At 46.3% G+C, this 71,064-nt stretch overlaps 5 protein-coding genes across 7 annotated transcripts; 3 read left to right on the top strand and 2 right to left on the bottom strand.

Annotated features, from left to right (window-relative positions):
* Positions 1-12,626: 12,626 nt before the first annotated feature.
* LOC125533016 (small ribosomal subunit protein eS10z-like) lies at positions 12,627-13,401 on the bottom strand (the record flags this gene model as incomplete). The annotated part of the gene is made up of 2 exons (XM_048696825.2): positions 12,627-12,913; positions 13,326-13,401. Coding segments are annotated over 2 exons (363 nt in total), but the record flags the coding sequence as incomplete, so codon positions are not given.
* A 14,596-nt stretch (positions 13,402-27,997) lies between these two features.
* On the top strand, positions 27,998-32,364 carry LOC125524040 (uncharacterized). Its single transcript, XM_048689118.2, has 6 exons — positions 27,998-28,341; positions 28,964-29,081; positions 30,496-30,626; positions 30,705-30,779; positions 31,696-31,845; positions 31,997-32,364. The coding sequence occupies exons 1-6, from the start codon at positions 28,150-28,152 to the stop codon at positions 32,117-32,119; spliced, it is 789 nt and encodes a 262-aa protein (XP_048545075.1). The 5' UTR covers positions 27,998-28,149; the 3' UTR covers positions 32,120-32,364.
* A 561-nt stretch (positions 32,365-32,925) lies between these two features.
* Positions 32,926-38,601, top strand: LOC125524024 (single-stranded DNA-binding protein, mitochondrial). Of its 2 annotated transcripts, XM_048689108.2 has the most exons (8): positions 32,926-33,083; positions 34,162-34,237; positions 34,329-34,492; positions 34,589-34,797; positions 34,910-35,010; positions 35,728-35,787; positions 35,952-35,996; positions 38,215-38,601. In XM_048689108.2, exons 2-7 carry the CDS (start codon positions 34,168-34,170, stop codon positions 35,966-35,968), a joined length of 621 nt encoding a protein of 206 aa, XP_048545065.1. In that variant the 5' UTR covers positions 32,926-33,083; positions 34,162-34,167; the 3' UTR covers positions 35,969-35,996; positions 38,215-38,601. The 2 variants fall into 2 exon arrangements, with proteins under 2 accessions (XP_048545065.1, XP_048545069.1); XM_048689112.2 differs by lacking the exon at positions 35,952-35,996.
* A 3,829-nt stretch (positions 38,602-42,430) lies between these two features.
* On the top strand, positions 42,431-43,095 carry LOC147992101 (uncharacterized). The gene has a single exon (XM_087539711.1). It carries the CDS (start codon positions 42,595-42,597, stop codon positions 42,949-42,951), a length of 357 nt encoding a protein of 118 aa, XP_087395837.1. The 5' UTR covers positions 42,431-42,594; the 3' UTR covers positions 42,952-43,095.
* Positions 43,096-52,166: 9,071 nt separating this feature from the next.
* Positions 52,167-56,848, bottom strand: LOC125524010 (formin-like protein 4). 2 transcript variants are annotated; one of them, XM_048689091.2, is made up of 4 exons: positions 55,509-56,848; positions 55,224-55,429; positions 53,622-53,863; positions 52,167-53,194 (listed from the first exon to the last, which is right to left on the bottom strand). In XM_048689091.2, exons 1-4 carry the CDS (start codon positions 56,807-56,809, stop codon positions 52,409-52,411), a joined length of 2,535 nt encoding a protein of 844 aa, XP_048545048.1. In that variant the 5' UTR covers positions 56,810-56,848; the 3' UTR covers positions 52,167-52,408. The 2 variants fall into 2 exon arrangements, with proteins under 2 accessions (XP_048545048.1, XP_048545055.1); XM_048689098.2 differs by having other exon boundaries at positions 55,224-55,417.
* Between the last annotated feature and the right edge of the window lie 14,216 nt (positions 56,849-71,064).

The raw sequence follows: 71,064 nt of genomic DNA, 5'->3' as shown, positions 1-71,064 counted from the left end.
CAAGAAAGAAAATAAAATTGCCATATGAAACTATCATGAGATCCACTTATGGATTGCCTACCAAAGATGGCAATACCTAGATCTATCCTCACTTTTATGCCTAGCTAGGGGCGTTAAACAATAGCGCTTGTTGGGAGGCAACCCAATATTATTTTTATTCCTTGCTTTTTGCTCCTGTTTAGTAATAAATAATTTATTTAGCCTCTATTTTGGTTGTGTTTTTTGTGTTTAATTAGTTTTTGTGCCAAGTAGAACCGTTGGGAAGACTTGGGGAAAGTCTTGTTGAACTTGCTGTAAAAAACAGAAACTTTAGCGCTCACGAGAACTGCTGTAAATTTTATTTGGAGAGTGATATTTAGTTAATTATTTTTGCAGATGATTAATATATAAATTCCTCAAGTCCATCAATTTATTTTAGAATTTTTGGGGTTCCAGATCTTGCGCTAGCTACAAATTACTACAGACTGTTCTGTTTTTGACAGATTCTGTTTTTCGTGTGTTGTTTGTTTATTTTGATGAATCTATGGCTAGTAAAATAGTTTATAATCCATAGAGAAGTTGGAATACAGTAGTTTTAACACCAATATAAATAAAGAATGAGTTCATTACAGTACCTTGAAGTGGTCTTTTGTTTTCTTTCTCTAACGGAGCTCACGAGATTTCTATTGAGTTTTGTGTTGTGAAGTTTTCAAGTTTTGGGTGAATTCTTTTGATGGATTATGGAACAAGGAATGGCAAGAGCCTAAGCTTGGGGATGCCCATGGCACCCACAAGATAATCCAAGGACACCAAAAAGTCAAAGCTTGGGGATGCCCCGGAAGGCATCCCCTCTTTCGTCCACTTCCATCGGTAATTTACTTGGAGCTATATTTTTATTCACCAACATGATATGTGTTTTGCTTGGAGCGTCTTGTATTATTTGTGTCTTTGTATTTTAGTGTGCCACAATCATCCTTTCTGTACACACCTTTTGAGAGAGCCATACATGAATTAAAATTTGATAGAATACTCTATGTGCTTCACTTATATCTTTTGAGCTATGTAGTTTTGCTCTATGTGCTTCACTTATATCTTTTGAGCTATGTAGTTTTTCTCTATGTGCTTCACTTATATCTTTTGAGCATTATAATTTTGCTCTATGTGCTTCACTTAGATCTTTTAAGAGCACGGTGGTGGATTTGTTTTAAAGAAACTATTGATCTCTCATGCTTCACTTAAATTATTTTGAGAGTCTCTTAATAGCATGGTAATTTGCTTAATAATAATATGCTTGGTATTCAGGATTTGTGAAACTTTCTTTTGAGTGCATTGAATACTAAGAAAAGATTGAAGCATGATAATTGTTTTGAGATATGGAGGTGATAATATTAGAGTCATGCTAGTTGAGTAGTTGTGAATTTAAAGAATACTTGTGTTAAAGTTTGTGATTCCTGTAGCATGCACATATGGTGAAACGTTATGTGATGAAGTCGGAGCATGGTTTATTTATTGATTGTCTTCCTTATGAGTGGCGGTCGGGGACGAGCGATGGTCTTTTCCTACCAATCTATCCCCCTAGGAGCATGCGCGTAATACTTTGCTTTGATAACTTCTAGATTTTTGCAATAAGTATATGAGTTCTTTATGACTAATGTTGAGTCCATGGATTATATGCACTTTCTCCCATCCTTCCACCATTGCTAGCCTCTCCAATACCGTGCACTTTTCGCCGGTATCATACACCTACCATATACCTTCCTCAAAACAGCCACCATACCTACCTATCATGGCATTTCCATAGCCATTCCGAGATATATTGCCATGCAACTTTCCACCGTTCCGTTTTTTATGGCACGCTCCATCATTGTCATATTGCTAGCATGATCATGTAGTTGACATCGTATTTGTGGGAAAGCCACCGTTCATAATTCTTTCATACATGTCACTCTTGATTCATTGCATATCCCGGTACACCGCCGGAGGCATTCATATAGAGTCATATTTTGTTCTAAGTATCGAGTTGTTGAGTTGTAAGAAAAATAAAAGTGTGATGATCATCATTTTTAGAGCATTATCCCAAGTGAGGAAAGAATGATGGAGACTATGATTCCCCCATAAGTCGGGATGAGACTCCGGACGAAAAATAAAAAAAAATAAAAAAAGAGGCCATAAAAAAGAGAAAAGGCCCAAATGAAAAAATGAGAGAAAAATAGAAAAGGGACAATGTTCTATCCTTTTACCACACTTGTACTTCAAAGTAGCACCATGATCTTCATGATAGAGAGTCTCTCGTTATGTCACTTTCATATACTAGTGGGAATTTTACATTATAGAACTTGGCTTGTATATTCCAATGATGGGCTTCCTCAAAATGCCCTAGGTCTTCGTGAGCAAGCAAGTTGGATGCACACCCAGTTAGTTTCTTTTGATGAGATTTCATATACTTATAGCTCTAGTGCATCCGTTGCATGGCAATCCCTACTCACTCACATTGATATCTATTGATGGGCATCTCCATAGCCCGTTGATACGCCTAGTTGATGTGAGACTATCTTCCCCTCTTTTTGTCTTCTCCACAACCACCATTCTATTCCACATATAGTGCTATATCCATGGCTCACGCTCATGTATTGCGTGAAGATTGAAAAAGTTTTGAAAAAGTTAGAGTATGAAACAATTGCTTGGCTTGTCATCGGGGTTGTGCATGATTTAAATACTTTGTGTGGTGACGATAGAGCATAGCCAGACTATATGATTTTGTAGGGATAACTTTCTCTGGCCATGTTATTTTGAAAAGACATAATTGCTTTGTTAGTATGCTTGACGTATTATTATTATTATGTCAATATAAACTTTTGTCTTGAATCTTTTGAATCTGAATATTCATATCACAATTAAGAAGATTTGCATTGAAATTATGCCAAGTAGCACTCCGCATCAAAAACTCTCTTTTTATCATTTACCTACTCGAGGACGAGCAAGAATTAAGCTTGGGGATGCCTGATACGTCTCCAACGTATCTATAATTTTTGATTGCTCCATGCTATATTATCTACTGTTTTGGACTATATTGGGCTTTATTTTCCACTTTTATATTATTTTTGGACTAACCTATTAACCGGAGGCCCAGCCCAGAATTGTTGTTTTTTTGCCTATTTCAGTGTTTCGAAGAAATGGAATATCAAACGGAGTCCAAACGAAATAAACCTTTCTGGAACGTGATTTTCTTCCCGAATATGACCCAGGAGACTTGGACCCTACGCCAAGGAAGCTTCGAGGTGGGCACGAGGTAGGGGGTGCGCCCTATACCCCCAGGCGCGCCCCCACCCTCGTGGGCCCACCGAAGCTCCACCGACGTACTTCTTCCTCCTATATATACCTACGTACCCCCAAACAAACAGAGGCGGAGCCAAAAACCTAATTCCACCGCCGCAACTTTCTGTATCCACGAGATCCCATCATGGGGCCTGTTCTGGAGCTCCGCCGGAGAGGGACATCATCACGGAGGGCTTCTACATCATCATAGCCTCTCCGATGAAGTGTGAGTAGTTTACCTCAGACCTTCGGGTCCATACTTATTAGCTAGATGGCTTCTTCTCTCTTTTTGGATCTCAATACAAAGTTCTCCCCCTCTCTCGTGGAGATCTATTCGATGTAATCTTCTTCTTTTTGCGGTGTGTTTGTTGAGACCGATGAATTGTGGGTTTATGATCAAGTCTATCTATGAATAATATTTGAATCTTCTCTGAATTCTTTTATGTATGATTGGTTATCTTTGCAAGTCTCTTCGAATTATCCATTTGGTCTGCCAACTAGATTGGTAGTTCTTTCCATGGGAGAAGTGCTTAGCTTTGGGTTCGATCTTGCGGTGTCCTTTCCCAGTGACAGTAAGGGCAGCAAAGCACGTATTGTATCATTGCCATCGAGGATAACGAGATGGGGTTTATTTCATATTGCATGAATTTATCTCTACAACATGTCATCTTGCTTAAAGCGTTACTCTGTTTTTAACTTAATACTCTAGATGCATGCTGGATAGCGGTCGATGAGTGGAGTAATAGTAGTAGATGCAGAATCATTTCGGTCTACTTGTCACGGACGTGATGCCTATATACATGATCATGCCTAGATATTCTCATAACTATGCTCAATTCTGTGAATTGCTCAACAGTAATTTATTCACCCACCGTAGAATACTTATGCTCTTGAGAGAAGCCACTAGTGAAACCTATGGCCCCCGGGTCTATTCTCATCATATCAATCTCCGTCACTTTAATCTTGCTTTGCTTTTTTACTTTGCCTTTTACTTTTCACTTTGCATCTCTATACCAAAAATACCAAAAATATTATATCTATCAGATCTCATTCTCGTAAGTGACCGTGAAGGGATTGACAACCCCTAATTGCGTTGGTTGCGAGTAGCTATCATTTTGTGCAGGTACGAGGGACTTGAGCGTGGCCTCCTACTAGATTGATACCTTGGTTCTCAAAAACTGAGGGAAATACTTACGCTACTCTGCTGCATCATCCTTTCCTCTTCGGGGAAATCCAATGCAAGCTCAAGAGGTAGCACAGACGCGCAGCTCGCCACCCTTGCCCGGGTGGGGAGCTACACTAGGTTGGCGGCGGTCGCCGCGTATCGCCCTTGCTTCCTGAAGCTCCCGGGTGGCCTTGGTGATGAACTCCTGAGCACCGGGCGCTCCTCGCTTGGTGCCCTCCCAAGGTAAACGTGCCGTGAAGCACGCCTCCACGTGGTGCCCGAGTGCCTCCCTCGTCATGTTGGCCAGGTCTGAGGCCCTCTAGAAGAGAGCCCCCGAGCCCTGCCCAAGGAGGGCGCACGGCACGCCTTCCTATGCGAGGGAGGGAGGCACCCCAGGTGCGGGCGCCGATCCTGAGGTGGCATCGCCAGAGGCGCCGCTCCCCTGAGGCCCTGTGCGGAGTAGCTGCTTCTTCTTCTCAGGGATGGCCTCAGGAGGGTACCACGTGCCCTCGCTGTCAGGGTCCTCGACTGCTGCGGCTTGGAAGGCGCGCTCGAGCGAGCGCACCGCATCTCTTTCTTCGCAGGGCACTGTGATGATTCCGCCGTTTCCCGGCATCTTGAGGACATTTTGGCCATGGTGGGTCACTGCCATGAATTTGGCTAACACTGGGTACCCGAGGATGGCATTGTACGGCAGACGGATGTGGGCGACGTCAAAGTCGACGAGCTCAGTGTGGTAGTTGTCACGCAGACCAAAGGTGATAGGGAGACGAACTTGCCCTATCAGTCACTCCTAAAAAGGTCTTAGTAGGCCGCAGCTCATCATAGGGAACTTGAAGGCCGTCGAACGTTTCGACGGATAGGACACTGAGCCCCGCGCCGCCATCGATGAGGGTCTTGGTGACTGATACGTCTCCAACGTATCTATAATTTTTGATTGCTCCATGCTATATTATTTACTGTTTTGAATGTTTATGGGCTTTATTATACACTTTTATATCATTTTTGGGACTAACCTATTAACCCAGAGCCCAGTGCCAGTTTATGTTTTTACCCTGTTTTAGGGTTTCGAAGAAAAGGAAAACCAAACGGAGTCCAATTGACCTAAAACTTCACGGAACTCATTTTTGGAAGGAAAGAAGCCGAGAAGACTTGGAGTGCACATCGGGGGATCTGCGAGGTCACGAGGCAGGGGGGGCGCGCCCTCCACCCTCGTGAGCCCCTCGTGCCCCCCTAATGCACTTCTTCCGCCTATATATCTCCATATACCCTAAAAACATCCGTGAGCACAATAGATCGGGAGTTCCGCCGCCAGAAGCCTCCGTAGCCACCGAAAGCCAATCTAGACCCGCCCCGGCACCCTGCCGGAGGGGGAATCCTTCTCCGGTGGCCATCTTCATCATCCCGGTGCTCTCCATGACGAGGAGGGAGTAGTTCTCCCTCGGGGCTGAGGGTATGTACCAGTAGCTATGTGTTTGATCTCTCTCTCTCTCGTGTTCTTGAGGTGATACGATCTTGATGTATCGCGAGCTTTGCTATTATATTTGGATCCTATGATGTTTCTTCCCCCCTCTACTCTCTTGTAATGAATTGAGTTTCCCCTTTGAAGTTATCTTATCGGATTGAGTCTTTAAAGATTTGAGAACACTTGATGTATGTCTTGTCGTGCGTATCTGTGGTGACAATGGGATACTACGTGATTCACTTGATGTATGTTTTGGTGATCAACTTGCGGGTTCCGCCCATGAACCTATGCATAGGGGTTGGCACACGTTTTCGTCGTGATTCTCCGGTAGAAACTTTGGGGCACTCTTTGAGGTCCTATGTGTTGGTTGAATAGATGAATTTGAGATTGTGTGATGCATTCGTATAATCATACCCACGGATACTTGAGGTGACATTGGAGTATCTAGGTGACATTAGGGTTTTGGTTGATTTGTGTCTTAAGGTGTTATTCTAGTACGAACTCTAGGGCTGTTTGTGACACTTATAGGAATAGCCCAACGGATTGATTGGAAAGAATAACTTTGAGGTGGTTTCATACCCTACCATAATCTCTTCGTTCGTTCTCCGCTATTAGTGACTTTGGAGTGACTCTTTGTTGCATGTTGAGGGATAGTTATGTGATCCAATTATGTTAGTATTGTTGAGGGAATTTACACTAGTGAAAGTATGAACCCTAGGCCTTATTTCCACACATTGCAATACCATTTACGCTCACTTTTATCATTAGTTACCTTGCTGTTTTTATATTTTCAGATTACAAATACCTTTATCTACCATCCATATACCACTTGTATCACCATCTCTTCGCCGAACTAGTGCACCTATACAATTTACCATTGTATCGGGTGTGTTGGGGACACAAGAGACTCTTTGTTATTTGGTTGCAGGGTTGCTTGAGAGAGACCATCTTCATCCTATGCCTCATACGGATTGATAAACCTTAGGCCATCCACTTGAGGGAAATTTGCTACTGTCCTACAAACCTCTGCACTTGAAGGCCCAACAACGTCTACAAGAAGAAGGTTGTGTAGTAGACATCAGTGACCTGGACATTGCTGATGACGGGTGAGCAGAGCATTGGGAGGACACCAGCGGTCACCGCGCATTTGAGCTGGTCCGCCGAGCTGAAGGTGATGGCGTACTTGGAACATCTGAGCGGGCGCGTGGCCTCGAGCTTGGGGAGGGCTGCATTCACCTCGCGAGAGAACTGCTTGAAGATGCGTTGGGAAGCGGGGGCTTGAGCACCACCCAAGATGCAAGCGATGGCGCGCGGCTCCTGGAAGCCCCCAGCCCCCTCGTCCTGATGGTGCTCGTCATTCCTTCTTGGTGGAGGCGGCAGCGGAGGGAGACCAGGATTTCCATGAGGACGGTCCTCGCGAGGCTAGTCCCTCCAGGCGCCCTCACGAGGCTGGTCGCGCCACTCCTGGCGGGATCCGCGGTCGTCCCAGCGTCCTCCGCCTCGTCCTCCTCCTCGGCCGTAGCCCCGGTCGTTGCGCTCGGGGCGTCGACCGAAGCGTCTATCTCGAATGGCCCTGAGCTCTTGAGAATCATTGGTGTTGTGGCTGCGCATGTTGTGGAAGGCGCAGAATGGATGGCCGCCCTTGGTTGACTCGGGGAGGTCCCGACCGCGCTTTGTGTCTGGCTGTGCCGCGAGTACGGCCACTCCCTTGCGCTTCATGTCCTTGACCTTGGCCTTCTTCTCTTCTGGATCGGCAGCAGGGAGCTCGAGGAGGGAGAGACACCCTTCCTCAGCTCTCGCGCACTTGGTTGCTATGTTGAACAGCTCCAGAGTCGTGCATAGCTCCTCGTGGATGGCGAGCTCCTCCTTCATGTTGATGTCGTGGATGCCATCGGAAAACACTGAGATGATGGCCTCATCCGTCACCTTGGGGATCTTGAGACGCATGCTGTTGAAGCGCTGGATGTACTTCTGCAGGGTCTCTCCCAGCTGTTGCTTGATGTGGCGCAGGCCACCCGCGGCCGGAGGGCCGTCGCGAGTGCCCTGGAAGTTGGCAATGAAGCGGTCGCGCATCTCATCCTAGGTGGAGATCTAGCCTGGAGGCAGGTTCAGGAGCCATGAGCGAGAGCCATCTTTGAGAGCCATGGGAAACCAGTTCGCCATGACTTTTTCGTCGCCGTTGGCCGCCTCAATGCTCGGTTCGTAGAGCAGCAGGAACTCCGCAGGGTCAGGGGTGCCATCGTAGCGAGGAGGCAGATCCGTCTTGAACTTGCCTGGCCAGATGATGCTACGCAGCTCAGGAGTGAAGGTGCGGCAGCCTGTCGTGGCCACCGGAGCCCTTTGCAGATGCGGGGCCTGACCTTGATTTTCGCACACCGCCGACGCAGGTGGCACGCGCTCTTGTCGTGGTGGTGCTGGGAGCGCTGGAGCGTTTTATTGTGGCCGGGGAACCTCTTGACAGCTTCCTTCTTCATGCGCGGGCACGCGGCGCAGTGGATCATGCCGCGGGGCCGCATGTCTTGGGGCGAGGACACCGTCTTGACGCAGAGGGGGTGGTGGCGCTCCGTGAGCTACATCGCCCGCAGCTGGAGGTGGGCAAGGCAGTGAGAGGGATGGTGCAGGAGAGCCCCCAGCGGCACTGACGAGCTCAGCGATGCGGTCCAACCAGTCCTTGTAGAGGTCGTTGACTGGATGGTAACGCAGGAGCTCGCGTGCCATGAGCAACGCCGCCTGCGCGTCCGTGGGTGCGCGACGAGTGTGAGACGATGAGCCGGCCGGAGTCAAAGATGGGGTGGCGGTGCGGCCTTCCCGCCGCACAGAGGGTTGCAGTGAGGACGCTTGCTGCTCGTTTGCCGCCGGACCGGTAGCGGTGTTGGCCCGCCGATAGGGGTCGTCTGAGCGACACGGGCGGTGAGGGTGGCCCGGCGCTCAGCGCGGGCTCGTCGTGCATCTGCCATTGATGCAGTGGAGTGGCGGAACATGGATCAACGGAAGGAAAGCTTCAGTGCACCCCTGCCTGGCGCGCCAAATGTCGGATTTCGGGTTCCGGCAAAACCCTTGAGGTTCAAACATTGGGGTGCGCACGAAGATCTCTCCTCCCCCAAGCTCTCACCCTCACCGCAATCTCAAGGCTTAGCGCGTTGAACTCGCAGAACAAAGGGACACAAGATTTATATTGGTTCAGGCCACCGATATGGTGTAATACCCTACTCTAGTGTGGTGTGGTGGATTGCCTCTTGGGCTGAGGATGAACAGTTATAAGGGAAGAACAACCTCCCGAGGAGAGGTGTTCTTGTGCTTGGCGAGCTTGTGTGGTTGGCTTGGTGTAGTGGATCCAGTCCAAAATGTGTTCTCTCTCCTCTACGGTGGTGGCTAGTCCTATATATAGAGGCCCAGGTCCTCTTCCCAAATATTAGGCGGGAAGAGATCCCACAACGGCCAATTTAAAGGGGGACAACTAGTACAAGCTATCTTGACAAAAGATGGTCTCCGCCTGCCAAAGGCTCTGGTGATGACGTTGTCCTGGGGTTCCATGGTGAGCTCCGTCCTGCTGGTCTTGGTCTCGTTGCACCGATATGGAAACCTTTGCCTGCTGCCTCGGGACTCCTCGCCTGTGCTTGCCTCCTTAGCACCAAAGAGGAAATGAGGACACTGCGCCTGCTTGGTGCCCGCCTGGCCTTGGTCGTCATGGCTTGCAAGGGTATGTAGATGCACTCCCCTTTCCCTCGTTGCTAGATAACTCCATAGATTGATCTTGCTGATGCATAGAAATTTTTTAAATTCTGCTACGTTCCCCAACAATTTTTTCTATCAATTTTTGATCGGCTTCATGGGCCAAGCCCAACATTCCAGCTTTTTTATTTTCTAGGCCTTCGGCCTTTTTGCTTCCATTTCTTATTTGGGCCTTTTTACAGTCCATTTTGGACCAGGTGTGTTTTCTTTTGCTCATCCAATTAGGTCCCACTTGTCAGTTTTCTTTTGTTTCTTTCCACTAGTGAAATGGGACCAAGTGTGTTGTTTAGGTGCCACACATCAGTTCTCTATTTGTGCAACAACCAATAACTTGATTCAAACAGAGCCAATAACACATAAATTTTCAAACAAAAGCCAAATAATGGCAGGTAGTTTACAATGATGGCAGTACAAATCAGGTATTGAAATATAGAATATAGCTAAATATTAACATGTCCAACTCCAGAGAGCTAAAACACATTGTTGGGTGCGAGTTCTCTTTAGGATTCGACTCCTGTAGTTCCTTGTACAGCAACTTTTGACGAATTAAGGCCAAAATTTGTGAGTTATAAATCAAGTTAAGAATATAATCAAGTGAATCCATGCATATAACATTCTTCTAACAATGAAAAATAGCTGCAGAATTTGAGATCTAATAAGAAACCATGCATATAGCATTCTCGTAACAGCAAGACTGAGATATATTTGGGAAGGGAAAATGACAAGTATCAACCCAGTGCAAGATAACACAGCAACTATGTCAAAGTTATTCAGATTTCCTGATGTGTGTGTCACATTATACATGCATCAAGCATCAGGTGACAAAGCAAACTATTCTGGAATAGATACAAAACAAGCATGTATTGACCATCCTACTGGTAGCAAGTACATAAAGGTAATCACTTAACAAGCAGCGCAAACATGAACGAGTCACATAACTAAGTACAATCCAATATCCCAGCTGAGAGTGAACATGTATTTGACATTTTAGGATTTCAATACATGCACGACAGAGAGTGGCGCTCTGTTCTTACCATGGCACAAGCGAGAGATGTCCCCGACGATGCCCTGCTTCTCCAGCTCGCACTAAGGCTCAACCAGCTCCGCGGTGTGGATGATGCCCCCTCCTTGCTCCATCCAGAAGGCAGGCCACGGACTAGGAAGCCCTGCATATTACAATTTGCACAAGTTGGGAGAAATACAAGGAACTGGTATCAAGCAGAGCACAAGTTGAGAGAAAGTTACAGTCCAGGAGCCGACCTTCCAAGGGAGTAGCATGATGCGTCGTCGCGGTGCCTTCATCTGGAGTTGCAGGCCGGAGTTGTGAGCTGCTGCTTTGCTTCCCCACATAGCACGCCTAGGTTCTCCTAACATACCAACCCGAAAGACAAAAACATGATTAGGGAGCTGGTACATCAGAAAAGGAATCTATGCACGAATGACATACACAACTAAAAAAATAAAATCAGTATTTCACATATTATTAGAATTGCATATTAGATGTCTGCAAGATAAGTGTTGCTTCATATAAGATGTTTAGTGATTTAACAATCAGTAAGCTGCAGGAAATTTTGTTTGCCATGTCACCCAATGTTTACTATCAAAAAATAGAAATTATTCACTGTTAATGCATTTGAGCTATAAGATAACCAACTAATGTTCTGTGCCATTGAGATGATTTTAGCCCTTCACATGATGGTTCATTGTTATCCATGTTAGCACATCAGGCTTGGAGCTTACGTATATAACAAGAAAAGTAGATTAAGCAATGCATCCAGATAACACAAGGAGGCAAGCACTAGTAAATCTTGACTCTCGTGCCACTACATGTACATAACAAGTATTTGACACATTCCTGGAAGCATGCAAATACAGGCAATATTATTTGTCTAATGAAATACATGACATATTCTCCTCGCGTATTCTCCAATTAAACACTTGATGGTGGCTAGAGCGAAACAAACAAAGGGAGAGACAAGTCTTCACCTTGCAACAAGGGGACTCATACCCAGCCAAATCGGAACAAATTGAACCCGCGGCAGCAACTTCTATATAAAACATTTGCTCAAAACGATGCTCAAGAGGAAGACACACTTTCTCAACATTGCATTCCAATCATATAGAACAAATTGCAAAAATAAGAACAGTGGATAAAATCGTAGTCTAGATCACGCCGCAAAAAAACATCAAAATCATAGAACATATAGGTTCCATCATGATTTTAAGAAACATTGCGCTAGAGAAGTAGGCTTGCAATGCAAACTTTCTGCAAATGGTTGCAAAACAAACCACCAACAATCAGAAGAATGAGCATGTTAGTTAGACTATATGTGGCTACACACACAAAATTCAAAACTATAACTAAGGCGAGAGGGGAAAGATATGGGGAAGTAAGTGTCGACGAAGGACTCGACCATCTCCCTCCGCTCCTCCTTAGTCTTCCTCACCCGTGGCTTATTCTCCTGCGCCTGCATGCAACACTGCCCCATTCCTTCAGACAACCAGACGAGATGTGCACAATTGCCGTATTGTTGTTCAACGTACGAAAGATGCCTGTCAGGAAGACGAAATCAAATGAATAAGAACCCCACATAAACAAAGAGGTTGAACAATGATTCTACAAAGTATTACCTCCGGTCATAAATAAGTGAACTAAAACCACATCACTTATTTATTAACAGAGGGAGTGATATTCAGCTTCTGCAGTCAAAGGAGACCCGTAAACTCATTGCACACAGTTGCAAAAGCACATTATGCAATAGCAATACAACATTAGTGTGGGTGTGTGTGTGTGTGTGCCGCAGTTACCTACAGATCCTACTAAGCGAAGCCGGTAGTTAGGTTGTTGGTTTGGTACTTGTCGAACTAAAAATCTAGTGCATAGCTAGATGATCAATGAGGTTATATTCTCAACATCAACAGCAACCCTTATGCCCAAAACAGACAGACAGAATGATGGACATATTTAGCTCACCTGGGGCGGTCACCCGGTGGTCTAGAGCCGAAGGGGCGGGACGGGGGCTTGGCGGACTTCTTGAGGGTGTTGGGCACGATCTCAGACGGCAGGTTGAGGAAGGTGCGGAGGAACTCAATGTCGTCGTTGGTCAGGTACCAGTAGTAGTGCTGCCACGAGAAGGTCTCCCTGACGTACTCCTTGGACTTGAAGCTCTGCATGAGCTTGATGACCTCGAGGTTCAAGGCATCGACCTGGGGGTGCTTGGCCAGGTTGTAGTCCTTCTTGGCGTACAAGACTCCCTCTGCACACGCATCACAATAGATTCATCAGTAAAATCATTCAGTCCGTCCAAAGGAGTGGCATTCTTGCACACATCAAAAGTTGAAATTAGCACCAAGGAATTCAGTTAAGATGCTCAGACTACTGTAATAGTCAGTAGAATTCTTCCAGATTGCAGCTTGACATGAATAAGATTCTATAGTTAGGATGTTAGTGGTGTCCAAATTGTCTATGCTCGAACCTTGCAGCAACCGCGCATTAGAGCGAACTCGCTGCGGTCAATGGATGCCAAGAACACTGATGGGGCAACATGGTTAAAACCCTACGCAACACATGGATCGAACCCTATAGAAGAAGACTAAAGAGATGGCATCTGAATCCTGGCCACGGCCGGCGCGGTGCGTAAAATGGGCGGGGGTGGGGGAGGAGCTCACCCTGGAAGAGGTACTTGCAGATCTCGCGGCGGTTCTTCTTGGAGATGATCTGCGGAGGGAGACAAGGGAGGTCAGATTAGGCGGTTCTACGACTGGGGCAACCAACAGGGAGAATGTTGGGTCTTCAAGCAGTCCGGCAAGCTCAACGCCGAACATAAGGGGCGGGATACACCAAGCGAAGACGAGGATGAACCTCGCAAGCAAAGCATTGGGGAACAGAAGAAATTTCCACCCGAAGTTAATACGGTAAACGTGTTACACGTGATAAAGGGGAGAAACAAAGCGGCACTCCCAGATAAATATGCCCAAGGGCCTATCACCGCGGAGTTCTGCCACTGGCCATCTCAACCGATCACCTTCGACCATCAGGATTACTCGGCAAGTATCCGGCGCGCAGGATGGGCTGCTTTGGAATTAGATCCAATAATTGACAGATACCACTTCACACGAGTCCTGACGGTGGCAGCAGTCTAAACCTGATATATCAGGACACGATCCGCAAAATGGGGATAGACCTAACGAAAATTTGCCACAGCAATACTACCTTTAGAGGAGTAACGCCAGGCCCAGGGGCTCATTGCACGGGCTCCCTGCTACTAGAGGTTATATTCGGCTTCCCCGACAACTTCTATAAGCGAAAATTTAACCTTCCACATTGCTCTGTTCCAAAGTGGCTATCAAACATTACTTGGACATGAAGCTTTCGCTTGCTTTAACGCAATACCGCATTATGCTTCCCTCATGCTTAAGATGCCCAGTCCACGTGGCATCATTACAGTAAATGGAAATATTGAGCGATCCCTGCGCGCCGAAGAGAGTGCGGCTGCCTTGGCAGCCGCACACTAAAAGGCCCGACCAACTTAAGCATTCGATAGGTCGTCAAGACCACGGACACGGTTAGACGAGTCCGGCTCAGCTATATGTAATTCATACAGGTTTGATGACCACACCCCTATTACAAATACAAGGGGCTCAACGCGCGCAGACAAGTGGCAATTTTTACTCATCTTGAACTATACATGGTTTCTTTAAACCTACCTTTTTGCATGACAACTTTTCACCTAAGTTCCTCTCTTTTACAGATGACCGTCATGCTACACCCGTCCAGGATACGACACAACGGAGACACAGGCGCAGACGTGCAGCAGGGACCCGTTTCAAGGATTCTTTTCAGATTAAGACCCTGCGTAAACCTTTCTTACTGTCTCTTGTTGATACACATCCCTCGGATTCTCAGTACTATTGAGAAGGATGCTGACGTCTTGGCATGTGGCCACGTCAGACTAATGCACGTACCTGGACACCAGGGGCTTCTTACAAAGGGCACTGTTTAGGCCCGGTTTATACCATAAAGACCGAATACCTTAGAGAGTGTTCGGCGTCGCGAGTTTGGCCTTATATGCATCAGCTCCGAATCATGTCTTTGGTCAAATGTTGGGTTTGCCCGGCTCCAGTGTTTTGCTGCCTTACATTCCGCTCTATCGGCTAAGGTGGCACCAGGAGAACTACTGCGATTGTGCCCCGGTTCATCCGGACGAGCACCTCAGTAGAGAAAGCCGAAAACTGACTGTCATGATATAGCGTGAGACTGGTCAACCACTCGATGACCTATCGGAATGTTAGAATTCCTCCGCCTTAACGAAGGGTCGTTTCCCGGCCAGGCATGTACGCACCCCGAATTCGGGAGAGTGTGGAGCCACCAGGGGCTATATAGTAGCCCCACCGTCAAACTCCTACGGCTAAGTGAAAGTGTTAAAGCATTATAGTCCGGTTGCCTCGTTCGCTGCGCTATCACCTCCTTAATAGGACCAAGACTTTGGATTAAGTGTGAACACACGTCTTCTGTGAACACCTCCGCATTATATGCGTGGGGGTTGAAGCCGACGACTGCAATCTTTCAGGTTATATACATATATACATAAACGGCCGGACAGGAGGCATCATATTACTTTCAGGCAAAAGTATAAATACAGCCTTAATAAATTTCATAAACATTGTTTTTACAATGGGAATACATGTCACTCAAACATAATATTCTTCGAGCACTGGGCCTCTATCAAACGAGCACCCTCAAGAACTTCTTCAAAATAGTGCTCGGCAGCCACTCGGCCTATGGCTGAACCCTGCGCCGCAACAGTGGTAGCATCCATCTCCGCCCAGTATGCTTTGACACGGGCAAGGGCCATCCGCGAGCCTTCTATGCACGCCGACCTCTTCATCGCATTGATGCGCGGCACCGCACCAAGGAACTGCTGCACTAAGCTGAAATAGTTGTTCGGCTTCGGCTTTTCCGGCCACAGATGATCCACGACAGACCTCATGGCGATTCCGGACAATCTATTGAGTTCGGCCCATTCGGCAAGCTGATCAGTTAGTGGAAGCGGACGCTCTGGAACGTTAAACTGCGACCAGAATAGCTTGTCCACTTCACGATCTGTTTGATCTCGGAAGTATTCGGCCGCATTGACAGCACTCGCCATCAAATCCAGATATGCGTCGGCCGAACTCCACAGCCGATCCAGAGGGGCATACCGCGGATCTCCAAACTTCCTCCGCAGCAAAAAGGGCTTCCCAGCCACAATATCACCAGCTTCACGCAGCTCTTCCTTCTTTGCCCTCATGGCAGAGCGGGTGTCTTTGGCCGCTATCATGGCCTTTTCGAGGTCCATCGCCTTCGCTCAGTTTTCTTCTTCAAGGAACCGGCAACGGTCGGTAGTGTCTTTTAACTTTACAGCCATCTTGACCATCTTTTCTTTGCTCTCGCAATGCGCGGCCTTCTCGACTCTTAACTCTTCGGCCGCCTTTAAAGCGGCCGCATTACTAATCCTTGTTTGTTCTTTGGCTTGGGCAAGTTCCACCCGAAGGGTCTCCACGGCGGCAGCTCCATCTGCAGTCACAACATATTAAAGATACTGGCATCACGCTGCTCTTACTATGTGACATTGACCGGAAAAACATTACTTACCATGTGCCTCGTCAAGCCGCTTGTTAACAAGCTCGATGTCGGCATCTGCCGCATCCAGTTGCCGCTTTAGTTCGGCAAACTCATTAGTCCGGCCAGCCACCGGAGCTTCCATCACCTGCACATAAAGCGGTATGGTTATTACCTGGGACTACGATCCTCTGTTTGCCGCCGTTCTCGGTGACAACCAGAGTCTTAGGCGCTACTATCTACACAGGGCACACCTAAAAATGTGCGGTACCATCACAAATGTACATCATTTTACGTACCTCAAAGCCCGTCAGTAGACTCATAAAGGCGTCATGCAACCCGCTTTCAGCAGATGAAATCCTTTCCATCACCGTACCCATCAATGTACGGTGTTCTTCCGAGATGGTCGCCCGCCTTAGCAGATCCCTCATTGCGTCCAACCGCATAGCAGACGGCGCCGGACTCTTCTGTTTGCTCTCTTCAGGAGCCGGATGCTGGGGACTTCGGGTTACTATAAGATTATCTTCTGGCCTCACCGGATCCGGAGAGGCCCTCCGTGACGACACTTCAAGGTCGCCCGCTTCTTGAGCAGGGGAGTCCGGGGGAGGTGTTTCGCTCTCCATCATCTCCGGAAGAAGGTCCCCTGAAGACGAGCTCCATTGAGAAGGGCTAAGATCCGAACTGCGAGATAAACACTTCGGTTATTTTCCTCAGAAGTAAGGTAGAATATCTTTACTATTAAGTATTTTTTGATCACTTACGGCTCGTTAGAGGGCTGATCCCCGCGCGGACTTTGTGCGGCAAAAGCACCCTCCGAGGCAGGACCCTCTAGTGGAGACTTCTTCTCCCGTTTGGAAGCCTTGGTTTCCGGATCTTCAGAGGCAGTCCTCTTCCTTCCACGAAGCGAGAGAAGGTCAGATTCTTCCCCTTGGTTATCCTCCTTCACGGAGGCGCTCATTCCCTCGGTTGGAATTGGTAGCGATGGGGGCCCGCTTTCGCCCTCATTATTCCCCCTTTATCTTCCTTTGAGGGCTCCGGGCAAGGTGCTAGCTCGAGCATCTTTTCTACTACCTGATTGTCCAAACCCTCAGGAAGGGGGGCCGAACACCGAATCATCTTCACCTTTGTTAGTCAGTCCTGGTCAAAGAGCGATTTCTCAGAATGACGTCATGATAAACGAAAGACGGTGTGTTCGGCTAGAGGATTACTTACTTGGTCGGCGGTACGGTTGCTGCTCAGGCCCACGTCCTCGGTAGTATCCGGACACTCTATTTGGGGTCCGAAGAATGATTTATACATCTCCTCGTGCGTCAGGCCAAGGAAATTATGAATAGTGTGCGGTCCTTCTGGGTTGAACTCCCACATGCGGAGGGGGCGGCGTTTGCAAGGCTGGACTCGACGAACCAGCATGACTTGCACCACCATAACCAGACTGAAATCTCCTTCAAAGAGATCTTGAATGCGGCTTTGCAGTATAGGCACGTCCTTGGCTGGACCCCAGCTCAGCCCTCTGCTAATCCATGACATCAGTTGTGGTGGAGGGCCCGAGCGGAAAGCAGGGGCAGCCACCCACTTGGCACTTCTCGGAGCTGTGATGTAAAACCACTCTCGTTGCCATAATCCGGACACCTCTGGAAAGGAACCCTTTGGCCATGGAGCTCCAGCGATCCTGCTTATTAATGTGCCTCCGCACGCTACATGCTGCCCCTCGACCATCTTCGGCTTCACATCAAAGGTCTTGAGCCACAGGACGAAGTGAGGGGTAATGAGGAGGAAGGCCTCACATACGACAATAAATGCCGAGATGTGGAGAAAGGAGTTCGGGGCTAGATCGTGGAAATCTAGCCCATAATAGAACATCAAACCCCTAACGAAGGGATCCAGAGTGAGGCCTAGACCTCAGAGGAAGTGGGAGATGAACACAACGTTCTCGTTGGGTTCGGGAGTAGGGACGACCTGCCCTCGGGCAGGTAGCCGATGCGAAACCTCGGCGGTTAGGTATCTAGCCTCCCTCAACTTCTTGATATCCTCTTCCATAACGGAGGAGGGCATCCACCGGCCTTGAAGGCTAGATATGGACATGATTGAAGGTCCGAAGCACCTAACCTGGGCTTTGGGTGTTAGAACTCGAGGCGGGGGAAGGATTCGATTGAGCACGAGAGGGAAAAAAGTAAAAGCCTTGTCCCTTTATAAAGAGGGTGAATATCAAGCGTCCTCCTAGTGGCCGTTTCGGACTTGCCTAAAATCTAGGAGTCCTAGGCACGGTTGGGTTACCCACGACCGTATTGATGAGAATCCCGTAATTAGGGGAACACGATCTCTGCTTTGACAAGACGTGTCAAGAAACCGCCTCGCGTTATGTGTGGAGCTGGTTGAAGAAAAACAGTTCGAATAATCACCGAGCCATGGCCTGACGTCATGTTGCCAAAGCGTGTCAGCAGATTAAGATTTGTGGAAATATTATTCTCTCTACGGTGGTATGTGGAATTTATTTTGCAGGGTCAGACACTATCCTGGTATTCAAACTCTTCTGTGATGTGTTCGGAGGAGGAACCCGCCTTGCAATGCCGAAGACAACACTGCGCGCCGGACTCATCGTCATTGAAGCCTGGTTCAGGGGCTACTGAGGGAGTCCTGGATTAGGGGGTCTCCGGACAGCCAGACTATATTCTTTGGCCGGACTGTTGGACTATGAAGATACAAGATTGAAGACTTCGTCCCGTGTCCGGATGGGACTCTACTTGGCGTGGAAGGCAAGCTAGGCAACACGGATATGTATATCTCCTCCTTTGTAATCGACCTTGTGTAACCCTAACCCTCTCCGGTGTCTATATAAACCGGAGGGTTTTAGTCCGTAGGACACGATAACAAACAATCATACCATAGGCTAGCTTCTAGGGTTTAGCCTCTCCGATCTCGTGGTAGATCAAATCTTGTAATACTCATATCATCAAGAATAAATCAAGCAGGATGTAGGGTTTTACCTCCATCAAGAGGGCCCAAACCTGGGTAAAACATCATGTTCCCTGCCTCCTGTTACCATCCGCCTTAGACGCACAGTTCGGGACCCCCTACCCGAGATCCGCCGGTTTTGACACCGACAGAGACGTCGTCGTCGATCTAGATCGGGGAGAAGGGGAGAGAGAGGCGGCGGCGGGTGTGTTCTCGGGGAGAGGGGGAGAGAGAGGCGGCCGCGGGCTGCTAGGGTTTGGATTGGGCTGTTGAGAGGTGGACGGTTTAGATCGGCTACAACGGACGGTTCAGATCAGCTACAGTAGGGGTGATCCGTGGGAAGAGTCCTAATTGGCTGAGAAAATCTATGATTTAAAATAGTTTCCTAGTAATAAAAATAGAGGGGTTTTGTAAAGCAGCTATCAAAAATATTTTGCAAAAGGGAACTCGCAAATTTTCACTCAAGTTAGACCAAATTTTATGGGTGATCACCAATTTGTATGCATTTCTGATCTTTCTAGCTATTTTTAATCATTTTTCGAGTGCCCGAAATGAGGTTTTTTGTGAAGAACCTATGAAATAATTGTTGCAAAATTGGACCAAATCATTTTTCTAAGATACTAGGCCATATTTAATGCACAATTGATCAAATGGTTGGGTGTTAAAAGTTTTGAGCCACCTCTGGTGAAAAAGACAAATTTTCGCTGAATTAGTAGAAAACGGGTCAAATTTGAACTGCAGCTACCTCATAGTTTGCTCTTTATTTTTTTCCAAAAATCATTTATAGGTAAAAAAAGTATCTATTTAATCAGAGAAACACCAAAAAACTCCAATATTCAACCACTAGCTAGGAACGGTCATGCCCGCCGTTTTGACCGCATTTTGAAACGGGCATAAAAAATTCAAAAAATTCAAAAAATTGGGAAACCTTCGCATTGTGTCACTATATACGACCAAGTTTCCAGGAAAAATAATAAACTTGTAATATGGCAATTATTTTAAAAAAAGAGTTCTCAGAAATGAGCTATCACGCGTGAAGATTCAGGGCTTTCAAGTCAAATGATCAATCTTATGGCCACATTCATGGCATAGTTTGTTCAAATGATCTCATATTGTGCACAAGGGTGCATATTGGAATGGCAAACAATTTTGCCTAAGAAAGTTTTCATTTTCTTTGGACGAAAAAATCATTTTCCATTTTTCAAGTGCCCAAAAGGAGGTTTTTTGTGAAGAACCTATGAAATAATTGTTGCAAAATTGGACCAAATCAATTTTATAAAATACTAGGCCATGTTTAATGCACAATTGACCAAATGGTTGGGTGTCAAAAGTTTTGATCCACCTCTGGTGAAAAAGACAAACTTCTGCCGGTTCAGTAGGAAGCGGGTAAAATTTGAACTGCAGCTGCCTCATAGTTTGCTCTATATTTTTTCTAAAAATCATTTCTAGGTACATAAGTATCTATTTAATCAGAGAAACACTAAAAGTTTTCCAAGATTCAACCAGTAGCTAGGAACGACCATTCCCGTCATTTTGACCGCATTTTGAAATGGGCATAAAAAATTCAAAAAAAATCAAAAAATTGGAAAACCTTCGCATTGTGTCATTATATATGACCAAGTTACCAGGAAAAATAATAAACTTGTAATACGGCAATTTTTTTAAAAAAGTGTTCTCAGAAATGAGCTATCATGCGTGAAGATCCATGGCTTTCAAGCCAAATGATCAATCATATGGCCAAATTCATGGCATAGTTTGTTCAAATGATCTCATATTGTGCACAAGGGTGCATATTGGAATGGCAAACAATGTTGCCTAAGGAAGTTTTTATTTTCTTTGGACGAAAAAACCATTCTCCATTTTTCGAGTGCCCAAAAGAAGGTTTTTTTGTGAAGGACCTCCCAAATAATTGTTGCAAAATTGGACCAAATCATTTTTATAAAATACTAGGCCATATTTAATGCACAATTGACCAAATTGTTGGATGTAAAAAGTTTTGATCCACCTCTCGTGAAAAAGACAAATTTCCGCCGATTTAGTTGGAAGTGGGTCAAATTTGAACTGTAGCTGACTTGTAGTCTGCCCTTTATTTTTTACAAAAATCATTTCTAGGTACATAAGTATCTATTTAATCAGAGAAACACCAAAAAATTCCAAGATTCAACCACTAGCTAGGAACGGTCATTCCCGCCGTTTTGACCGCATTTTGAAACGGGCATAAAAAATTCAAAAAAAATCAAAAAAATGGAAAACCTTCGCATTGTGTCATTATATATGACCAAGTTACCAGGAAAAATAATAAACTTGTAATACGACAATTCTTTTAAAAAAGTGTTATCAGAAATGAGCTATCATGCGTGAAGATTCATGGCTTTCAAGCCAGATGATCAATCCTATGGCCATATTCATGGCATAGTTTGTTCAAATGATCTCGTATTGTGCACAAGTGTGCATCTTAGAATGACAAACAATATTTCCTAAGGAAGTTTTCATTTCTTTGGACGAAAAAACCATTTTCCATTTTTCGAGTGCCCAAAAGGAGGTATTTTTGTGAAGGACCTCCCAAATAATTGTTACAAAATTGGACCAAATCAATTTTCTAAAATACTAGGACATATTTAATGCACAATTGACAAAATGGTTGGGTGTAAAAAGTTTTGATCCACCTCTCGTGAAAAAGACAAATTTTCGTCGATTCAGTTGGAAGCGGGTCAAATTTGAACTGCAGCTGCCTCATAGTTTGCTATTTATTTTTTCCAAAAATCATTTCTAGTTACATAAGTACCTATTTAATCATAAATACATGGTTTGGTGGCGATACGTTGAGGTTTCGGCGGTGGCCGAGGGCCCCAACTCTAGAGCGCACAAACTCGCATGCCCGCCGCGTGGTCACCGCGTGACCGTGGCGTTGCCATGTGTTCTGGGCGGCCTAGGCATGTCTAGTGGGTTGGGCACTCCCCAGGTAGGTGCTAGGAAGAAAATTACAACATAATATTCTCACGAGGAGACCGATCGATGCTCAAACATGAATTAGCAGCCAAGTGTTTGATTACCGGTATGGGAAATGTACATGGCTAATGGGCGTGAGTTTTGGCTGAGGATGATCAGTTACTAAGAATACCGTCTTCACAAATTTTCAGCTTAAAAGGAGGAGCCTAGGTGGTACTTGCTTTGCAAACTACCACACTGGACATAAATACGAATGTTGAAGCTCAGCTCAAAATAATGAATGGATTGAGCTGGAATTTGGTGGAGGATGGTTATTTGGGCATAGGAAAGCACTGTAGAAAATGGATACTATTTGGACATGCCAAAGTGGTACTTCCTTCACAAACTGTTTTTCTAAACAGAATAGGAAAATGAATATTTTTGAATTATTTTTGAACTAGGCAAGGAAGGTTTTTTTACATATTTGACGAAGATATGACCCAAAGAATTTATGAGATTTTTTTGGGAATTTTGGGAATGACAGAAATATAGGTTGCTTCACAACCTAGGGCAAAAACTGCCACATGGACATGACACATAGGCAAAACTGATGAGGTGGCGCCTAGTCATAGCAACCCACCACAATTTACAAGGTTATGACCATCTATATTGGTCATGATCAGCTAGAAATAAGGCAACAGACCAGTGCTATCTGCTTTATGACCATTTCATGTAAGGAAATTACGACCTTTCTGACCAAAATGGTCGTTATAGTTTAGGGTTTGGAGCCCCCCAAACAGCTTTTGACCAATTGGTCTGAAATGGTCATAGATCTATGACCAATTCTTCCAGGGTCACTGACAGAAGGTCACTAGTTGACATATTTCTTGTAGTGCATCGTCGTTGTTCTCCTTTGGTGCATCCACCATGTACACATCGTACGAGGAAGTGGCCGTCCAGCGTTGGTGAACGGTGGGTCCCGGGCCTCTTCTTCTCCGGCATCGTCGTCCATACCGTCGATGTCATCGGAGCCGTAGTCGAGCATGTCGGTTAACTCTTCGACAATGGCTATGAAGTGGGTGGCAGGTGGGAAGCAAAATTCTCCATCGTCAGCCCCTAGTTCGGACCGGATATAGTTCGGCTGTGAGTCCTTCGTTAAGGACAAGTTTTTTTAATGAGTTTAGCACATCGCCCAAAGGCGAGTGCTGGAAGATATCTGCGGCGCTGAATTTGAAGATCGATAAACAATCCAGTTCGGCGTCCGCATGTTCACATGGTTCGGAACTTACGGCCGGAGGCAAGTCCGGAGTTCCGGTGGCACAGGTATCATATGAGATCAAGTCTATGTGCGGCTCCAATGCCGGGGAATCTGTGGCCTCCGTGGCAGGGTTGAGCCTTTGGTCCTTGGATGGCGCAGTCTGCTCCGGATTTGAGGCCAGAGCGGTTACGGGAGCTGTCTCCTGGATGCCGTCCGATGACAGATTTAGGTCATGTCTCTCGGGGTGGCCAGGAGTGGTAACCGCGGTCTCAAATCTGGCGAAGATCAAGTCTCCACGGATGTCCGCAACATAGTTCAAGCTCCCAAACCTGACCTGATGGCCAGGGCTGTAGCTCTCTATCTGCTCCAGGCGGCCAAACGAGTTGGCCCGCATTGCGAAGCAGCCGAACACGAAGATCCGTCCGGGTAGAAAGGTTTCTTCTTGGACATCGTCACTATCGATGATTGAAGGGGCCATCAAACCTTTCGTCGACGGCACAATGGAACTCTCAATGAAAGCACCAATGTCGGTGTCAAAACCGGCGGATCTCGGGTAGGGGGTCCCGAACTGTGCGTCTAAGGTCGATGGTAACAGGAGACAGGGGACACGATGTTTACCCAGGTTCGGGCCCTCTCTATGGAGGTAATACCCTACGTCCTGCTTGATTGATATTGATGAATACGAGTATTACAAGACTTGATCTACCTGGAGATCGTAATGGCTAAACCCTAAAGGTCTAGCTTGTATGGCTATGATAATGAATCTCTCTCTTTCCGGACTAAGTCCCCTGGTTTATATAGACACCAAGAGGATCTAGGGTTACACAAGGTCGGTTACAAAGAAAGGAATCTACATATTTGGTCGCCAAGCTTGCCTTCCACGCCAAGGAGAGTCCTATCCGGACACGGGTGCAGTCTTCGGTCTTCGTATCTTCACATCCCATCAGTCTGGCCCATAGTTAATAGGCCGGACGCCCGAGGACCCTTAGTCCAGGACTACCTCAAGGAGCGCCCGTAGTCAGGCCCCGGGGATGTAGCCATATCGGCGAACCTCATTAACAAATCTCGGTGTCGTGCTCGTGTGATTGCTTGGTCCTCGGTAGATCGATGGTGGCCTCAGATTTATTCTAACAAGTTGTATCATGAGCAAGGTTTAAGATCGAGACGGATCATGTTGATCTAGAGGAAGTATTGAGTTTGAGATGCAGTTGGCTGTGGTGGCCGGTGTGGTTCTCGGCGAGATTGGATCAACGGAAGGTTACGCGCGTTGCGGCGGTAGAGACGTGTGGCGATCGGATTGATCGGGCGAGCGTACAGGAGCGCGTGCATGAAGCAGTGAGACAGCACGCCGCACGGGCAGGCAGACAGCAGGTCGGTTGGTTCCATCGATGGGAGCTGCAGAAGCCCCGTGCGTGTGGGCAGCTGCCCCCAGGTGCGCACGGCTGCAGGCGGGCGAACCGAAGCCAACGCAGCTTGTGGGCATGGGCCTAGGACGTGCCAAGCTGGCCCAGATGGTTAGTTGTGTGCGTGCTTGATGGGCTAGGCCCTTGTGTAGCTGCGAGGTCAGGCATGATGCTGCTGCGCGGGACGTGATTGCCTAGGCTTAGTGCTGATATGATGTGCTTCGCTAAAAAAGAAGTGTTGATATGATGTGCAACACACGGGAGGTGAGATCTGTTTTGGACAAAAAGAGGACCGAGTCCTCATGTGACACAGAGAGGCAGGAGCAAATCAAATTGGTGAAGAAAAATCACGTGGTAATACACCAGGGGAGCATGGGCACAGGCAAAGCAATAGCCAGCATCGGGAATTGAGCTAACGATATTTTTCACACGGTCAGCTATACGAAGAATCATGGCGCCAATGGGTACCTGTTTTGAGGTGGAGAAGTTCAACGGGACAAAAAACCTTAGGTTATGGCACACAAGATGAAAATTTTGTTGGTGCAATAGGGATACTTGAAGGCGTGGCAGGAAGTGAGGTCAGCTGAGATGGAATTATCATGCGATGGACGGAAATTCACATAAGACGATTTGGGAGCCTCGAGTGTGTCATACAATTGGATAAGTTCGGTTGGGTCGGACTAGGCAGTCTGACGGATCGACGCAAGTCGGTTGGTATAGAAGACAATGTGGGATCGGCGACAACGACATAGGAGCGGGATGCTGATGGTGACCGACTTCTGGGGCGTGGAAACATGTGGCGCGGGTCCGAGGGCTTGTGTGGCTTCGACAAGACTATGGCGCGGGGTTGATTCAAGGTGGTGTACACATAGAGCTTGATGTCGACGGGGCGCGAGGGTGGACTGATCATCTACCATGGAGTCATGTTGAAGGTGGAGCTGGATTGAGGGGCTACGGTGTAAGGATCCAGGGAATTGAAGCCTATTCAGCAAGGGGGAAAAGCGAGTGACATGCAGTTCAGACTGGAGCCCAGTGGTCTGATGGAAGCGTGAAACTCGTCATCGGTCGGTGATGATCGGTGGTACTCTGCAGTGGGGGTTGAGTGGTGTGGGTTCGCGACTCTTGAGACTCAACCGAGACAGCAGAGGCTTGACGCGGTAATAGCAGCGTGGCGTGCGGTTATGCACGAGACATGGAGACGGGCCAGGGCTCTAGTGGTCATACATGTGATGAGACAACTGCGAATTTGACTCGGGGTGACTACAAGCAATGGTGAAACTCCTTCAAGTTTCAGATAGGCTGTCAAGTAAGAGCGGTGATGTTGAGTTCAGGTAACTCTTCTATGTGACACCCAATATGTGAGTTGTTCACTTTCAGGCAGGTCAGTGATCGGTGTGTGATGGCGTTGGACGGATACTCTGAAAGTTGGGAGCACAAACTAGAGTGACAAGGAACTTAATTTTGCTCGAGTGTTGGCTGTGGTCAAGAAAAGGAGGGACTACAAGTTATAGGTGGAGTCACATGGAGTCTTTGGGAGTAGCAGCGGTGTTCATGGCGTGTCTCAAGTCCAATGTACGTGAAGATTCGACGCATGGATGAATCCAAAGTGGTGGGGAATATTCGCCAAGGTGAAGTTTGTTAAAGTTGTGTTGTGTTTAGATAAGATATGGAGTCATGTCCTAATAGGACACTTGTATCCTAGGCCTCTCATATATAGCGGGGGTAAACACACGATATAACCTATGCCAAACATAATAGCACATGAATGCAGGGGAAGCCGGCGGCATGTGCCGACGTCCAGGGTGACCTAGTGCGGTATTTTGACAGTGTTACAGGGAGGAGCGCCCGTAGTCAGGCCTCGGGGATGTAGCCATATCGGTGAACCTTGTCAATAAATCTCGGTGTCGTGCTCGTGTGATTGCTTGGTCCTCGGTAGATCGACGATGACCTTGGATTTATTCTAACAGCAATGGCAAGAAAATAAACATATTTAGAAATCCAAAACAGTGCAAAGGGCATAAAGAAGAGCACCGTGGGGGGACAGACCATGGTGGGAGAACAACAAGTTGAGAGGCATAGACACATCTAGTTTTTTTAAAATATAATACAATTGAAGTCGCTCACATACACAAGTATATATTCACTCATATGAACACAAACACGCACACCGACATAACATCTTGAGGTTTTACGAAGTCACTACAGACATTTCGTAGTCGACGGAAACCTCACCTCTCACTAAACGAATATCACCGAAAGGCTTAAATAAATCCAGAAATAATACAAACACTAATGACACATCGGTTAGCCCAAAGGGTGTTCACCGAAATTTCGGTTTATATATTGTCATTAAACCATGGCATGTTATCGTAGCTATTGTTGTGATCGAAAAATCAATTTCGGACCAGATCACCCGGACTGCAGGAGGAGGGAGCTCATACTAGGCCGGGGCGGCGTACAAGATGTTCTTTAAGGACACTCCGAGCACAGGCCACGTCATCGTCATCTGGAAAGGCTGGGCGCCGGGCATCGTCAAGATGTTTGCATGGCTGCTATACAACAACAGAGTCTGGTGTAATGACAGATTGCAGAGGAGGGGGTGGCCAAACGGTTACTTCTGCGGCCTCTGCTTGAGACGTCTTGAATCTTCGCTGCATCTCATCTGGGACCGCCCCTTCTCCAGGATGGTGTGGAGCACCGTTGCCACATGGAGCGGCTGCGAGGCGCTGGGCTCAAGCCGGCGGCCTGCCCACAATTCTCTACAGCATTGCCAGTCGATGATCAGCCGCATGCCGGCCGGCCAGAGGAGGGGAGCCAAATCGATGGCCATGCTGGGGGTTTGGCACATCTGGAAGGAGCGGAACGCATACGTTTTCAGAGGAAAAACGGCACAGACTGATAATGTGCTTCAAGCCATTAGGTTTGATCTTCAGTCTTGGAGGTCTGCTGGTGCCGTATGCCTAGGGCCTCCATTCGGGGACGCACCTGTGAGGGAGTGACCCTGTGCTGGGCGTCTCTCGACGCTGTCTCGCATGTTTCCCGTATGCTTCCTTCTAAATCAATTAAGCCAGCCAAAGCCGGATCTTCCAATAAAATAAAATAAAATAATTATATAGAAGGAAAAGGAGACCTCCTCTGAAATAAGCCAGACGTGCTTTTATTTATCGATAATAATGTCTCTGCTCTTACTCGTCTCGCGGTCACGCGATCCGCACGTGCCTCTCTAGACTAGTCTCTCTCCCCGTCTTCCGCCGCGTCAGATCACGCGCCGCTCCCCCCGGTCGCCCTAGCGCCGCCACCAAACGATCCCCCAAACCACGAGACCACCCGCGGCGGCTGGCCGGCGCAGGGATGGGCGACGAGGCCAAGTACCTGGAGACGGCGCGGGCGGACCGCTCCGTGTGGCTCATGAAGTGCCCCCCCGTCGTCTCCCAGGCCTGGCAGGGCGCCTCCTCCTCCTCCGGCGATGCTAACCCTAACCCGGTCGTCGCCAAGGTCGTGCTGTCCCTCGACCCCCTCAGCTCCGCCGAGCCCTCCCTCCAGGCAAGGACCCCGCTGTTCCCCTTGTCCCCCGTGCTTCTGATTGGTGCGCGGATTTGTTGGTTAGAGTCGCCTCGATTGAACTGCACAACCAATGGGTTGGTACGGGAGCTGTGTAGTTGCTGGTGATATGGTTGAACACATTTAGATGCTTGTTTTAATCAGGTAGCATTAGGTGCTTGATGAGAATATAAACTGTGATTGTGCTCATGAACAACAACCCGTCTTCTATATATAATTTCGGGATTTATTTGAGTCCGCAAGGTAGGCTAGGAACAAGCTTGGTGAAGGATGGTTGAACTGCAGCATATAGTTTGTTAATAGATGATGAAGTGGATGGGTAAATGGTAATCTCTTATGCTAGGATTGATTTGGTAGGTGGAAGAGAAAATACATTCTGCATGAGTTAATTAAGTAATTGATGTATTCTACATTACACCATGAATGAAGAGCATAAAACTCTTGTGCAGATTGAACTTAGTGCACTGAAGATACTCATTTGAAGAACTGCATGGCATACTGCTGTCCCAACTGTTAATTATCACTCATTCTATGTCTGTATCATACTCATTATTTCTTGCTTGTGGTGCTTATTGTTCTTACAACTTGTTATTTGGAATGGCAGTTCAAGATGGAGATGTCTCAAACTAGTGTAGCCAGCACTTGCAATCTACCAAAGAGTTACTCCTTGAATATGTTCAAGGATTTTGTACCCATGTGTGTTTTCTCTGAGACTAATCAAGGTATGAAACAAATTCCCTGCTCGTTATCATTCTAGTGCATGCGTGAATGTTTTTCTTATTTGTGTATCTTGCTGCCCTGGATATTCCGTTATCCTGACTGATGTACTTGGTTTGGGTTTGCACTTTGGTTCTGCCTATGTACTTTTGGTTTAGCACAGATTTTGATTTTATATGCAACAGTTATCTTGTGGAAACATTTAAATGTGCTGAACTATAATTCTGTGATGTGTCATTTTTCTAATATTCCGCACATGCTGCATTTTTTTAGAAGAGAGCTAGACGCACAAGCTTCAAATGTTTTATCTATACATTCGTAGTTGTCGATATGAACTTGTTAAGTTCTGCAAATGGTTTCAGTCCCAAACCTTTTGCACTGTACTCATGAGAAATGAATCCACACAGTTACTTATACATTTAACTTTCGACCTTATTCTTCGTATATTTGTCTATATTGGCTATTGTGTCTGCTTGAATATTCTAAACCCACAAGTTTCAGGATTTGGAATCTACTACTACTACTACTACTAGTAGTAGTAGTAGTAGTAGTAGTAGTAGGTGTCTCGGTGGTGATTGCATTTGTTTCCAAGATTAGTATTTTCTTGACATGTAATTCATGTCTAGCATGTACTCCCTCCGTCCCATAATATAAGACGCTTTTTCAAGCTAACATAGCTTGCAAAAACGTCTTACATTTTGGGAAGGAGGGAGTACTTTGGTTCATATAGAATTAATGTATTTTGGTTTGGCCAGTGTTCTGTTAGGTGATCAGATGCTTTAGTCTGTGGGGACATTTTACTTAATTGATGTGTGATCACTGAGTGCATAGTGCCTTCGATTCCCCAAATCTCAATAAATATTGCCATCAAATGTGGTGTAGTTTTGGGTTGTTTTTCCATGCAATCTTCTCTCTGCAGTGATGTTCTGTTTTCACTCTGTAAATTTGAAATGTACTCCCTCCGTTCCAAATTACTCGTCGCAGAAATGGATGTATCTAGAACTAAAATACATCTAGATACATCCATATCTGCGACAAGTAATTCGGAACGGAGAGAGTATGAGATATCAATGTTCACCGTGCTCCCTGAGCAATCTTGCATAATTTATGCACATTGATACATCCTTTCAGTTATTTCAGAAAAATAGGGAGACTACTGTCATATGTGGTGCTGTCTAAAGCTTAACTTGCTGAGCTGCTTCTAGATTCATATAGCTCACTAAGCAACATTGAAACCCCCAACTGCTAACTTCAGTTGGCCTACACCGGTAACAGGTTACCATTGGCAGGTTACTGCCTGTAACATGATTGAAAAGTTTGCACTTACTAGCAGCTCTGTGGTTCTTGGTTCTCTTGCAGTGGCACAATGGCACTTATTAGTTTTAAATATGACTGAAGCATAACCTCTGTTTGTTGCAGGAAAACTCTCATGCGAAGGAAAAGTCGAGCATAAATTCGACATGGAACCTCACAAGGATAACTTATTAAACTACGCGAAGTTATGCCGTGAAAGAACACAAAAGTCGATGGTTAAAACTAGAAAAGTGCAGGTGGAGTGCTTCAATGGCCCTTTCACCTTATTGCGTCTTTAGGGTATTATAATTAACCATTGTCTTCACTGCTTTTAGGTACTTGATAATGACCACGGAATGAGCATGAGGCCCATGCCTGGCATGGTTGGTCTGATATCTTCTAGTTCCAAGGTAGTTGCTTCTTCTGCCATTTGAGGATCATCCATTGTGCTTTCGTCCATATTGATATATATATATATATGTCAACAGTTGTTCAATGTTCAAAAAAGTGGAAAGCGTAAGCGAAGCGGAAGGCCACAGCTTAGAGCAATGGGCGCTTAAGCTTTTGTTGAATTTGGCTAGAATTTGACAGTTTGAATAATATACACAGGAAAATAGGAAACATGGCACATCGGTAATTGAAATAGTATCTAAAATACAGTTCACACCATAGCAAATACACAACAGGTTCACATAGCAAGCAAAATAACAACTCAAATGCAGATCAGTTCAAATAGACATAACCTAATAGAGATTATGTGGTCAGAATTTTGCTAGAATATGAAGGAAATAGTTCCCGAACAGAGCCTAATGATAAGATAAATGGTATATTGCCATTATTGCGCAAGCAGACAAGCATAAGTAGTTCAAAAACAGCCAATTTCTGGCCAAATAAAAAAATGCTTAATATACCCGCTTAGGGCAAAGTGAAGCGATTTGCCATCGCTTAAAAAACGCTTTCTTGAACACTGCATTTGTTAATACATCGAGGGGGTTTTAATATGTCATGCAATGTTTCCTGAACATAGATCCAAAGTTAAGTTTTGTACTCCCTCCATCCCATAATATTAGATCGTTTTGCAAGCTGTTTTAGCTTGTAAAACGATCTTATATTATGGGACGGAGGGGGTAGAACATACACCCATTTTCGTGTTATCTATACATCCATACATCCATACATTTTCGTGTTATATTAGCTTGTAAAACGATCTTATATTAAAGTGGAGTTTTTCTTCCACTTTAGATCCGTACATCCATTTTTGTTGCCCATCGTATTTAATTTGGCAATTATAACTTGTCATGACATATTTAATTTTGTGCTGTGCAGGAGAAGAGGAAGCCAACGCCAACCAAACCATCCGATGTCAAAAGGACACGTAGGGATCGCCGGGAACTGGAAAACATTATCTTCAAGCTTTTCGAAAAGCAGCCTAACTGGGCACTGAAGGCTCTAGTGCAAGAGACTGACCAGCCAGAGGTACCTCCTAAGCTTATCCCTGGCATCATTAGCAGGGGAAAATAAAAATCTGTCCTGCTAATATGAAGTGGTTTCGACTACAGATCTGCAATTTGTCTGTTTCTCAGTGACACACTTATTTACGCATCTGTTTGTGCTTGGCTCAATGCAGCAATTCCTCAAGGAGATATTGAACGACCTCTGTATGTACAACAAACGAGGGCCAAACCAGGGCACGCACGAGCTCAAGCCCGAGTACAAGAAGTCGTCTGAGGACGCTGCCGGTGCCCCGTGAAGATGATCTATCTGTTTGGCGGCTGTTGTGTAACTGTGATACCAGGAACCTGTTGGCTTGATGTGCGGAACTATGAGTTGTCTATGTGAAGCCTCCAGTCATGCTTGGGCTGCATTTGCTTGCTTTTTATTAAGAGGCATTGTTGTAATTGTATGGGTATAAGATGATACATATACAACACATGTCACAGAGAGGAAATAGATCTACTGATAAACCACACGAAAGATTGTTTGATTTTCTGGGTAGATGTAAGAATCATGTCGAGGATTCGACGTGTGCGATCCTTGTTCCTTTTGAGAACTCCCGTACTTCAATACAATCCAGATGTTTGGGCTAAAACATATATGGAATCTAGCCTGATTTAAAGATGCGATGCACTATTCGTTGAGCATCCTGAATATAAGTCTTTTTAAAGATTCTAATATTAAGTCTTTCTAAATATTCCAATATAGACTACGTACGAAAGCAAAATGAATGAATCTACATTTAGAATGCGTCTATATACTGAAATCTCTAAAAAGTCTAATATTTAGAAACAGAGAAAATAGTATTCTCTCCTCCCCAAATAAGTGTCTCTTACTTCATACTAAAATTAGTTGAGACACTTATTTAGACAAAGTTTATACAAACTACTTTCTCTGTTCCATAATGTACATTATGGATGAAGGGAGTACTTTCTACTAACTTGAGAGGAGACACTTACGCTCAAAAAAAAAAAAAAAAAAAAACTTGAGAGGAGACACTCGCGTCCTGGTGTCCGCTCCAGAGACCTCTCCACTGTTGGATTATTAATCAGACGGTGGATGAGAAAGAGCACCCCCCCTCCCCACTTCCCCCGCCTCGCTAAACCGCCCGCCGCTCCCTCCTCTCCTGCTCTGGGCTCCGGCCGCTTTCTTCTTCGCTGGCACCGCCGCTGCCGCTCCGATCGCTGCTCTTGCCCCGCCACGGCCCCCGCCGTCTCCAGGTAAACAAATCTTCTATTCCTCTTTGCCGCCTCTCTCCCCTCCTGGGAACAGTGCGCCATGTACGCCAGCTGTTTGTTGAAATGTCTCAGCGCTCACCGGCGCATTTCCGCCATCCGCGCGCTCCGTCCCTCCCTGCGATCCGCGGTCAGTCTATGATGGGAATCGGGCGGTAGCAGCAGTATGATCCCAGCATAAGGCCGCTCCTTCTGGATGAACTTGCGGCGCGGGAGGCGGCCATTGTATTGAGTAGAGAAAATTAAAATCAAATGATGCCCCGTGCTCTGCATTCTGGATTTCCTATTGAGTATGCCAATGGAATTCATACCTGCCAGTGCGTTAGCTACTTGGCTTAGTATGCCATCATTGTTCGTCTAGGAAGTGGACGACCTCATGGCAGAGATTCCTGGGCATTTGTGTTTAGGCTTATGCCAGACACCGTCCCTGAGTGTGTGCCTGAGAGAGACAACTCAAGCCGTTGCACTAGTTCTCTAGGCTTTCGGAAACTTGGACTCGTTTAGACATTGCCAGTCTACATAACTGAATAACAAACAAGCTCGTACGTCGCGGCATGTCATTGGAAAAAAATAACAATGCTCTGATATACTATTATTACTGTTCATATTGTCGACCCCGTTGCTCATGCCATCCGTTGTTAGTTCCCATTTCAGGTGATAAAGAACAAGCCTCTCGGAACAAAATTGCAAAACCTTGTTTAGAATGTGTCTTTTGGCCATTGTACTTTGTGTTTTCGCTGTCTCTTATATTTATGTATGCATTTAGTTACTCACAAGACCATTAAATATGTTTTAGTTACAATTGTCTCATGTTAGCTTGGAAGATATTCAGCTGTTTTCCTAATGCATATTCTCAGTCATATTGTATTTTGCTAGAAAAATATTACACTGGACACGTAAAAGGCTCAAGATCAAGAGAATTGATCTACTAGAGCAAAGTGTTGAAGGGGAACGATTGCTCTGGTTTTTTCTTTGCTTTATGTTCAAGGGGGAAATAAAGTTATTTTTCCAGTGATTTTGTTTGTGGTTATATCATTTAAACGTCCTTTTGTCTCTGCATTAGATTACCATGGGTTCTGTTGGCACTGGATTGCTGAAGGGCTTGAGGAGAGTCTTAGAGAAGCAAAGGAAACCAGTTGGTTGGTTATTTTCCTTTCTTATTCATTATGATTGATGATAAGCAGTCATACTGAGGAGTAAGGGGAAAGCTTCATTACTGGCTCTTTGTAGATTTATGCAGAACATCACGAGCTTGGAGTTCTACAGTTTCTTTCTCTGATATTGATGAGAAGGATGACATGGGTGATGATGGCGATTTGAAAGATTCAAGGAGAGAGTTAGAACCCCAAAGCGTGGACCCCAAGAAGGGCTGGGGATTCCGTGGCGTTCATAGGGTATTTATATGTTATGTGATACAGTGATTTGCTGCTTGGTTCCATGGACTCCAGGAGCATAAACTGACACTTATTGGTATGTTTTGTTCTTGCTAGGCTATAATATGTGGTAAAGTTGGACAAGCGCCTGTGCAGAAAATTTTACGTAATGGGCGGACGATAACTATATTTACTATTGGAACTGGTGGCATGTTTGACCAGAGGGTAATTGGGTCTGTGGATACACCAAAGCCGGCTCAGTGGCATCGAATAGCTGTTCATAGCGAGCATCTAGGTGCTTATGCTGTTCAGAAGTTGGTGAAAAAGTATGTGATTCAAATACAAACATTTCATCTTTTCTCTCCCCATATAGATGTAGCAAGTCTTGGATTTTATCTTCAGTTGGAACATCTTATCTTCATTCATGCCTTATTTCAGCTCTGCGGTATATATCGAGGGTGAAATCGAAACCAGAGTCTACAATGACGGCATTGATGGTCAAGTCAGGAATATACCGGAGATCTGTATTCGGGGTGATGGTATGCTGATCAACATTGACTAACAATTTAATGCGAATTCAGTTTTGTTGTAGTAATGTTTGATAAGGAGTAATTCTGTTATAATAATTTTTATAGATAACTCAGTGAATGTTGTATTTTGCTTGCTAATATTCTTTTTATTCTGTATATCTAACTGAACACAGCCATGCGTTCTGCCTTTTTCAATTATACTTTTGTTCTGTACTACTCCCTCTGTCCCATAATATAAGGGCGTTTTTGACACGTCCCATAATATAAGAGCGTTTTTGACACTCAAAAACACTCTTATATTATGGACGGAGGGAGTAGTTTACTATATCAGTCTTGCTAAATCTCAGTCGACTGAGACTTAGCTATGTCTCCGTCGATGCTATATTCGCGAGATCTTACATGAGATCCATGCAAAAAAACAGTTTTTTTCTTGTTCTTTCTTACTCCCTCCATTCCTAAATATTTGTCTTTACAGAGATTTCAAATGGACTACCACATACGGATGTAGTATATAGACATATTTTAGAGTGTACATTCACTCATTTTGCTCCGTATGTAGTCACTTGTTGAAATCTCTAGAAAGACAAATATTTAGGAACGGAGGGAGTACATGTTATGCACTTGACTGAGACTTGGCTAAATCTTAGTCGACTGAGACCTAGCCACACCCATTATGCATTCTCGTCATGCAAAAGCTAATCTTCTGAGTAATTGTTTTGTGTACAGGTAAGATTCGACTGGTTAAATCTGGGGAGAGTGCTGCTAGCATATCACTAGATGAGCTGAGTAAGTTTGATGACTATCTTAAGGTTCTGAAATACAGGAATGTTTCTTTTATTTATGTTCGTCGAGCATTATGTGTTAGTCCACGGTCTTCACAATGTTTGGCATACTGATGTATGTTTCTATATTATTAGACAAACCATGATAACAATAACCTTTGGACGCAGGAGACGAATTTTTCTAGTTACAGCTATCGATGTCAGCATAAGCAGGTCAGGACTAGATATCTTGCTTGAGGCCTTTTTCCAATGTGTGTGTTTTGTTAGCTTTAGTAGTGTTAGGTTTTGACTGTCGAGTCGTATCTAAATGTTGTGCTGGTTGCAAGTTCTGAGTTTTTTCTCCTTTCAGTTTCGCTTTAATTTTGCATTATTTGTGGAACACCTTCAACTATCGAGCATTACCCTCTCTCATTCAGTGTTATTGTGTTTCCATGGTTGAGAAACATCCACAATCGATACACATCCTTTTTACAACTTTCACGACCTTAAAGTAGGGGTAGAGCAGTATTAGTGAGTAGGATCAAGGCCGAAGCCAGGCTCTGGGCCACTGCTGGCGCTGCTGGCCTTAGAGTCGTGCTGCCCACCTCATGGGATGTGCACTAGCATCTACTTTCTATCTGAAACCGCCTCCTAGGAGGATTGTAATTACAAACTCTCTCTTTTCAATGGAATGAAACGCATGGGTCCCCTGCGTTTTCTCAAAAAAAAAAAAAACTACGCTGTTGACCTATGCTGTAGACTTTCCCAGTAAGCAACATTCTGAAACAACACATCCCAATAAATGGCCAAACTGACTTCATAATGTGAGTTGTATCTTCATCGCGAGGAACTTTATGATGTTGGTACACTAGTGGTAATTCTGGCTTTACAGTATTCCAAACCTTGAATCCTAAGGCATTTTCCCTTTTATTCATGTTTTAATCTGTTTGTACATGTTGGTGGGCAGTAGACAGTTTTCTCTGGGATGCTCTAGGTATTTATGAAGAGTAGCACAGTGAGATCCAGCTAGGTCAAATCTTATTCCAAATTTTCTGGCCGATATGGTAACAAAGGAACACATTGAGCAGAAATTGCAGAGTTGAACTGGCAAAGTAACTGTTCACTCACTCTACATTATCATTATGAGAGTTTGTTTTTCACTATATATCAACTGCATCAATTGTGAATAAGAACCGACCATATTTTAGAATCGAAGACAAACAATTGTAGAGGAAGTTATATTCTCCTCATGAAAAATAAAATGAAGGCAGAAAACCAGTTTCATATATATCCAGTGCATGAAGCTTGCATACATTCGGAAACATAACGATATTGAAACTTCATATCATAAGATTGAATCATATTTACAATTGACATGTTGCCTAGAAATATCAAACTTAAATTACTACAAATACAACTCTTCAGTAGATTGGCAGACTCACATCAGTAATGTCCAAAGATGACTCAGAGCATCATTGGGATGTTCCTTACATCGAAAAGCTTCTCACCTAGTTAGAGTGAGCATGACTTTACTGATGTTGAAGGCCTCCCCTTATCTCTTGAGCTCCTTCTGAGCATCTCCCTCATGCCATCGGCGACTCGTACAGCTGGGCTTGACAGAGCCATCCTGCAGAATGCCATATGCGCCTTGATAGCCTCTTTGACGCCATCCTGACCCCTTCCTTCTCTACTGAGTTCATCCCCTACGGCCTCCGAGCATAAGCCGCAGAGCCATTCCCCTCCAAAGTTGGCCTTGATGCTCTTTATGTACTCCTGGGTGCACTCCTCTTTGAAGTCGCAGCATGCGCACCTCATTGGCTCGGTGTCCATCTTCAGTGTTGATGGAGACGATATGCGAAAAACAGGAGGAGCGTAGCAGCAGAGCTGGAGAAAGAGGGAGGGAGTGGACGAACAGAAGGGAGCGATGAGGGGACCTCGGGACTAGGTTGCTAGCCTACTTGTATGGAAAATTTCGAAGGGCTTGTTTTTTCCTTTGGCTTGTCTGCGTTAGCTTGATCGATTATTGAAATTCCAGGATTTGCCCTGGCCCATAGCATCTTGAGCAGTGCACTAGGTTGTGAGAGCATAATGTATTTGCATTGATGGGCTGACACTTTACTTGGTAAAAATGACGATGTGGAGAGACCTAGTTCACATGGCTGCAGCTGCGTTGAAGGTACAGGTGGGAGAAGATGTTGTTGGTCTTATTAGCTATGATCCTATGACAGTAACCCAGCTGGCGCAGTCCATGGGTGCCCCCTTGTACTTCTATGGTTTTCGCGCTACATTGAACTGCCAAAACATCTTATATTTAGGAACAAAGAGGTAGTACATCTTAACGGTCGTTGCATGTTCCCTAGAGCCTTACTTCCGTATGTGCTCATGTGGATCCCCAGTAGCTGAAATTTTACTCTGCTCAACTCCATTGTAACCTTATACTTTTGCTGCGCAGGTGGTGGCTCATAACTAGTGGCGAGTTAAGTTGAGAATAAGGGGAAGCTCCACCAAGCTGCTGCTGCTTTGTTGAAGCCTTGGAGGCTAAGATGGACACTGTCACATCTCAGCCTTGCCAGAAGCAGTTAAACTTTACCGGTGGATGCACGTAATACCTTTGCGGAACCCGCGGTCGTGTGGCGACCGGTGAACTGTTTTACGACGGTGGATGGATGATATGATGTACCGAATGATTGTTCAAGGTAGACATGGTAGATTGGTGTGTAGCGCGGCCCAGAAGGTCCCTGAGACTGAGAGCCATGCACTATTGTTCTCGTGTGAGTCATCTTGTGTAGGGGTGAAGTAATTTGGAATGGTCACAAAATTGCTGACTGTGGCTGCCTGACGTAGCGTCCACCATCGACCTGGGTGACTGACCATCTTGCGATCGCGCCCAAATGCCAGTAAAAATGGATGGCGGTGAATCCAGGGCCTGCTTGCCAAAATCACGGCACGCCCGTGAGATTTGGCTTAATTTGGGTAGCGCAGGCCTCAGCTCAGACGATTAAATCTCTGGGTGCGCACAAGTGGGTACGTAGGGTGGTCTGGGCGGAGCAGATGGCCGCGAGGACAACTGTCCGGCTCAGCTGTTGGGCAAGAGAGCAGCAATTGGTGCAGAGTGATCATGAACCTGTGATGTACTCAGCCACAGCGCGCGCCCGCCCGCCAACCTCCCCGCCGTTGGCCGTCCTCGCCGCCGACGGAGGCACGCGGAGCCCGGCCGCCGGCGCCGGGTGCGCGTGGCGTAGGTAGAGGCGCAAGGGGGCACCTGAGACAGGGACAGCGAGCCGCTCGTCCCGGCGCGTCGCGGGGGTACTGGTTGGACGGGCGCGCGTAGCGTACGAGGCTGGCTGGCGGGCGCACGGGGCCGTGCCGGGGGTCACGGGCGCGGGGGCAAAGCACGTGGACGCGCCGTGGAGTTTCTGGGCGCGGCCCCGACAGCCCCCGCAGGCCGTAGCCGGAGCCCGCAGCTAGGCTAGGGGGCTAGGGCTACTGCACCTCCACGTGAAACCTCCATTGCTTCCAGCTCCAGGTCACCTCCGGCCACGGCCAGGCCCCTACCCGTCCCTACGCATATACGTCGCTCCTTGGCCTGGCCTGGACCGGGCATCGTCTATCGTGGATCCATCCTGCGAGTCGAACCATGCATGCCGTCCGTCGATCCAGTCGCGCCTACCTCTAGTCGCCATGGGTATCTGTTGCTACGTGGTGCGGTTCAGACCTGCAGCTTGCGCCAGCAAACCAAGCAACCAGAAGAAGATCGACCCGGCCGGCGTCGATCGCCGGCGCGACTAACCCACAATCACAAGCGTTGGCGAATTCCTTCATGACTGTAAAGCCTGTAACTGACCAGATAATGCATGGCGCGTACTACTACTGTACTGAGTACTGAACCTCCACTTTGGACAAGGCCACAAGGGTGCCCATCTGTCAGACACGCCATGCCTAATTTCATAAGTATATGCCGATCATCCCGCAGGCCACGAGGCTGATACGTACGCCACCTGATTATACTCGATCGTTTCATTGTTTTTTTTTTGCTTTTCTTGTGGGTACGATCGTTTCAATGCTGTCTTATGATATACTCCCTCCGTTCAGAATAACTTGTCTCGGAAATTGATGTATCTAGAACTAAAATACGTCTAGATACATCCGTCTCTACGACAAGTAATTCCGAACGGAGAGTCTGCTAGGAAGTGGTCTGGAGTTCTCTAAACCGTACCCATGAGTAAGATTTTCGACACCTCACTCGTAGGAGGAATGGTAGGCTGAAGCAAGGAGACATGGAATACCGGATAGTTGTATTCGCAACAATAAAAGTGAGTACCGGTAGATTTATTTTTTGACTGGAAAGAATACCGGTTGATGGACAATCATTCCGACTTGTAAGAGATTGCCCCCACCTTGGCCACTATTGCCAAGTGTCGACGATAAGTGAAATTATCTAGGGCTGGCCAATCAACACCTGATAACAAAGGACCACATGGGCCCCGGCTATAGATCAAGACATCATCATCTTTTTAATTTGATTTATGCAAAGTATAGTGCCCAACTCACATGGCGGCGCGCAAATGGGATAGGCCCATTCGGTCATTTCTCAATGGTAGGAGCGGTTTTCTTCGGGTTCTTTTTCTGTTTTACACTTTTTTTCCCTAAAAGAGCACGTGTTTTTGGCTCATGTTATTACTCCCCCTGTGCTTGAAAAGAAGGCGTATAAGTTTTGGTTGAAGTCAAACAGTACAAAGTTTGACTAAGTTTGTAGAAAAAACTATCAACAACCGCAACACTAGATAGGTATGATATGACAATATGTTTTATTGTGTATTTAATGATTGATTTGGCACGGATTTTACTTTGGTTCACTTCAATCAAAATTTATCGCCTTCTTTTCAAGAATGGAGGGACTACATCTTTACCTGCCGGTCTGTATTGGTACATTCCTTGTGCAACTTTGTGTACATATATGTTAGCATAGTGGTTCGTTTCTCCTTGATCAAGAAAGCAAATGACCATGTTCTTTGTTGTAGATACTGTTATACGATCTTGCCATGATTTAAATACAGAAAATTATAGCTATTACTAATTATTTGTGAAGCAATCAACTATAATTTCATCTAAGTTTCGTTTTGGATGGAAGTCTTTTTAATTTAGAGGAGCCACAACTAAGGAAATCCAAGGAGAGCAAGAGACTCAAGCTTGGAGATGTCCAAGGCACCCCCGATTTTTTTGATAGGAGGCTCAAAAGGCTAAGCTTGAATCAACCTTCCAGTATGACTTTGTTAATTTTTTTATTCATCCTTGCATTATGTGTAGTTTGTTGGAATGTCAGTTTTATTTTACCTTTTTGAATAAATAGTATCATCACATCTAAGAGTCACCTATGAGAAAGGGAGAGTTTTGCCTGGCTTGATCATTTGCCCTATGTACTCCACTTATCTCTATTATAGTAAAAGTGACAGAATAAACACTTGAAACTTCTTGTGTTTCACTTATACTTACGGAAATGGAAATCATGGTTGGCACTTGTGTTTAATACTATATCTTGGGCATACTTTCATTGACTTGGTACTCAATAATTAGACTTGCATGCTTGAGAAGAACAAGACCTAATAAAAACATGAACTGGAGTAGGAATGCATAGGATTAAATACTTGGCAATAGTTTTGACACATTCCGAAAGCCACTAAATTTGCATTAGTACAAAGCTCATGTTTATATTCATACTATGAGCTATGTTTACATTGAGTTGAAGTTGAGAAAAGTGTATTGATCATCATTATAAGCTGTTGCTTCTACAATGAGAGAAGTAATATGCTAATGAGAGAAAACGTATATTTATTTTACATGATGAACTTTTTTTAGATGCACGGTGAACAGTTCTTTGAATACTCATTGAACACTTTCTTAATACTCCGTGAGCATTTTCTTAAACCCATGAACACTCTTTTTAATTACATGAACATTTCAAATAATTTTTACATGACTATTTTTGAAATACACCTTGAATTTTTTGTAATACATGATCAACATTTGTATTTACACTATGAATATTTATTAAATAGAGGGTGGATTTTTTTAATATATGACAATTTTTTTAATATGCATTGAATATTTTCTGAATACTCGACGAAAGTTAAAAAAACATGAACACTTTTTAAATTTTAGTAATACTTTTTTAATACAAGTCAATTATTTTTTAATTGCACTGTGATTTTCTAAATACATCATGAACATTTTTTAAAATACACAATGAACAGTTTTTTTAATATGCGATGACCATTTTAAGGTAATATCTGATATTATTTAGAAGTATATTAAATGAATTTTTTTCTCCCCCAAAAAAAATTAAATGAAAATTTTCTAATGCACTACGAGCATTTTGAAGTAGTTTCTTCAGTAGAAGCGATCCCATACGGAACGTTACTTCGTAGGCCAGGCCCAACAGTGTGTCCTGTATGCGAGGCAGGCGTCTAGCTCGCTACAAGCGAGACATACACGCACCCTGGACACACCTCCCATGCCTGCATGCACTTCGATCAACCTCCTGCGCGCGCTGCACCGCACCACCCAAGCGTGGAGCATGCATGCATCCACGTGCCAAGCACGCCAAGAACACGTGTACGTACCAGCAGGCAGTACGAGCCGACCGACGAGAGGCGACGGCATCATATCACTCGCGTGCACTCCTAGCTCGGTCGGTCTGCGTACGAAGTACGGCGACACCACCACCGCTTAACCGACCGACCGACCGACGGGTCCTCATCCTGATCCTTGCTACCCACATACGCGCGCCAACATACACGCCGATCCATCTATTATCCATCGGGGCCAGGTCACGATGAGAGCGGCCGTACCCTTAGCGGCGCTCCTCGTCGTGCTCCTCCTGGTCGCCGCGGCGTGCGCGGGGAGGAGCGAGGAGGAGGACCCGGAGGTGACGGCGTGCAGGCAGCAGTGCGCGGGGCAGCGGCAGTTCGGCGCCGAGGAGCGGCGGTACTGCGCGGCGGCGTGCGACGAGTACGGCCGGATGAAGCGGCGCCGGGAGGAGGAGGAGGGCCGACGCAGCGCGGAGAAGGAGCGCGACCGGTGCCTGCACGAGTGCCGCGCCGCCGGCCCGCGCAAGCCGGGCTGCGAGCAGAGGTGCATCGACGAGTACGAGCGGGCCACCCACCAAGGCACCAAGCCGGACGACGCCTGAAGAGAAGGATGACATGGACGTTGTTGTTGCTTCTTGCGGAGTATTACTAGTCGAGCGAGTTGAAGCTTGTTTCGGGGTAGAAAAAAGTTGTGCAAGCTCAAGTCATCAATAAATAAACAAAGGAGTAGTCGACTGAATTTCAAATTTGGGCCAATCGATTTTGAGTAGTTTGTCAGAGTGAGAGGAGAAAGGGCTCGCTGATGGGCAACCCCATTATCTATCTTAGAATTTAGGGCGGGGCTTCGTCAAAGAAAAAGAACTAAACGCGGACGGGGCTAGAGGGATGGGTGAGGCGGCGGCAATGGGGCGGTTTAGCGGTGGGAGGCGGTTCAGCTGGGTTCAGGAAAGGGCGGGGCGGCGAGGCAGAAAATTACAAACGTCTAGATAGGAGTATGACATTATTTCACATCGACTGGGCCACAGCCGCGTATGACATTATTTCACATCGACTGGGCCACAGCCGCGTATGACATTATTTCACATCTTACAAGCGATGGAAACAAAGTAGTTGTAGTGACAAAAAAAGTAGAGCGTAGTTTAAAGAACTAACTGTATTAACTAGATAACTACAAACAAATTTTCAAGTTTCATTTCTTTTTCCAAAATTATGAACATTTTTTGTTAAATGCGAGCAGGTTTCTAAACATTTTTTTAGCTGTGAAGAAATTTTAAAAATTCCAGAACATTTTTTGAATTCATCACAACAAAACTTTAAAATGTGAACAGAAATTCGGAGCAATATTTGAAAACATGGACGTTTTTAAAAATTCCAGAATATTGTTTTAAAATGTGAACATTTTTTGAATTGGTGAACACAATTTTTGAAAACACAAACATTTAAAAAAATTCCAGAATATTGTTTTAAAATGTGAACGTTTTGTGAATTGGTGGACACAATTTTGAAAAAAAAACGATTTTTTAAATTCCAAAACATTGTTAGAATTGGTGAACAAACTAGCCTTATATAGAAAAGGATATGACTCAAAAGGTTGTGTCTCATTTGTATGCAGCTATGAGATTTTGAAGAAAGTTGGTGAATTAGTTCAATGCTTGGGAACTAAAAATCATATAAATGGTGGCTTAAAAAAAGTATGAAAACTCGAGTCCCTCCGACTCGGTTGCATATCTTTAAGAAAACAAAATGGGTCGAAGATGGGCTTGCAACTGGGACATTTGAAAAATGGGTTATGCTCAAAAAATAAAAAATAAACAATGTTGATAAGCTAAAAAGGGCAAAAAAGGTGGACTAGTAACTAAGGGTTGGGGCTCACATTTTCCATATTTAAGATGGAATTGTACTTGCATAAAAAGTAGTCAATCACCCTAGTTGGTTGATGTGAACTTGTAATTGCAACAAAAAAACTTGGAGCCCAATTGCAAGTAGGTGGTGGACTTGTAGTTGGGATGAAGAAAAAAGGGGATACCTAGTCACAAAAATGAGGGTGGGCTTGTACTAAGCCAACAAAAAAGGTAAAAAATGTCACGATTTCAAATAGAGGGTGTGCTTGCAACTAGGAGCAGAGAACCAGAAAGTGGCGGTGCTCGTTGTAAGCTGAGGGTGGAGTTGCAAACTGAGGCGACAACAAAAAAATGAGCCCATTTGCGAGCCGATGGTGGACTTGCAACTGGGGTGAAAACAAACTACGAGCCCAGACTTACAACTTGGAAAACTACACAAAACTACGATACCAGTTGCGAGTCGAGGGTGGACTTGTAACTAGAATGAAAAACAAACTACAGTCAATTGCGAGTCAAGGGTGGACTTGCAACTCGGATGAAAAATGAACTATGAGCCTAGTTGCAAGTTAAGGGTGGACTTGCAACTAGTACATTCTATACAAAACTATGATACCGGTTGCGAGTCAAGGGTGGGTTTGCATCTGGGACAAATACGAAATCACATGCTTAGTTACAAGTCAAGGGCGGGCTTGTAACTGGGATGACGCAAACTATGATCCTAGTTGCAAGTCAAGGGCAGACCTGCAACTAGGACAACTACACACAACTATGATATCATTTTTGAGTCGAGGTGGACTTGCAAATGGAACAATAATAAACTACGAGTTGAGTTGTGAGTCGAACATGGACCTGGAACTGGGATGAAAAACAAAACGCAAGCCCAGTTGCGACTCAAGGTTGGACTTGCAACTGTGACAAATATGAAACTATGAGCGCAGTTGAGAGTCTAGGATCGACATGCAATTAGGATGAAACAAACTACATGCTCAGTTGCAAGTCAAGGTGGACTTACAACTAAGATGAAAGACAAAACACAGGTCGAGTTGCGAGTTAAAGGCGAAGTTGCAATTGGGATGACACATACTATGGTCCTAATTGCGATTCAAGGGTGTACTTCCAACTTAGACAACTAGACAAAACTACGATACCATTTGTGAGTCGAGGATGGACTTGCAACTGGGACACATGCCCAGTTGCCAGTCGAGGTTGGACTTGCAAATAGGACAACTACGAGCCCATTTGTTAGTCAAGGATGGATATGTCATGCAACTGGGATAACTACAAAACTACAAGCCTAGTTGTGAGTCAAGGGTCGACTTGCAACAGGGATGAAATAAACTATCAGCCTAAATGCGAGTCAAGGGTGGACTTGCAACTGTGAGGAAAACAAAAACACCGACTCCAGTTGCGAGTCAAGTGGTGGGCTTGCAACTCAGACAACTACAAGCCCGTCCACCCTCGAGTAACAACTGCGAGCCCAGTTGTTAGTCAGGGTTGGACTTGCAAGTAGGTCAACTACAGAACTACGAGCCCAATTGCAAGTCAATGGTCAACTTCCAACTGGGGTGAAATAAACTAAGGACCCAATTACTATTCAAGAGTGTCCCTGCAACTTGGATGTAAAAAAGAACACAGACCGAGTTGCGAGTCATGGGTGGGCTTGCAACTGAGATAAAGAAACTACAGACCTAGTTACGAGTTGAGGCCGGACTAGTAACTGGGATGAAAAAACCTAGTCTAGTTGCAAGCGGATTGTGGACTCGCAATACGGACAAACTACACAAAACCCCAACACCAGTTACAAAGTCGAGGGTGGACTGACAACAAGGATAATTATGAAACCACATGCCTAGTTGCAAGTTAAGGATGGACTTGTAACTATGATGAAACAAACTACAGTCCTAATTGCAAGTCAAGGGCGGACTTGCAACTAGGATAACTACACCAAACTACGATACCATTTGAATTCGGGGTGGGCTGCATCTGAAAAAATACAACTACGAGCCCAGTTGCGAGTCAAGCATGGACTTGCAACTGGGATGAAAAACAAAACACATTCCCATTTAGGAGTTGAGGGTGGGCTTGCAAACAACTATGAGCCCATTTGTGAGTTGAAGGTGGACTTGCAACTTGGACAACTATAAAACTATGAGCACAATTACGAGTCAAGGGTCGACTTGCAACTAGGATGTAACAAACTATGGACCGAGTTGTGAGTCAAGGGTGGACTTCAATTGGGATGAAAAAAATACAGACCAAGTTGTGAGTCAGGTGGGCTTGCAACTTGGATGAAATAAACTACGCACATAGTTACGAGTCGGGGGGGGGGGATTGCAACTGGGACAACTACGAAACTACGAGCCTAATTGCGAGTCTGGGGTGGACCTGCAACTAGGATGAAACAAACTATGATCCTAATTACGAGTCAAGGGTGGACTTGCAACTCGACAATTACACAAAACTACAATACCATTTGCGAAATGAACTGGAAAGCCAACTACTGCTATAGAGCTCCCTTTTTCACGTACCTTCAATTGTAGATCACGGTCAATAAATAATACACAAAACAGGCTGCCAACACGCCACGATAATGGGCCGATAAAAATGAAGGGAAATTGGCCAAAAAAAGGATGCATGACAACCAAACAACGACCAACGAATAAGGGGTTCGAGGGCTTGTAAAAAAATATAGAAACTAAATCGAACGGTGGCAAACTTAGATGAGAAATCGTTAAAAATTATCTAGATGCGATTTAGCAATCCCATACAAAAATATATGCATAAATATAGAAGGTATTCACAAAACTAAAAAAATTGTTTCCAAAATTTATAAAAAAATATTAGCAAAAATTATATTCACGAATTTGAAAAAAAGGATAAAAATAAAAGACAAAATAAATAAGAAGCAAACAAAAAAATCAAAAGAAAAACCGGACAAAGTTACGAGGCGGGTCGACATTTACAATTGTGTGTCTAATGATGGACATGCAACTGAACATCGACAAATACTTTTATCTGTTCCATACAAAATTGTGGTCATGTTAAAGACGTGCAATTGTAGTTGGGTAGCTTACAGTTGTGTGTCTACCAGAAGTCATGAATCAACTCTCCAAACAAATTATTCCTGTTCCCTAATTTCCAGTCACATTGGAAATGTGTAGTTGTGGAGCGATGACAACACTTTTTTTTCGACAAAGGGAATGTATTAATATCGCAGAGATACCAATTACACCCGGCCTCTGCAACAACGCAATATTGTAAAGACATTGCAGATGCACATAGCCAAAAACAATAAGAAGAAGAAGAAGAAAAAAGGATCCCGCAACAGTGATCAATTCCTTGTAGCTGCAGCACGAACCACCACCTAGACAACACCCGAAATCCTAATTCTCCAAAAGCGGCGCCCCCAAAAAGGAAACAGTGCAGAAACACCGTAATCGCCCGATCCTAGATCTTAGGTTTTCACCCTAGAGAAGATCCACGCTCTCAAAACAATGCCTTCAACAAGGTCACTGCCAGACACAAACAATTAAGGCCAGACCTTGGGCTTTCACCCTGAAAGCTAAGACTCTGTACTCCACCTGTGTTGCCGCCCCCACTTGCCGTTGCCGCTGCCCTGAGTCATGAATCACCAAGCAAAGTCCTCATCGTCGCGATGATGATGGACAACACTTGCAATTGCGTGTTTGATGATGGACATACAACTCTCAAGTACAAAACAATTCATATCTTTTTTAGTGCATGAATTTAAACATAAAAAGTAGAAAAGGAAAAAGAATAGGAAAATCATATAAGAAATAAGAAAACAAGAAAAAAGGAAATATCAAAAGAGACTAAGTAACTACTAGCAAACAAAAAAGCAGAGCAAACTATAGGGAAAAAATGTTGTCTAAAAAATAGGAACACAAACTTTAGATTTCAATACACATACATGATTGTTACTTCCAATTTGAAACTGCAAAAATCAAGAATAGTTTTACTGTTAAAAATATCAAAAAGGACACATTCAATGTAAACAAAATGGTTGTAGTGAAAAAGAAATGATAGAGACAAAAGAATTTCCACTGCTGATTTTGCGCCATGAAAAAATAAACAACGCTCCAGAAAAACACAGACAATCAAGCCAATATAAAATTATATTATGTGCAGCCCAATAAAACACAAATAACCAGGCCCACAGCTGGAAAATCGAATAAACAATTTTAGCTATTGGAAAATTCATAATGGTACAACCCAACCAGCCAGACCGACGTGAATCAAAACAAGAAGGGGTACTAGATCGCGTGAAAGGCAAAGCAAGAGAGGCGCGCTTGCGGACGGACGCATGGACCTGGACAATACATAATTGTTTTATTTGCAGCCTAATAAAGAACAGACAACCATGCCAGCGACAGGAAAAACAAAAAATATCCTGGAAAATAAATGTGGGCGTACATGGGCTACTGTTTCTCAGTATGAATCTTTTAGCACTTGATCATATGGTTGAGAGGTTAGATGTGAGGTAAGTATATTACATGTAGATGTAAAGATAGCAATTTCGTACTAAAATATCATAGATTGAAAAATGAAAAAGAAGTGAAGAGAAGAAGAGCAGCAAAAAGGAAAAATGAAAAAAAGAAAGACAAAATTGTTTGTATACACATTCAGGACGGACCACAACAAAAAAGAAAGAAAAAGGAAAAGGAAAAAGGAGAAAAGAGAAAAGAAAAAAAGAAAGAAAAATAGCCCATAAAAATGCACAACAAAGCGGACAAAAAAAAGATAAATGGGCCACATTCCCCAAACAACGACATATACATGCCATGCAAAAACGAAACGTGTGAATGGGCTGACATAAACAAACGGGACATCAGACACGTGACAAAGAAAAGATAGGGCTGACACGAGGGTGCAACAGAATTGGGACATGATCAAGTTCGTGCGAGATTTAAAGCACATACAATTTAATGGTTGAAGACTTAGATGTGAGCTAAGTATCACATCTAGATGTGAAATTACAATTGGTTTTGGAAAATATATTTGAGTTGAGCGAGTTGAAGCTTGTTTCGGGGTAGAAAAAAGTTGTGCAAATTCAAGTCAATAAATAAACCTTTGGTTTTGGAAAATATATTTGATTTTGATGGCTAAACAAAGGAGCTTTACCAACACAGTATTTTTTGTTCTAAATGAAGGCAATTTTTTTGCCTCATTAATTAATTAAGGAGAGAAATAGAGTTTAGTTTGTGTTAAAACACCCCCAAAACAGTAGGTCATTACTCTCTGGGCATCATGTTTCCCAATCTTTTAGCCTTCTAGGTGACCCAAAGCTTAACTTCCTTCTTGATGTTGGCCAGTAGAACTGTCGAGGGAGGCATATACATATGCATTTCAAATGGTACATGTCTTTCGCTTTTGAGGTGACCCAAAGCTTATCTTCCTTCTTGTGGCGAATGAAATGTGCATTTCTTTCATTTCAAATGGTACAGATGGTGAGCATGATGAGGAGGGCCATCGTTTTCTATTTGAAATTGATTTGTCTGAAAGTCCCATCCACCAATCTTTCAAGTGGAAGTAGCAATGCTCCTAAATTGGAGCTAATCTTTGAGCATGCCCCATAGGCGGAGAGAGAACCGGCATTTGTACAAAAGGTGGTCCATGGGGCTTGTTTCCGCTTGCATAGAGGACAGAGGCCACAATTTAGCAACGTCGCTTCTTCAATCTATCCGTTGGATGGTCAACCAAACAAAGAACTTGACTTTGGGCGACAATCAAGCCTTCCACACCGTGTTTCTCACAGACGATTAAATGGTATTGAAGAATTCCCTCACACAAAAAAAGAATGGTATTGAAGAATTACGGTTTGTAGTGGTCTACCCTGCCGATCGTCGTTCAATCTGATTCAACGGATGCTCTATCAGCGCTATGTGATGATTCACTAGCCAGATCTACCTATGGTAATTTGATGAAGGAAATTAAGGCTTTGATGGAAGAACGGGAGTTTATACAATGAAGATAGCAAGATCAGAAAATATGGTTTCTCACTGTTTAGCTAATTATGCTCGGACGGAGCATAGTACCGCGTGTTGGTTACATCATGCTCCGCCTTTTATTAGTCATCTTGTATTAGCAGACTGTAAGCCTATTAACATGGAATAAAACTCCTTTTTCTCGCAAATGGTACAAATGATGAGCATGGTGAGGAGGGCCATCGTTTTCTATTTGGAATTGATTTGTCTGAAAGTCCCATCCATCAATCTTTCAAGTGGAAGTAGCAATGCTCCTAAATTGGAGCTAATTTTTAGCATACCCTATAGGCGGAGAGAGGACCGGCATTTGTAGAAAAGGTGCTTCATGGGTCTTGTTGCCGCTTGCATAAAGGACAAAGGCCACAATTTGGTCAACATCGCTTCTTCAATCTATCTGTTGGATGATCAACTAAGCAAAGCACTTGACTTTGAGCGACGATCAAGCCTTCCACACCGTGTGCCCCAGTAATGCTACATAAACGAGGACTTAATACGGAGTTTAACGGACTGGTTGACGTGGACGAGTAGAATTGCAGATCGGAAGAAGGAAGGGCCCGCACCTACTGAAAATATACGGTCTAGCATTTTCGCCGTGTGCCCCATAGACGATTAAATGGTATTGAAGAATTCCCTCGCAAAAAAAAGGTATTGAAGAATTACGCTTTGTAAGCCAACTCGACCATATATTACCCACGGATGGTGTGTTTCCATACAATCTCATCTCTGAAATTATTGCCAAGATGGAAGCCACGGAAAGTTATCCAAAGGGCCACAGACAACACGGATTATGATCGTATAGCATGCCTAGCTTTGTCATGATACTTGACATCATAATTCAGACACTTTATGGGACGCGGGAACCGTGACAGAAAATGCAGCACATTCTTAATTTCTCCCCCTACTGTCGTCCACACCCATGCATGATTGTCCGTGCATCAAGTCTCCATTATAAGCCTAGGTTTCGCGATGGAATTGTGCATGTTCATGTCCATCCCCTCGAATGATTATTGCTCAGCAAAATGCAAAGAAAAGGCTGACCTTCTGTGCAACTCCCTTCTAATCATGTTTCACTTTTCTTTCCTTGTACGCAAAGAAGGAAAGCAAAGCCAGGTTGGTTGAGCAAAACGAAAAGAGTAGAAGGTTATGATGACTGCTTCGCTGGGTGTTATTCGTATGTATAATCCCTTTTTAAGTTTGCTACCTTTTCTTAACACAGTATGATTGCATACGCTCACATACACGCACATACACTCACACAAAATCCTCAGATTGATGAAGTCACCACATGCACCTCATAATCGACAGGAACATCTCCTCTCATTGAATGAACATCGTCGACGAATGAAATAAATCCAAAAAAGTATGTGCACCAATATTAAGTCTAGAACTTAAACCCTGGTGAATTGGTTCCACCACACGGAACCTCATCTAAATTACCCTCAGTTCGCTTTTGTTTTTGCGGGGTTACCCTCAGTTTGCTTTAAGTGTGCTGCTAGTTGTAACGTTTGAAACACAAATCAAACACATTTGGGAGTCCATGGTTACTGGACGCACCCAATTGCAGACAGTCATACGTAATTTGTTCCCGCAAAAAAGAAACATGCAATATGTTCTACTCCCTCCGTTCCTAAATATAAGTCTTTATAGAGATTTTACTATGGACTATATTCGGATGTATATAGACGTAGTTTAGGGTATAGGTTCATTCATTTTGGACGGCAGTGTAATAGAATATGTGTATGAGTTATGTACTCTTTGTTGGGCCAGTTTATTGACCGACTGAGTTTTTACCTGGTTAGGCCTTCATGTAACTACTCGAATATTTGATTTGATACTTTAATAATGATGGTTGTGGCATCGGCTGATACAGATGACAGGGTTTAACCTCCTCCTCAGAAAAGGAGAAAACATTAAGCTATCACAAGGCTGAAATATAAGTAAGCAAATGATACGTGGATGTTTTTCCTCAGACTGAAAAACTGCCAGTGTACTAATAAATCTACTGCTCGGTAATTATTTATTTTGTACAGAAGATTTCCAACGATCCACAAATATACAATAGGACTTCTACTGAACTTTAAACTTTATCAAAAAGAGGAAATTACATATGTGCTTCATCTATCATGGGCAGTATATATATATCCATCTACTGAAGACTAGTGCGATCGACATTGTTCCTTCAAAAATGAGCATGCAGTACGTGTGGTTCCTTCCTAGTCCCCACCCCCTACACCGAGGAGCGTAGCTTCGTCGGAGTTGCCGTCTCCTCCTTGCTGGCCATGCATACCCAACAATGGCGTTGGGGTGGTTGCCGAGATACGGAAAGACCTCGCGGACCCAAGGAACGCCCGGTCCTGCTGGCCGACCTCCCTGCAGACACGGTCCAGAATGGCGACGAAGTCCCTCGCCACCATGAATATCCTCAGAGGATGCGCCTCCTCTCTCGCCGTGTTGCCGTGGAAGTAACCAGTGATCTCCTTCACTCTCTCCATGGCCTTCCTCTCCTCACCCCTCACCTGTCCGATCCCCTGCTCAGCTTCCTTGAGAAAACCACGCATCGCGGTGAAAAACCTCTCCCCCTTCCTGCATTGATTCTCGAGCAGAATCACCGAAGTTATCTTTCCGACGCCGGTTTCAAGCTTGGAGACATAGCCATGCAGCACGTCGAAATCCATTGTTGCTGCTTTTTTTACGTTTCCCAGCTCGCTGCTCAGCCCTGACACGACCTTCAGGCCATGCTTACGGAACTGTATGTGACTTTCTGTGATTTCATCGGATTTTTCGTCTTCTGACCTGGCGATTTCTTGCACGGCAGAGTGTAGCAGGGTGGTTTTACCGTCGGCGCCTTTGACGTCTGCTAGATTAAGGAGGGTGTCAAGTTTGGAAGCTTTGGCGGTCTCGCGCCGATTTGTGTCGACATTCATTTGGTTCCCGGTTCTCAGCACTGCTTCGAGTAGTTTTAGGAACAATCTGCTGCCTTTTAAGTCATCACAAGCTGCCTGAAGAAAATGGATGAATAGTCAGTCACTAAAAAAAATGCCATTACAGGCCCTGGTAGTATATGAATATGACACTGCAAAAATGGTAATCTCCAAACCAAAAATAATCTTGTCATGGACCATTGGAAAAAAAAAATCAAGATGGGTGCAAAGGTCAAGGGTGGTCTCAACCATATTTTGTGTATCCTATCTTCAAAATTCAAACTTGTTTGTGTTTTACCAATGAAAATGAATTAAAACGGGCAAGGATGATCAGATTGCTTGGCTCGGTTACTAGCGGATGTAAGCCATGGACACTGTGGAAGACAGAGTTCAGTTTCATATTGGAACCGGAGGCAAAACATATTGGCTTCAGGCAGAAAGACAATATGAAACTTGAGTGCGGCGATTCACAATTGGAATACTAGTACAAAATGAACTGGAATACCTCAATTGTTTGAAAACATTTTCTGAGGTACGTTATTTCATTCTCAAAATTTGCTCGGTATAGCATTGCCTCAATTCGTTTGAAGGCGAAAGGTATATCGAGAACTGCTTTAAGAAAGCACTCCACCGAACCAAGTTTAGATGATTCCCCAGTAAAATCTCTCAGTTTAAGTTCTTCCTCTTTGGTAGGAGCCATCTTTACTAAAGTCTCCAAAAGTTCTGCCCCCAAACATTCACCATTACCTACTTAAAATGATGGTAGGAACACAATATTGTTAGTAAATTTTAACACTGCATAACTTTATATGGCTGTGTCAGCTCTTAGAATAATGTGCCAATTAAATAAATTCTTATTGAAAGGGAGTGGAATGCCATTATAAATTTGAATGCAACATTTTTCTAAGAATTCCTAAATGGTGTGCCTACTTCTTAGTGAGATTTATCCGTTGAATATTAACTCGGTAGCAATATAAAGAAAAGAAAGATAGAAGACTAGCATAGGAAAAAATATGAGCTCTTTAAGATGGACTAACTTACCTCTGGAGAGGTAAGTGTTGTTTTGAACCCTCACCATTGATTTAGGCTATTTGTTTTGGACATCAATAATATAACTGGCACTTTCACGTTAATACAACATAAAGAAATTCGCTTGATGCAGAGGCCGGTGATTATCCTCCTTTTTGAAAAACATCATAACGAAAAAAAGGAGAGGTGATTATAAATATTTACTATCCTTGCAAACCGTAATCATGCATGCCATCTTGGACACCACTGGAAGCATGATTGAAGACCAATTTACAGCCACCTTTACTTGGCTTGAGTACATCTAAAGAAAGAAGCCCCACCTTTGTTGATTATTACTACTTGAAATTAGATAGTGACCCGCAAAAAAAAGTAGACAATGAAATGTAGGTGACAAATGAAACTGAGTAGATGATATACAGTCATAGGTTTTCTTATATTTTATCATGTCGGGTTTGTATTGCAAATGAAAATATATGGGGATCATAAATCATCAAATTCTTAAATGTGATATAGCAGCTTAGAATGTGAGAAAATACTTGTCAAAGTTTTAACAAAATGTTACTGTTTTCAAGTTGTATCCAATATCTTGTCAAGGTAATTATTTCAAGGATAGAATTTAAACTCATGCGATCAAATTATGTTCTGTTTTTATCCCGCAAAAAAAACATGTTCTGTTCTTAGAAGTTCTAAATGTACACTATATACAAAAACAGGCACAAATATTTCCCTATAAATAACCTAGGTGACCAATTACCCCCCTAGGACGTAACACAAGACCATGAGATCACCGCAAATGAACCGCCCATAATCAACTGGACCACCTTGAAATTTCCCAAGACAATATGCAAAAGTAAAGCATTTGTGAAACTTTTTCAACTTAAAAACCGTGCAGCTTCTCCACCGAATTGCACAAAATTCTTTATGCAACTTTAATCCAAGCCGCATGCTACTACTATGTGAAAAACAAAAATAGAATTGAAATTCATACCCTGACATAAACCAAAAATCCCATGCACAAATCACAGAGCTCTTTCCAAGATATATCCTGACGACCCATTTCAAGCAAATAGTTGCTCACCGTGTAAAAGTGCATCCGACACCTCATCAGGCGTGACATTCAGCGCACGCATCAGGATGGCAATGCTCTGTTCCTTCTCCGGGTCGAGGACCCTCTCCTCCCGCCTAAGCTTCGTCGACATGCCACCTTTCCTCGATACGTCCCTAGCTGCCACACTGTTCATGGCGAACACCTCGATCATGTCCTCATCCGACCTGCAAGAAGAACTGTTGTGAGATTCAGAGATCCAACAAAACGACACGAAAATCCTGCATCTGGTCTGCCATTATAATATGCATCCTTAACTGGAAGGAGTTGGACTTGAGCCCGTCCCAGGCCATGTCGCGGTCATCGGAGCTCCCGCCGCGGACGCCCTTTTCCCGGTGCAGCGGCTTCAGCCTCGGTCGGACTCCATCATTGCCATGCGTCCGCATGCTGCTGCTGCTCCCGTCGTCATTTTCCTTCATCATTGCCATGGCGGGCGCCGCACGCACGGCGGTGCTGGGATCCTCTGCTCGGACCGGGTTGAGTGACCGGCGCATGGATATTGGGTTGTTGAATGTTTGGGGCTGCGGTGGTGGAGGGTGGGCAGTCCCCGCCGAGAAGCGGGTGCCCGGCGGCGTGCGGCGGGACCGTTGTGGCGGAGGAGCGGGAGGGGGCGCGGTGGTGGAAGTAGAGGAGGAGGCGGCGGCGGCCGGGGTCGCGGGGAAGAAGTCGCTGGTGAGGCTGGGGAGGCTGCGGCGCGAGGGCGTGGTGGTGCGTGCGCTGGAGCTGGACGCGCTTGCCTCGGTCCATGTCCCGCGGGCCTCGGCGCCGCCGGAGCCGGACCCCGCGGAGTGCTGACCCGGCGTGTAATACGGCGCCTCCTCCTCGGACGAGCCCGCCGCCGCGGCAGACTCCCGCCGCAGCGGCGGCAGCGGGCGGAGCTCCGGACTCGGGACGGTGTCGACGTCGTGGCAAATGCCCCGCCGCGCGCGTTCGTGCCGGGCCTTGCGGTAGTGGGAGGCCGTGGAGGAGCCGGCTACGGCCGCGTTGGGCTCCGATGACCCCGGGACGTGGGCATGGCCGCCGGGGTGCTCGGGGACGCGTGGCTGCACCGGGTGGCGCGGAACGCGGCCGGTGAGGAGGAACGCGGCGGCGAAGGCGAAAAGGGCGAGAAAGGCCGCCGCGGCGGCGGAGGCGACGACGATGGCGGCCTTGGGGGTGCCTCCGCTGCTGTGGACGCGCGGGGCGGGGCCTCCAGGGGACGAGACCACGGCGGGGACGGTGCTGGGCTGCGGCGGCGCCGGGGTGACGACCGTGTCGGGCGGGGCTGGCGTGGAGGGGTCGGAGCTGAAGCCCGGCGAGGGCGGAGCCGAAGCGGGCGGCGACGGGGGCGGGGTCCACTCGATGGGGAAGAGCGGCTCGTGGAGCAGCCGCCGGACGTTGCCGTCGGCGGCCACTGCGGCCGGGAGGAGGAGTGGGGTGAGGGTGAGGAGCAGTGCCAGGGAGGGAGGCATTGGCGAGTAGGGGGAGACGAGAGTGCTGTGTGCCGCGTCGGCCAGCGGGGAGGAGCTTCGTTTGTGGAGACGGCCCGGGAGAGGTGGTGAAGAGTGGGAGTGAAGCATGGAGGAGCGAGCAAGGAAGGAACAAAAGGAGCGTTGGAGAGAAACTTCTCTCTCACGTCACGTGTAGCATAATTCTTTCCTGTATATGCAAGAAGAACAAATTTGGGATTGATATTTTCAACCGAATTTGTGTTGCCTTTCTTTTCAACACAATACAATCACAAATGTTCACACACACACACACGCAAAAACACTCATTCTACGAACACACGCACAATCATTGTAAGATAGCGCTCCCTTAGTTGCTTGAAAAAAGATTAAATTATTTTGTGATCTGTTGTGAATTTACTTATAAGGTTTTTTACTTATAGAAATGATATTTCACATTGCTTATGTAAGTTCAATCATTACTCGGACTGAGTAAATAGTACTCCACTACAGTAATAATATACTACACCAAGTATCAAAAATAGGCGAAGGGAAAAAACCTCGGCAAAAAGTTTGCCGAGTGTTACACCCAGCGAAGCCGGCTCAACTTACACCATGTAGGCAAAGTGACGTAAGCCGAGAACCTTTTCTCGGAGACTCGGCAAATGGCAAAACGTTTGTCGGGTATAAATTAGTGGTTCTCAGCAACATAAAGGTGACTGGCGGCCGACCGACGGAAACGGAGATGCCACATGGTATAAGTATTGGGGAACGTAGTAATAATTCACAATTTTCCTACGTATCACCAAGATCAATCTAGGAGATACTAGTAACGAGAGAGAGGGAGTGCATCTTCATACCCTTGAAGATCGCTAAGTGAAAGCGTTACAAGAACGCGGTTGATGGAGTCGTATCCGCGGCGATTCAAATCGCGGAAAATCCGATCCAAGCGCCGAACGGACGGCGTCTCCGCGTTCAACACACGTACAACCCAGGGACGTCTCCTCATTCTTGATCCAGCAAGGGGAGAGGAAAAGTTGAGGAAGAGCTCCGTCAGCACGACGGTGTGGTGGTGGAGCTTGCGATTCTCCGGCAGGGCTTCGCCAAGCACTACGGAGGAGGAGGAGGTGTAGGAGGAGGGAGGGCTGCGCCAGGGGAAGGGGTGCGGCTGCCCTCCCCCCCACTATTTATAGGGGGAAGGGAAGAGGGGGCCGGCCCCCTAGATGCATCTAGAGGGGGGCGGCCAGGAGGGGGAAACTTGTCCCCAAGCAGGTGGGAGGCGCCCCCCTAGGGTTTCCAACCCTAGGCGCCTTGCGCCCTTGGGGAGCACCAGCCCACTAGGGGGTTGGTTCCCTCCCATATTCAGCCCATTAAGTCCTCCGGGGCAGGTGGTCCCACACGGTGGACCCCCGGACACCTTTCGGTGGTCTCGGTACAATACCGATAACCCCCGAAACCATTCCAGCGACTGAAACTTGACTTCTCATATATAAGTCTTCACCTCCGGACCATTCCGGAACTCCTCGTGACGTCTGGGATCTCATCCGGGACTTCGAACAACCTTCGGTAACCACATACAATTTCCCATAACAACTCTAGCGTCACCGAAGCTTAAGTGTGTAGACCCTACGGGTTCGGGAACCATGCAGACATGACCGAGACATCTCTCTGGCCCATAACCAACAGCGGGATCTGGATACCCATGTTGGCTCCCACATGTTCCACGACGATCTCATCAGATGAACCACGATGTCGGGGATTCAATCAATCTCGTATACAATTCCCTTTGTCTATCGGTATGTTACTTGTCCGAGATTCAATCATCGGTATCCCCATACCTCGTTCAATCTCATTACCGGCAAGTCCCTTTACTCGTTCCGTAACGCATGATCCCGTGGCTAACTCCTTAGTCACATTGAGCTCATTATGATGATGCATTACCGAGTGGGCCCAGAGATACCTCTCCATCATACGGAGTGACTGATACGTCTCCAACGTATCTATAATTTTTTATTGTTACATGCTGTTATTTTATAATTCTTGGATGTTTTATAGTCATTTTATATTATTTTTTGGGACTAACCTATTGACATAGTGCCAAGTGTTAGCTGTTGTTTTTTTGCATGTTTTTACATCGTAGAAAATCAATATGAAACGGAGTCCAAACACCGCAAAACTTTTTGGAGAATTTTTATGAACCAGAACACCCAGGATGGGCCAAAGCAGCACCTGGGGGTGCCCCGAGGGGGGCACAACCCACCAGTGCGCGACTGGGGCCCCAGGGGCATCCAGGTGGGTTCTGCCCACCTCGGTGGCCTCCCGCACCCCCTCTTTACCCTATAAATTCACAAATATTTCAAAAACCCTCGGGGTTAACCTAGATCAGAAGTTCCACCGTTGCAAGGCTATGTAGCCACCAAAAACCAATCTAGACCCTTTCTGGCACCCTGCCGGAGGGGGAAATCATCTCCGGTGGCCATCTTCATCATCCCGACGGCCACCACGATGAGGAGGGAGTAGTCCACCCTCGGGGCTGAGAGTTTGTACCAGTAGCTATGTGTTTAATCTCTCTCTCTCTCTCTCTCTCTCTCCCTCTCTCTCTCTCTCGTGTTCTTGAGATGTCACGATCTCGCGGGCTTTGTTAATATAGTCGGATCATATGGTGTTTTCCCCTCTCTATATTGTTGTGATGAATTGAGTTTTTCCCTTTGAGATTTCGTTGTTATCGGATTGAATACTTTTATGGATTTGAGAACACTTGATATATGTCTTGTAATTGAATACTCGTGGTGACAATGGGGTATCATATTGATCCACTTGATATATGTTTTGGCACTCAACTCGCGGATTCCCGAGGTGACATTGGGGTAATCTATGCATAGGGGTTGATGCATGTTCTTGTCTTTGTTTCTCCGGTAGAAATCTTGGGGCACTCTTTGAAATTCTTTGTGTTGGATTGAGTATTATGAATATGAATTTGCTTTAGTGTTATTTTAGTACGAACTCTAGGATAGATCGAACAGAAAGAATAGCTTTGTGTTATTTTAGTATGAACTCTTGAATAGATTGAACGGAAAGAATAGCTTTGAGGTGGTTTCGTACCCTACAAACAATTTATTCTTATGTTTTCCGCTAGATAGGAACTTTGGAGCGATTCTTCACCGCACTTTGAGGGGTGGTTATATGATCCAATTATATTAGCACTGTTGAGAGATTGCACTAGCGAAATTACGGACCCTAGGTGATGGGACTCTACTTGGCGTGGAAGGCAAGCAGAGATCGTGTTCCCCTTATCACGAGTGGCTCGCACGGCACCTTGGCCAGGAAAAGCCGAAATCTATGGCAGCCCTCACGACACTCATGACCCGCTTTTGCACGGGAGAAGGTAGCTGACTGGCTCGCAACAATAATATATCAAAGAATCATGGTACTTCGGATACCAAGGATGGCAATGGCAGGTCACGTCGCAACAAACACAAGCGCCGCATCAACAACGACAATACCGAGGATACAACAGTGAAAGCCGGATTCAAAGGGTCTCAACCCAGTCAGCGGAAAAAGCCATTCAAAAGAAGCACTCCGGGCCCGTCTAGTTTGGACCGTATACTCAATCGCTTGTGTCAAATAGACGGCACCCCCGACAAGCTAGCCAACCACACCAACAGGGATTGTTGGGTGTTCAAGCAGGCCGGCAAGTTAAATGCCGAAAACAAATATAAGGGGTCACATAGCGATGACGAGGAGGAGCCCCGGCAGCTGAACACCGGAGGACAGAAGAGGTTCCCCCCACAAGTGCAGACGGTGAACATGATATACGAAACCCACATCCCCAAGAGGGAGCGGAAGCGTGCGCTAGGGGACGTATATGTGTTGGAGCCAGTCGCCCCAAAGTTCAACCCATGGTCCTCCTGTCCGATCACCTTTGATCGCAGGGACCACCCCACTAGTATCCGCCATGGCGGATTCGCCACACTGGTCCTAGACCCAATTATTGACGGATTTCACCTAACTCGAGTCCTTATGGATGGCGGCAGCAGCCTGAACCTGCTTTATCAGGACACAGTGTGCAAAATGGGTATAGACCCCTCAAGGATCAAACCCACAAAAACGACCTTCAAAGGCGTCATACCAGGTGTAGAGGCCCATTGCACAGGCTCAGTCACACTGGAAGTGGTCTTCGGATCCCCGGATAACTTCCGAAGTGAGGAGTTAATCTTCGATATAGTTCCGTTCCGCAGTGGCTATCATGCACTGCTCGGGCGAACCGCATTTGCGAGATTCAATGCGGTACCGCATTATGCATACCTCAAGCTCAAGATGCCAGGACCTCGGGGGGTCATCACAGTCAATGGAAACACAGATTGCTCTCTCCGCAGGGAGGAGCACACTACGACCCTCGCGGTAGAAGCGCAAAGCAGCCTCTTAAGGCAATCCACCAGTTCGGTGATTAAAGACCCGGACACCTTCAAGCGCGCCTGGAGTAATCGATAACAAGACCACCTGGCACGTTCCGAGCTCGCATAGTAATGCGCCCCCCGCCCCAGTCCCAGCCAAACGGCGAAATCCGTGCCACGCGCACATAATTATGCATTGAAAATACCATGGGCACAGGTGGGGAGGGGGGCACGACTACGGCATGCCCCAAGACGCGGCTCAACCGCACTAGGGGCTTCCCTCTTTGTTATTTTTCTCTCTTTCAGGACTTTAATCTCTGGAAACCATGTCCGGCAGTATGATTGCTGGACACACGATGCAACAACCAAGGAGGCAGAAAGCTATGTCGCACCACGGAACTCCCAGGTGGCTTCTGATAATGAGTGAAATACCTGCTTTAAATACCATTCCTCAGCTTGCCCTTGGAGGGGACATGCCAAATAGTCCTACTTTTTGCTTATCGCACTACTTGTATCATTCTGCTTCGATGCACCTTATTGAATAAACAATGCATAGCACTAGACTATTATCGCATTCTCTATTCTTTATATATATATATATGTTCATTCATGAAATTCAGCACCCGTACACTCTGGTACGGCCAATACTGTAACACCCTCGATGCGACTATAGCTCCCACATGTCGAGGCACGACTTAGAGACATAATCACATTGAAGGCATATGTCGCAAGTTAGGCAATCTTCACAACATCCCATGTAATATAAATAATAAAGGGGAGATAACATAGTTGGCTTACACTCGTCACGTCAACCAAGTACATAAATAACATTACATCATCCAAACACTCATGGCCCGACTACGGCGCCAAAATAAAAGAGAACCCAACATGCGACAACGGTCCCGTTCACCCCCAACTGGGCACCACTACTGATCATCGGGAAAGGAAACATAGTAACGTTGAGAGTCTTCGTCGAACTCCCACTTGAGCTCATACGCGTCTCCTGGAGCGGAAACATCTGGCCCTGCATCTGGTGTAATAGTAATCTGTGAGCCACAGGGACTCAGCAATCTCGTACCCTCGCGATCAAGACTATTTAAGCTTATAGGAAAGGCAAGGTAAAATATGAGTGGAGCTGCAGCAAGCGACTAGCAAGTATGGTGGCTAACTTATTCGCAAAGAAGAGTGAGAAGAGGAGGCAAAGCGCGAGCGAGAAACTAGAGAGCAACCTGCGCAAACATTACTCCAACACCGTGTCCACTTCCCGGACTCCGCCGAGAAGAGGCCATCACGGTAACACACTCAGTTGATTCATTTTAATTAATTAAGGTTCAAGTTATCTACAACCGGACATTAACAAATTCCCATCTGCCCATAACCGCAGGCACGACTTTCGAAAGTTCAATCCCTGCAGGGGAGTCCCAACTTAGCCCATGACAAGCTCTCACGGTCAACGAAGGAATAGACCTCCTCCCAAGACGTTCCGATCAGACTCGGTATCTCGGTAATTCAAGACAACTCCGACAATGGTAAAACAAGTCCAGATACACCGCCCGCTGTGCCGACAAATCCCGATAGGAGCTGCACATATCTCGTTCTCAGGGCACACCAGATAAGCTAAGCGTACGGGAGCCAACGTAACCCAAGTTGCCAAGGGACGGCCCCGCATGGTGCTCTAGGTGGGACCAACACTCAGAGGAGCACTGGCCCGGGGGGGGGGGTTAAAATAAGATGACCCTTGAGTCCGCGAAACCCAAGGGAAAAGGCTAGGTGGCAAATGGTAAAACCAATGTTGGGCATTGCTGGAGAAGTTTTATTCAAGGCGGACTGTCAAGGGGTTCCCATTATAACCCAACCGCGTAAGGAACACAAAATCCGGGAACATAACACCGATATGACGGAAACTAGGGCGGCAAGAGTGGAACAAAACACTAGGCGAGAGGCCGAGCCTTCCACCCTTTACCAAGTATATAGATGCATTAAGATAACAAGGCAATATAATGATATCCCAACAAGTAAATAAATGTTCCAACAAGGAACGGCCTTCCAATCTTCACCTGCAACTAGCAACGCTATAAGAGGGGCTGAGCAAAGCGGTAACATAGCTAAACAACGGTTTGCTAGGACAATGGTGGGTTAGAGGTTTGACATGGAAATTTAGGAGGCTTGCAAGCAAGTGGTAGGCATCGTAGCAGTGGCATAGCAAAAGAGCGAGCAAACTAGCATAGCAAAGATAGTAGTGATTTCGAGGGTATGATCATCTTGCCTGCACAGTTGTCAGAGTTGACTGGATCCTCGAAAGCAAACTCAACGGGCTCCTCGTTAGCGAACTCATCTCCCGGCTCTACCCAAACAAGACAAACAAGCAACAAGGATACAATCAACCACGTGCAAGAACAAGCAATATGATGAAATGATGATATGCTATGCGGGATGCGATGCGGGATGCAAAATGCAAGATATGACAGGAAATGCATGAACCTGGCCTCAACTTGGAAAACCAAGTGTGCCACTGGAAAGATGAGATGAAATCTCTTGAAAACGATATAAAGAACGCCGGAATCGGAGTTACAGTTTGAAAATGGCAAGCGACTCAAAAATGACACCGGTCTGCGATTTACAGCAAGTAGGCATCTAAATGCAATGAAATGAACATGCTACAGCACCCAAACATGACAACAAAATTCATGACAGGGATGCACACAAGATGCTTAACAAAAGTCTAGCACTGAGCTACGGCCAATTCATCCATTAACAGGTTCAAACAAGCATGGCAAAAACGCATGTGGCAAACAGATCTCAGACTTAGTGAAATTAACACTTGTCTGGAATTTCAGATCAGGTAGCCCTCTTCGGAGCAACAAAACTAGATGCTACAGGATCTGAACATGGCAAAGTAAATCATGGCATGGAGCTACTCAAAGAGCTTAACAAAAGTCCCTTAGTGACCTTGAGCCAAAAGGGATCAGAAAATACAATTGCAAGCATGTGAACATAGCAAAAACATAATCAGTTTCAGACTTAGTGAAAAACTGACACAAGCTGAAATATAACTCAAGTAGGCATGTTTACGAGCTCGATGCACTCACTACAGAGCAAGTCATGGTAAGACAAGCATACATCCATCAAGAAGGCACAAAATTCAAGCTATACATGGCAAGAACAATGGCATAGCATGCACGGATCAACTACAATAACACCGGCAAAATCGCAAACAAGTTGACGATCTGCCCAGATTCGCAACGAAGCAAAAGTAGAGCTCGATTGACTCAAGCTAGGGTGCTCCATAAATGCAAACAAAGACATGGATGGATGGAGCACTACAATATTAACAAAATTCCCTCACTGATCATCCTCAAAAGAGGCACGGATCACTAGGAAACAACAAGAACATATGGCATCATGAGATAAACAGCTCCAGGACTTAGTGAAATCACTAAGTCCCTGAAAACATAATTAGCAAGTGCACCACTTTGCAAGCTTGAACAAGTCACCACACACATCCTAAAAATACATGGGTTGCACCTCTGGAGAGATGACAAAACCCTTAACAAAACACATGTAGAACTCACGGGCATAGCATGCACACATTAATCATGGCAAAAATGACAAAAGTGCTAAACGGAGTAGCAGATCTGACAATTAATTCAAGTAGCCCTCTTCTAACAGCATTTCGGGCATCAAGATGAACTCAAATGAAAATGATGCAATGTAATGAAATGATGTACTCTCTGAGATGAACATTTTGATATGCTATATGCATGAATCGGAGCTACGGATGCAAAGTTACAAGGTCTCGAACAAAGGCACTTGGATTTGAGAATTTCGGGACTTAGTGGAATTTTACCTCCGGAAAAAGTCAAACCGGGACGAGGTGGAGCGGGACGGAGCGGTACGGAACGAGGACGAGGTGTTTGGATCGGGGACCGGTGGATCTGGTCCCGATCCGGATCCGGCCGGAATCTCGCCGGAGTTGAGGGAGGTGACCGGAGCGGATCGAATCCGGCGAGGACGGCGGGGTGGCGAGGCGATGCGGGCGGCGCCGGCGATGTCCGATGGCGGCGGGCGGCGGATCTGACGAGTTCCGGCGGTGAGGCGGCGGGGCCGCGGTGGCGCGCTGGCGACGGAGACGGCGGCCGGTGGGCGCGGACTTGGCGGCGGAGCTCGAGCATGGCGGCGGCGGCAGTTGCCGGCGAGGAGTGCTAGGCGGCGGGGAGCTTCGGGCGGCGCGGAGCTTCGCGCAGGCGGCGGCAGAGAAGATCGGGCGAAGGCGGTGGCGTCTCCCGGGCGGCGGAGCGAGATGGGCCCGGGCGGGCCGGCCTCGGGCCCCGCGGGCCGCGGCGAAGAGAGAGAGCTGGCCGGGTGAGGTGGCGGGCGCCGATTGGCCTAGAGCGGTGGCGGGGATGACGTGGCGGCTCCCCATTGGTGGGAGTGAGGTGGCGGCAGGCGGTGGACACGTCCGGCGCGGCGTGGACGCGTCCGGCGGCGCGAGGAGAGTGATTTTAGGGTTTCATCCGTGAATAAATCGGAGGGGATCACATATATATAGGTAGAGGGAGCTAGGAGAGTCCAAATGAGGTGCGGTTTTTGGCCACGCGATCGTGATCGAACGCTCTAGAACATGGAGCAGAGTTAGGTGGGTTTTGGGCCAAATTGGAGGGGTGTTGGGCTGCAACACACACGAGGCCTTTTCGGTCCCTCGGTTAACCGTTGGAGTATCAAACGAAGTCCAAATGGTACGAAACTTGACAGGCGGTCTACCGGTGGTAAACCAAGGCCGCTTGGCAAGTCTCGGTCCAATCCGGAAATGTTTAAACCCCACACATGAAAGAAAGGTAGAAATGACCACCGGAGGAGAACGAAGCGCCGGATTGCAAAACGGACAACGGGAAAAATGCTCGGATGCATGAGACGAACATGTATGCAAGTGAAATGCACATGATGACATGATATGCAATGCATGACACGCAATCAATGACAAGGCAACAACAGTGAATAACTGCACGACACCTGGCACATCGGTCTCGGGGCGTTACAAATACGCCAGTGGCTTAAGCATACCCCATAATACGGCGTGAGAAGTCCGAACACTTTCGGCAGTGCGGCACCCCAAACTTATAGCATTATATGCATCAGCTCCGAATCATGTCTTGGGTCAATAGTTGGGTTTGCCCGGCTCCCACGTTTTGATACCTTATGTTCCGCTATATCGGCTAAGGTAGAACTGGGAGAACTGCTGCGATTGTGCCCCGGTTCATCTGGGCTAAGCACCTCAGTAGAGAAAGCTAAAACTGACTGTCATGATAAGGCGAGAGCTGGTCGCTGTTCGAGAGGTCTCGAGTCCCTAAAGACTTATGCCGCTTAGAGCGAGGAGTCGGCTTTGTCCGGCTTAAGGCGTGTATAGCGCCTCGAAAATTTCCTTCCGAATACTAGGGGCTTCGCCAAAATTTAAAATTGTAGACTTCTATGGCTAAGTGAGAGTGATAAAGCATTATAGTCTGATTGCCTAGTTCGTTGAGCTGAGCACCTCCCTCGAAGGACCCAACAATGGGAAAAAGAGTGCTCAGATTTATCCTGAACACCCCAGCACTCGTGGCATGGGGGCAGAAGCCGACGACTGGCCATCTCTCAGATTTGATAAACAGACGCACAAAAGGTAATATTTTAAATTCAAACAAGCGTGGCATAGCGCATATGAACAAATTTTCATAATACAGGATCACACGAGTGAGCTCATTCAAATATTACATCCTTCGCACACTCGTCCGCTACAAGACGGGCACCCTTCAGGACACCCTCATAATATATTTTGGGGTGGCGATGCTCCTGCCTTGCGGCGGCCCCTCCTTCACCAGCTTCTCGGCGTCCATCTTGGCCTAGTGCACCTTCGCACGGGCAAAAGCCCGGCGTGCACCTTCGATGCAGATGGACCGCTTTATGACTTCCATCCGTGGGCAGGCATCCACAAGCCGCCTCACCAGGCCAAAGTAGCTATTGGGAAGGGAGTCGCTAGGCCACATCCGGACTATAAGGCCCCTCATGGCCTGTTCGGCCGCCTTGTGCAGCTCGACCAGTTGCTTCAGCTGGTCGCTCATAAGCATGGGATGTTCGGTCCCAGTATACTGAGACCAGAACAATTTCTCCGTCGAGCTTCCCTCCTCGGCCTGGTAAAATTTCGCGGCATCCGACACGCTGCGGGGCAAATCTTCGAATGCTACTGGAGAGCTCTGGACTCGGGTAAGTAACAAGTAATTTACTTTCACATGCTTGCTTTGCATATTGAATGCCTTACCCGCCGCTATCTTCCTCATTGCCTCAATCTCCTGGAGGGCCTTTTGGGCTTCGGCCTTGGCATGCTTTGTGCTCTCGAGGGCCGTGGCAAGCTCGGACTCTCACGTCTTCGAGTCAAGCTCCAAAGCCTCATGCTTCTTCACGAGAGCCTGGAGCTCTTGCTGCACCTCGCCCACCCGTGCCTCTTGTTTTTCCCACTCGGTGCGCTCCTTGGCCGCTTTGTTCTCGGCCTCGGACAACGCTTGCTTCAGGGTCGCCACTTTGGTCGTGGCCCCTGGCACATTCATGATGATCCTGCCATTTTGCAACCACATTTTCTTTTTTATATAGATAAGATATTACTTACCTTTGTTCTCCTCGAGCTGCCTCTTGGCAAGGCTGAGCTCTTTCTCGGACCCCTCGAGGTCCTGCTTCAGTGCGGCGACCTCCGTAGTCAGTGCGGCAGAGGTCAGCAGCGAAGCCTGCATACGCATACAGACATACTTATATTAGACTCCTGCAGATATTATTTGATCCTCTATTCGGCTTTTCTTCGTGAACACCAAACAGAGCATCAGGGGCTACTGTCTATGCGGTAATATTTTCCTATATTTTAAATACTTACCTCAAAGCCTGTTAGAAGGCTGGCACAGGCTTCAGTCAGTCCGCTCTTGGCGGACTGAACCTTCTTGATCATCGCACTCATAATAGTGCGGTGCTCTTCGTCGATGGAAGCGCCGCGAAGCGGTCCAGCAGGCTGTCCGGTGTCTCTGGATGGACAGAGGTCACCGGCATGGGCGGCTTGCCCCTCTTGGAAGAGGGCCGTCTGCTCGAGTCCAGAACCACTGGAGGTTCTGGCGCGGTGTCCGGCTGAGGGCCGAACTTGGAGCCCCTGGGAGCCTTGCTCCCTTTGCTCCTGGAGTCCGGAAGGTTGCCTTGAGGTGCCTCCAGGACTGTCTCCCCCGGCTCTGTGCCCCTTGAGACAATACCTTGGCATTGTCTGTAGGGCAAGGGGAGGAGGCAGTTGGAAGTGTATCACTATTCATGTCCAAGGAACCGTCCGACGATGATACATCGATACGGGCTTGGGGCGGAATGCATAATCATATTCGACGTTAGGAGAAGCAGTGCGACAAAGGTATGCTATGAGTTACTCTGGTATCCGAATACTTACGACTTCACCAGGGGCTTGGCCCTGAGCAGCCACTCGTCTTCGCCATCGGCGGCGGTGGTGGAGCAGTCCAGAAGGAGAGTCCTTCCCTTCTTGGACCCTTCGGCCTCCCCGGTTGGGGCGGCCTTCCTTTTCTTGTCTCCCCCTACTGGAGGGGGAGAATCTTCATCTTCCTTCTCCTCGTTTTCACGGGAGGAATGCGTCTCGGTGTTATCGGACGATGAGTCCGATACCACCTGGCGCCGGGAACTCTTTCGGGTTCCCTTGGCCTTCTTCTTGGTCTTCTCCGGCACCTCATAAGGAGCCGGAGTCCGCATCTCCGTCAGGAGATCGTCTGCAGGGTCTTCGGGCAGAGGGGCCGGACAGTTAATCTGCTCCGATGTCTCCACTCAGTCCTGTCAAAGGCATGAGAGCTCAGACCCCGCACATGGTTAAGCTATGGGAAATAAATACCCTACCAGATGTACAGAACTTACCGGATTCGCAGAGCGCTTCGCGCTTATCCTGCGGTCCTCGGTAAGAGAAGGGGGACCTCGGCGCCCTTGAACATCACCTTCCAGACGTCCTTATGCGTCGTGTCAAAGAGCTCGCGCAGAGTCTGGTGCTGGGCCGGGTCGAACTCCCATAAGTTGAAATCCCGTTGTTGACACGGGAGGATCCGGCGGAAGAGCATAACCTGGACTATGTTGACAAGCTTAAGTTTCTTGCTTGTCATGTTCCGGATACACTTATGGAGTCCGTCTAGCTCCACCGATGAGCCCCAGGACAGGCCCTTCTCCTTCCAGGAAGTGAGCCGCATGGGGATTCCAGATCGAAACTCGGGGGCCGCCACCCAGTTGGTGTCGCGCGGCTCGGTGATGTAGAACCACCCCGATTGCCACCCCTTTATGCTCTCCACGAAGGAGCCCTCGAGCCATATAACATTGGGAATTTTGCCCACCATGGCTCCGCTGCATTCCGCTTGTTGGCCGCCCACCACCTTCGGCTTGATATTGAAGGTCTTTAGCCACAGGCCGAAGTGGGGGCGGATGCGGAGGAAAGCCTCACACACGACGATGAATGCCGAGATGTTGAGGATGAAATTCGGGGCCAGATCGAAAGTCCAGCCCATAATAGAACATGAGGACGCGGACGAATGGATGGAGGGGAAACCCCAGTCCGCGGACGAAGTGGGGGAGGAAACCACCCTTTCCTAAGGTTCCGGGGTAAGGACGACCTGCCCCACGGCTGGCAGCCGATGCGCGATATCCGCGGCTAAGTATCCGGCTCCACGTAGCTTTTTGATGTGTCCCTCTGTGACGGAGGAGGACATCCACTTGCCTCCCACTCCGGACATGTTTGGAGAGAGTTGAGGAGAAGGATGTGGACTTGGGCGTTGGAGCTCGGGTGCGTGAGAATGGATGAGCAAGGAGGAAGAAGGCGTGGGTAGAAAAAGGTGAGACCTTATCCCTTTATAAGGGCGGACGAAACTATGCGCCCCCACTAGCCTGGTAAAACTCACTTATCCCCCAAGCGTCGTAATTGGTGGCGCGGTTGGGTTACCCACATCCGTATTGATGAGAATCCCGTGATAAGGGGAACACGATCTCTGCTTTGACAAGACGTGTCAAGAAACCGCCTCGCGTTATGTGCGGGGCTGGTTAAAGAAAAACGGTTCAGATAATTACCGGGCCGTGGCGTGATGTCATGCTGCCAAAACGTGTCAGCAGATTAGATTTGTGGAAATATTATTCTCTCTACAGTGGTATGCGGAACTTATTTTGCAGGGTCGGACACTATCCTTGTATTCAAACTCTTCCGTGGTGTACTCAGAGGAGGAACCCGCCTTGCAATGCCGAATACAACACTGCGCGCCGGACTCATCGTCATTGAAGCCTGGTTCAGGGGCTACTGAGGGAGTCCTGGATTAGGGGGTCTCCGGACAGCCGGACTATATCCTTTGGCCGGACTGTTGGACTATGAAGATATAAGATTGAAGACTTCGTCCCATGTCCGGATGGGACTCTACTTGGCGTGGAAGGCAAGCTAGGCAATACGGATATAGATATCTCCTCCTTTGTAACCGACTTTGTGTAACCCTAGCCTCCTCTGGTGTCTATATAAACCGGAGGGTTTTAGTCCGTAGGACAACATACAATCATACCATAGGCTAGCTTCTAGGGTTTATCCTCTCTAATATCGTGGTAGATCAACTCTTGTACTACTCATATCATCAGGAATAATCAAGCAGGACGTAGGGTTTTACCTCCATCAAGAGGGCCCGAACCTGGGTAAAACATCATGTACCCTGCCTCCTGTTACCATCCGCCTTAGACGCACAGTTAGGGACCCCCTACTCGAGATCCGCCGGTTTTGACACCGACACTAGGCCTCATTTTCAAGCATTGCAATACCGTTTTTGTGCCCATTTACTATTTGCTACCTTGCTGTTTTTATTTATTCAGATTATAAAAATATATTTATACCATCCATATTACACTTTTTGTTGGGGAACGCAATATTTCAAAAAAAATCCTACGATCATGCAAGATCTATATATGAGATGCATAGCA

The sequence above is a fragment of the Triticum urartu genome, chromosome 1A (genome assembly GCF_056163025.1).
Source record: "Triticum urartu cultivar PI428250 chromosome 1A, HENAU_Tu73, whole genome shotgun sequence".
Classification (NCBI taxonomy): Eukaryota; Viridiplantae; Streptophyta; class Magnoliopsida; order Poales; family Poaceae; genus Triticum; species Triticum urartu.
This window is presented reverse-complemented; position numbering and strand designations above follow the sequence as displayed.

Coding starts and splice junctions, on each gene's coding strand:
- LOC125524040 (XM_048689118.2), top strand. CDS start 28,150: ATGGGCGACGAGGCCAAGTACCTGGAGACGGCGCGGGCGGACCGCTCC. Junction 30,627..30,704: donor TTAAAACTAGAAAAGTGCAG/GTGGAGTGCTTC, acceptor CACTGCTTTTAG/GTACTTGATAATGACCACGG. Junction 31,846..31,996: donor AAGAGACTGACCAGCCAGAG/GTACCTCCTAAG, acceptor GGCTCAATGCAG/CAATTCCTCAAGGAGATATT.
- LOC125524024 (XM_048689108.2), top strand. CDS start 34,168: ATGGGTTCTGTTGGCACTGGATTGCTGAAGGGCTTGAGGAGAGTCTTA. Junction 34,493..34,588: donor GATTCCGTGGCGTTCATAGG/GTATTTATATGT, acceptor TGTTCTTGCTAG/GCTATAATATGTGGTAAAGT. Junction 34,798..34,909: donor GTTCAGAAGTTGGTGAAAAA/GTATGTGATTCA, acceptor GCCTTATTTCAG/CTCTGCGGTATATATCGAGG.
- LOC125524010 (XM_048689091.2), bottom strand. CDS start 56,809: ATGCTTCACTCCCACTCTTCACCACCTCTCCCGGGCCGTCTCCACAAA. Junction 55,430..55,508: donor CTCAAGTCCAACTCCTTCCA/GTTAAGGATGCA, acceptor ATCTCACAACAG/TTCTTCTTGCAGGTCGGATG. Junction 53,864..55,223: donor GTCGGATGCACTTTTACACG/GTGAGCAACTAT, acceptor CATTTTAAGTAG/GTAATGGTGAATGTTTGGGG.
- LOC147992101 (XM_087539711.1), top strand. CDS start 42,595: ATGAGAGCGGCCGTACCCTTAGCGGCGCTCCTCGTCGTGCTCCTCCTG.